General features: G+C 35.9%; 8 protein-coding genes and 1 long non-coding RNA gene across 9 annotated transcripts; 6 read left to right on the top strand and 3 right to left on the bottom strand.

Annotated features, from left to right (window-relative positions):
• Positions 1–2,515: 2,515 nt before the first annotated feature.
• Positions 2,516–3,097, bottom strand: LOC132062853 (auxin-responsive protein SAUR21-like). The gene has a single exon (XM_059455330.1). It carries the CDS (start codon positions 3,005–3,007, stop codon positions 2,711–2,713), a length of 297 nt encoding a protein of 98 aa, XP_059311313.1. The 5' UTR covers positions 3,008–3,097; the 3' UTR covers positions 2,516–2,710.
• A 4,426-nt stretch (positions 3,098–7,523) lies between these two features.
• LOC132062218 (auxin-induced protein 15A-like) lies at positions 7,524–7,823 on the bottom strand. The gene has a single exon (XM_059454833.1). The coding sequence runs from the start codon at positions 7,821–7,823 to the stop codon at positions 7,524–7,526; it is 300 nt and encodes a 99-aa protein (XP_059310816.1).
• Positions 7,824–11,237: 3,414 nt separating this feature from the next.
• On the bottom strand, positions 11,238–12,006 carry LOC132062852 (auxin-induced protein 15A-like). Its single transcript, XM_059455329.1, has one exon. It carries the CDS (start codon positions 11,846–11,848, stop codon positions 11,546–11,548), a length of 303 nt encoding a protein of 100 aa, XP_059311312.1. The 5' UTR covers positions 11,849–12,006; the 3' UTR covers positions 11,238–11,545.
• Positions 12,007–15,139: 3,133 nt separating this feature from the next.
• LOC132065098 (auxin-induced protein 15A-like) lies at positions 15,140–16,333 on the top strand. The gene has a single exon (XM_059458333.1). The coding sequence runs from the start codon at positions 15,854–15,856 to the stop codon at positions 16,115–16,117; it is 264 nt and encodes an 87-aa protein (XP_059314316.1). The 5' UTR covers positions 15,140–15,853; the 3' UTR covers positions 16,118–16,333.
• Positions 16,334–22,432: 6,099 nt separating this feature from the next.
• On the top strand, positions 22,433–24,378 carry LOC132065097 (uncharacterized). The gene is made up of 2 exons (XR_009416685.1): positions 22,433–22,559; positions 23,108–24,378. It is a non-coding gene; the product is annotated as an uncharacterized LOC132065097 (long non-coding RNA).
• Positions 24,379–38,050: 13,672 nt separating this feature from the next.
• LOC132065096 (auxin-induced protein 15A-like) lies at positions 38,051–38,757 on the top strand. The gene has a single exon (XM_059458332.1). It carries the CDS (start codon positions 38,299–38,301, stop codon positions 38,557–38,559), a length of 261 nt encoding a protein of 86 aa, XP_059314315.1. The 5' UTR covers positions 38,051–38,298; the 3' UTR covers positions 38,560–38,757.
• Positions 38,758–46,252: 7,495 nt separating this feature from the next.
• Positions 46,253–47,317, top strand: LOC132065095 (auxin-responsive protein SAUR21-like). The gene has a single exon (XM_059458331.1). It carries the CDS (start codon positions 46,878–46,880, stop codon positions 47,127–47,129), a length of 252 nt encoding a protein of 83 aa, XP_059314314.1. The 5' UTR covers positions 46,253–46,877; the 3' UTR covers positions 47,130–47,317.
• A 1,040-nt stretch (positions 47,318–48,357) lies between these two features.
• Positions 48,358–49,064, top strand: LOC132065094 (auxin-induced protein 15A-like). Its single transcript, XM_059458330.1, has one exon. It carries the CDS (start codon positions 48,622–48,624, stop codon positions 48,877–48,879), a length of 258 nt encoding a protein of 85 aa, XP_059314313.1. The 5' UTR covers positions 48,358–48,621; the 3' UTR covers positions 48,880–49,064.
• A 10,504-nt stretch (positions 49,065–59,568) lies between these two features.
• Positions 59,569–61,892, top strand: LOC132065085 (uncharacterized). The gene has a single exon (XM_059458323.1). The coding sequence runs from the start codon at positions 59,709–59,711 to the stop codon at positions 61,623–61,625; it is 1,917 nt and encodes a 638-aa protein (XP_059314306.1). The 5' UTR covers positions 59,569–59,708; the 3' UTR covers positions 61,626–61,892.
• The last annotated feature ends 10,197 nt before the right edge of the window (positions 61,893–72,089 follow it).

The raw sequence follows: 72,089 nt of genomic DNA, 5'->3' as shown, positions 1-72,089 counted from the left end.
TTTGGTGCAAATTCCTACGTGCCTCCTCTGCGGAAATAACTGCATGCCCACATGCATATGTTTTGGTGTTGAATTTTCAAACATATGGGAGCACAACAACTTGTGTTCTGCTTATTATTCTTCGTGTTGAATTTTCAACTTATGTTCCTAACTAGTAGCAACTTGCATGAAAATAGTATCTCTATGAGTTTTAGTTTTACTATTTCTGCCATTTGGTGAGCATTTGAATATCGTGAATTGTTTGATCTTATTTAAAAAGTGTAAACTTAATATTTTTAACACGCTCCTTCCCGTTGGGGCTGGGGGAATCAGGGATGGGGGGGTTGCTGATTCTTTTTCTTAATGAGACAAGCACATTAATGTTGTTAATGATTTGAGACTCGAATGGAACCTAAGATACATCTAATTTGATATGTATCATATTGAAGTGTGAAATTGTCTCATCCGAAAGATTATGTTATTAGAGATAGTACACTTTAATTCATTTATGATATCTTCAACATTATGGTCACTACTATACTATCAGCTTTTGTAATCTCTTTAACATTGTGAAAGACAAAATCTAAGCAGTATTACTTGGGTGACTTGCAACGAAAGAAATGAAAATAAAAAAGACGATAAAAGAACTTCTAAGTGTGAACAAACATAAATTCCGTACTATAAGTTTGAACATGAACATTTTATTAAGTAACGACTGAAAAATAAATAAATTGCTTAAATTGACCAAAATTACTACCTGTATGTATATTCCTTTGTACATAATTTAATTCTCCGCGTATATATGATTTTAAATTTATGGTACACATTAACTATTCTGTGACGAGCTACTACTACGAAGTTGCCGGATCAAGGAAATGAAAAAGAATTTGAGCATTTATGATTTATCATAAGCTATTATTGTGCCTGCAGATTCATATATGGCTTATCCAAATATACCAGGCTACTAGCTAAGGCAATAAATAAGCTGCGCCACACAATTTGTTAGAGTTTGTCAGCGTTCTTTCAATTTCCGAAGAAATTTTTAGTTTGATTTATGTTTCATATATCGGCAAAAAAGTCTTAGACTCTACTAATACATTTTAAAGCCGTGGATAATATCATTAGTGGACTTGAACTGATATAGATGGTATCATAGACAATCCGCATGCAACCTTGGGCGAGAGCGGTGCAAAATCTTAGAAAATAAGGTTTTTTTTTAAGAAAGAGAGGATTTTATCTTAATTATAACTACTACTAATACAGTAGTGCTTTCACATGTTCCATTTAAAATGAATAGAACTTCATACATCAATATCACAGAATTTGTGATACAGATCCAGAAAATAAAAGATCAAATGATTGGAACCATTTTCTATATAACTACAATCAGCGTGACTTTTTTTTTTATTTTTTTTTTAGTATAATTATTAATAATTTTTACGAAATAAAAAATGAATAAAGAATTTCTCAATATTGTGGACAGGAGACGACTTTACATTTGCGAACAAATGTGAAGGAATCTAAAAAATCGTTGAGAGTTGGCATTACTTACGATTATAATTTCTTACGGGATATATAGCTTTACTTCATCTAATTAATGTTGTTGCAAGTTCAAATCTATTAGTCTACGACTCTAAACCAGTCACTGCTGTCGCTGTTCAATAATTAGATTTCCTTATTATTAATTCTGCAAAAAGAAAAAATGGATTTAAAGAAATTTCTTGACAATTACTCAACAGTTATACAGAAGTGCTTTGACATCTTTTATTCCAATTCCGCAACCCAGATCCATATAATAAAAAAATGAAAATGATTGAAATTCCACCTAAACATAATCATTAATCAGCGTGACTTACTATACTTAGAATAAATTAAAAGAATTTCTATGTGGACTACTCTGCTAGCTTCTCATGATTTCTATACAAAAAGAACCCATCGATTTCATAAATTATTGCCAGTGTAATTAACGACATTGTAAAGAAAAAAAAAATATAGTAGCCGATGCACGAAACATCAACGAAGGGCCGCACTCGTCAACCTATATACCTTGAATAGTGCATCAGTACGTGACAGATCTCATGGTTTGAACACATGATCTATATGCCACACAAAGACAACTTTTAACTTTGTTCCAAAGCTCCTCTCCGATGACACAGTTAAGTACTTAATTAGGAATTAATCAAATTAGTGAGTATATTCTTCTCCATACTGTTTTCCCACCGCAAATATTCCTAGTGGATAACGAAAGAGAGCATCCAGCAGCGCATAGCGCGCAGCGTTGATCAGTGTTACTATTAGTTAAATTTGAACCCATTATTGGACATAGCAAAATCTTGATATTTTATCTTTAAATGGAAGAAAGGATTTACCTTTCGACGGAGTTTAACTTCTGTGTACGGATATTTTAGAAAATATTTAAATAACTTGCTAGGCTACTTATAAGGTAATCAGAGGTCTATGATATACATATGATTAAAAAAAATGGTACGTAACGTATTCTAAAAAGTTAAACTGCACTGACCGGCTGTGTAAAAATTAAGGTAGTCTTATAAAACTCAAATCTTTTCTGACGACAATAATGAAGAATGGTATAAATTTGATTGTATGTTTTCCTTTCCAGTATTTCTCTCAACAGTATGAGACAGTGGAAAGGCTTTGCCCATAAATTTACAGCTCTTGCATGGCAAGAGGAAAAAATATTATACTTATAGAAAATTAAAAGAAGAATCACTTAAGCCCGGTTCAATCGAGAAGTGACATGAAAAAAAGCATCCTCGTTACAGGGAATTGTGAGGCCACCCATCGGATGATGAAACCCGAATTCTTCCTCTGATTTTCGTAGCAATTCTTGGAACGAAGGCTGATTTAAGTATGCAATAGGAACCACGTATCGCTTCTTCTCTGTTTCTCCCACATAAACTGCAAAATGTCCTTTTGGAACATCTGAAATTTGATTCCTTGTAAGAATAGAGTGCAATTTGTTGAATTGCTTGACACCGGAAATCATAGATAGCAAACGAATACCCATGATATGATCACTTTTTGATATTGAAGGTAATTAAGTAGTAGGTGTTTAATTTGATCGACAGTGATTGAAGTGGAACTTGTACTTGAGACGAATGGACCAAAGGTGTTTGATAATTGGAATATTCTGAATTGTTTGGAGTTTGGACTGGAAAGGTTATGTACTTATATTAGCTGCCTTGTGAGGGAGGCCCTACTTCACATGGGCTTTGCTCATTTGTTCAATAATAATAAAAATTAAATATTCAATTCCCTGTGAAGACATCACTCTGTAGTGGTTAAGGAGCCTACTTGTTTCTACGAACTTATTGCATTCAGAAACAATAGAAAAATCTTCCCCAGAGGCATATGTAATGAGATTGTTACAATTTCTTTACTATGAATATTATTGAATAGTCATGCTTTACTCTTCAACAAGTTTTTAGATGTACTAGCATTGAGTTTTCTGGAGAACTTTGAGTTATAGCTAGTAAGTAGCCATATAATACAATACTCCCTCCATTTCAATTGATGTGGCACTGAATAATTAAGATTTTTGAAAATTGTGGTGTAAATCAAATCTTAGATACTTATGGTGATAGCATCTCATTCAGGGAAAATAAAAATTTTAAAATTAAATTATTTTTAAATATAGAAAGGTGACTTTCAATTTGAGATAAAAAAAAAATGAAAGTGTCACATAAATTATATTTTTGACAAAACTCGATTGTTCCAATTTTGAACTAAGTACCAATCTTAGGGAGGAACGAGGTGTGGCAAAGATGGTAATGACTAACTTTTTGATGCTTGAATATATACTACGAGAGATATTTAACTTATATATATGGTCATGTTCAATTAACTTATTGTAGCTAGCAGGTTAAGTGCCTTATTTTTCAAGTTAATTATTATTCTCTCAGTGAATCAGTCCCAATTTATATGATATAGTCTGACTATGCACGGAATTTAAGAAAGAAAGGAAGACGTTTGAAACTTGTGGTCTAAAACAAGTCATAAATATTTGTGTGGTTGTAAATCATTTCATTAAGGGTAAAAGGGAAAGTTTTATGTTAAATTATTTCTAAATAAAGAAATGTATCATTCTTTTTGGACAGACTAAGAGCCTGTTTGGATGGGCTTATTTTAGGTGATGTTAAGCCAAAATAACTCCTAAGCACTTTTGTAGTGTTTGGGCATAATAAAAAAATATTTTTAAGCACTTGTTTTTAAGCCAAAATAACAAAAATAAGCCAAAAGTCATAAGCTCTAAGAAGGAAAGTGTATCGCATAAAGTGGGATAGAGAGAGTACTAATTTCACTTATTATGAATAATTATATGTAAGTGTAAAGATAAGTTATATAAAATGAGCATTTCAAGCATATATCCACTTGCATTTGCTATTCCTGAATTTTGGCATGCCTTGCCGTCATTCGGCCATTGTTTCCAACTTGGACATTTTTTTCATCCATATTAATGTTTGTGTCCAAAACACGACCAAACATAAAAACAACATCCCCGGCCCCTAATACAATTTGATGTTGCCTCTTCCTTAGACATTAGTTGTGTAATACAATCAATATGGAAATTCTTCAAACAAAAATCAAATTGCAACTCCTCAAATTGCATGTCCTTTGATGTACATTTAGTTGTGAAATACGCAGTCATTATCTAAAGATTACTCTTTCTTAGCTGGGTACAAACTCTTTCCTGCCTCCAAGCTTTAAAATTATTTCTAAAGGATTTAAGGTATATATATACCGACAGTATAAAGATTTTTTAACACTATCAATTAAAATTTATCCTGTAATAATAGGTTAGTTATCAATTTTGATAGATTACCAATTAATGCTTATAATTATTTTTACATGTAATTACCTATATAAGTATTTGTTACATGCTGGGTACATATAACTTAAACTCTTTTTTCAAAAGCTTTATAAAACTCTTTTTTCAAAAGCTTTATAATTGCTCATATGCATGGACTTGGCAATGTAGAGCCGTTATTTCCACTTTCGGTAATATCGTAACAATTCGCGTCAGGTATTTTTAATTGCGACTTGCATGAAAAATATTCTAATAGATTGCCCACAAAGTTTGTCCTATATTAAATTGTTAAATGAATAAATGGTCAAGAGGCGATTGAATTATGTTTGTTATTCAACATAAAATTGACTTGTGATTGTCCATTAATCAAGTTGACTTGTAACAGAAAGGAGTGGAAGACCAAACAAATTAAGGAAAATAACTCCTAAGTGTGAACAAATTAAACACGAATTTCGTACTTACAAATTAGAGAACAAACAGCCCAATGCATTTCGTAAGGAATAGACAAACTAACTAAATAGATTATTAGATAGACGAATAATAATACCAGTATATATGTATGTATTGTTTGCACATCTAATTCTCCGCGTACATATATAAATATTTAAATTAATGCAACATATTATTAATTCCGCATTGATGTTACTGCGAAGTAGTTGTCGTAAGGAAATGAAAACAAGTTGCCGTAAGGAAATGAAAACGAAGCACATATAATATTTACAATAAATCTTTATTCTTATACTGGAACGTGTCTGCATAGATATTAAAAGAACTTTATGAATGTACCAAAGAGAAAAGCAATTAATCTTAACAACTCATTTAGCAGTACGTTGAGCATTTCTATTTAAATTAAATTGAAAGTAGAGTTCTCAATATCACAGAATCTGTGACTCAGATCCAGATAATAAATGGTAGTATTACAATTTACAAATGATCGAAAGCGATTTTCCATCTAAACAGAATCATATCAGCGTGACTTAGAGACTCTGAGAGTTTTAGAATTAACAATAATTATGATTAGGGAAAAACAAGATTGAAAGAATTTCTAGATGTTGACAAATTAAAGTAGACTAATCCTCCTCCTCCGCTCAAATAAACTACCATAAATAACCGCACCGATGTCATATTTAATTATTGCCAGTGTGTTAGTAGGTCGTTAACGACGTTGTAAAGTACGGTTTTTTAAAAATAAATAAAAAAGTATATTTCTCTACACTGCTTTTCCACCGCAAATTAATATTCCCTATAAAAAATCTGAAAATCCAGCCATGCAAAGCAGCGTCAAGTGCTACTCCTACTGTAAACCGTACCTTATTGTTGCCCTAAAGAAGTGGAAGTCATTCTTTGATCTTAAATGAGACTGTGAGGTGTCGGAACAATCTTTTCCTGTATTGATTCAACTTAAATATACATGGATATTGTGATTTTTTTTATACTATTAGGGCTCGTTTGGTATGATGGATAAGAAAAAATAGTCCTGGGATAAAATTTAGTGCCGCCTTATCCCACGTTTGGTTGGAATAAAAACTCGGGATAACTAATCCCGGCATTATAGTGTTTTTTTATCCCACCTTGAGGGTGGAATAACTAATCCCGGGATAAGTTGTTTCCAACCAAACGAGCCCTTAGTGTATTTTAAGATGTTTCAGCGGATTATATCTCATTTTTAGGTATTAATCCGTACTTATAATCATGGACGATACCAGCCTTTAGTTAGTGTCTTTTATGTGACCTGATTGTTTTAAAAAAGAAATTGCACTACTGTCAATGTACGTATGAAACTTAAACTCTGTTTGAATTGGCGACCAGGTTTTCAAGTGCCACAGTTCTAAACTTTTAATGCCCTTCAGTTGCCTGTAGGAAAAGGAAAGGCTTTGATCTTAAAGGTACAGTACATTTAGATTTTCATCCATTTTGGAACGTCATTCATATTTTGCATCTTCAAAATAATGAAGATGAATGCTACTCGTAAAAAAAAAATACTTGGGATTGAAGGGAGTATTATGATATAATTCACATTTCACAATATGCTGGCATGCATGTGTGTTGAGATTTTGAGAAAATAGAAACAAAATCTATTAAAAAGTGTACTTGCATGAGAGTGTAAGTATGGGAAGGAAAAATGACTTATTTCCTTGTTTGGTTGAATCCAATGGAAAAGTCGAAGGAGATTTTTTTTCCTTTTACGTAAACGTAACGCATTAGTTTCCTCTCTTTTCTTCTATATACCTTGTCGTTCAATTTTTGATTTCTGAACATAGAGTGTATATATATAGAACAATTTATCCGAGGATCAATGTATCTTCTTAATTTGAAGTAAAATTACTTGCATAGTTTGCATTTCATCAAGACTCGGTCAATATTTTTCAAAATTGTGAAAGCGCCAAATATAGTGCATCTAGTGCAATAATGAGCCTAGAACACACAATATGCTACGTTGTGCTGGTGAAATTGATTAAAGATATTGGAAGATAGAATGTATGCATGCATATACATGGTGCGGATCTAGTTAAGAATATATGATTCAACTGAACTCATAACTTTTCACACTGAACTTAAATGTGTATTTGTGTGTAAAAAATCACTAAATTACAATAAGTATTGAATTTTGAACCCATGAATTTAAAAGCACAATGGATCCACTGATAAGAATGTAATTAAAGACAAATCTTGGATCTGTCTCTGCATGTACAACAACATTCTTGGTTCTTGAATATTATTGACATCTACTAATGAGATTCAAATGAGAAGTGATAGTGAGGAATGTAGTTTCACTGCATGGGATAGTAAGACCACCCATTGGATGATCAAATCCATATTCATCCTCTGCTTTCCTCAATAATTCTTGAAATAAAGGATGTTCCAAATATGAAATTGGAACCACAAACTTTCTATGCTTCTTGTAATGCCTCTCTCCCACGTACACTGCTATGTGTCCTTTTGGTATCTCCTTCTTTGGTCGTACAAAAACATTGCTCTTTGCTTGTCGAATCATTGCCCTTATACCTTTCCCCATCATGAACTTAATTTTCTTGAAGAGAAAAATTAAGAAGTTACGAGTGTTTTCAAGTGAAAAAAGAAGTGGAGGAGAAGAAGGAGAAGGTAGCTTGTTTAATGTTTGGAAATGATTGGTGAACATGTTATATATATATATAGGGATTTGATCCATCGGTTGCTTATAATTAATTGATAAATATATTACATTGAAAGAACATGAGAACAATGTGGGACCAAGTTACACCCTAACAAAGCACGACGGTGGATGGTTTCATTCTTTTTATTTTTTACTTTTTCTCCTTCTATGCATTATGAATTATGATAGGAGTGATCTCATATGTTTATCAGTTGGCTTCCCCAACTTGTCGCAGTACGAAAGATTGAATACTTTTCTTAACGGAAAAAGAAATACTTTTTCGTCAATCTAATAGAAATAATATTAATAAGATATTTATGGTGATAGCCCACAGGTTTTTTTAAGCTCATACCGCGTACCGCTCTGTAGATTCCCAGCTATGTTTTTGGTTTTTATATTTATTTTTCTTTTCTTCTTTAATTACCAAGTTCTTAGTTGCTGCTATTATAATTAAAATAAAATACATTAAGTTCAACTATATACACTATTAGTGAAAAGAAATTTTTATACTATTAAGTCATCCAAATGACATTTACTGATAAACCTCCCGAAAGTTGTCATCATGAAATAAGACATGCACCTTGACTAACAATTTTTGTTAGAATGCGTAATATATGACGGTGTAAAATACATTTTAAGTTGACCTATATATATCAATAAGTAATTAACTCTCCATATTAAGTTTGATGCCGTAACTAATTGGAGAAAGTAGAATAATAACATGCTATAATAATTAAATCGTACTGATGATATATGGTAGTATTCTACTGTATCAATAGATGTAACTTAAGTTTGAGTCATGAAATTACTAATAGTGTAAGATGAATTCCATGCATTAAATTGATCAAAATTGTTCAAAATCTAACAATAGTGGAAAAATAATAAAGAAGAAAATATCCGAACCACGAATTCCATGCCTTAAATGAGGAGGTTATGGATTACGTAAAACGTATAGGTCCTGCATTTTCAACGAAACACACTAAGACTGATAGTGTTATTTCAGTAGTAGTAGAAATATATAAGGCCTAAATTCTTTGAACTTCATTTTCCTTCCATTGTCCAAGTTCCATTAACTAGGTATATTTTCTGTGCCATGATTCCTGGTATATTCTGTGCCATGATCATCGCTAGCTGTTATCATAATTTAATTGATAAGATCATCAAGTGCCATATAAATAAGAACAATTGCGTCGTCATTTCGTGATAAATTTCTTTAGTGTTAGTTTCTCGAATGATAGTTGAATTTTATGTATGTTCCCACACCTTGCTCTCTCAATTTGGCCACTTCAACAAGAGTTAAGAAAGTCAACATAATATAACATTCTGTGTTTGGTTTTTTAATTGAACAATATACTCTCTCCTGTCTTTTTTATTGTTATTTTAACCAAACAAATTTGACCAAAATAATTATTGTTTTAAGAAATCAAGAAGGCTCAATTTATATACAATAGTTATTAAATAGTAATATTTTTAATGGGTATGTCAAAATCTTAAACAATGAATAGAAGGACATTGAGTGAATAAGTATATACAACATATCTCTATATAATCAGATCCAATAACAAAGACCTCTCTATAACAAAAATTTTTCTAACCAATCTTTTTACGTTATATTTTACTTATAACAACATTTTACTTATAACGGCAATGACCAACTTTATGACAAGACGCTTTTGTAAAATTACCCCTATATAACAAATGACCGCTTCTTTCAGTAATATAGTAGTTAATTATCTTTATAAAAAATAGAATATATATGGTTACCAATAATAAGTGTATAGATTTTGATCAAATAGTTAATTTGATACTTTAATAGACTATATTTATGACATAATATTACATATGAATACATATTTGTAATCTAAGAATATCATTGTCTTCTACAACTTTATTTAATATACATATGAATTTCATTGTTTTATTACAATAAATAAAAGAGCTTCATGGAAAAATATTTAATTTGATATTTTAATATTCTATATTTCTATAGATTTAAAATGTCTGTTTTAGAGCTTAAAACTTTATAGATTCAGTTATGAATTTATTGAAATTGTATTAACTTTCTTAAATGTTTAGTTAGTGAAGTATTCATATCTTTGAGATTTAAATTTTAAATAATTTGTTATTTTTTACAACATTAAAAATAAAAAGCATAGATTTTATGCATCTTTTTTGCCTATAACAAATAAATACATATTATTTTAATGGCAAATGCTGTTATAGGTGTATAACAACAACTCTCTATAATAGCCAAAAAATTTCAGACCCAACGATGCTGTTATAGAGGGGTTTGATCATCGTACTTTCTAAATAAAGAGTATTAAAGTTGGTAAAACCATTTTTAAGGAATAAAATTCACCAATAAACACTTTTTAGCTTCTTGAGAAATAGCTACTGTCGTGAAGTTTTAAAATCCACTTGTGAAATTTGAAGCTCCATAACAACAACTATTTTAGCCGAAAAATGACCAGTTAGCGCTATTTTATCATTTTTTAAGTTAGCGTAGTTTAATTTCACAAATCTTGCAACAAGCTAGACACATGTGCTTACGTTTCAGCATTTCCATATCTTCAAATCCAAATTATTGAATGATGGTTTGGATTCTTGACACAATCGATAACAATGGTTATTGGTTAGTAAGTAAGCGTCGAATTTATTTGTTTGATGTCCTGTTCTTGTTCTTTTGTATTTTTTTCGACCTTCCCTTATATAAACCCGATAACGCGCTTTACATTACAATAGGCTCAAGTGCATGCATTTACTGGGGCTAATCAGCCTTTTTTGGCTAGTTCCCCATTAGTTGACTACCCACTTCGATCAATTAGCATCTAGTGGTATTTTTATGGGGATTCTATTTATCGGCGTAGATTTTTTTTTTTCAAAAATTTTCTCGAATCACGTGTTTTTCAAGACCGAGAGAAATGAATAAATATGAAATAAAAAAATTATGGATAATTGCAGGCAAACAATGGATACTTTATGATATCTCGTTCTGTGACTAATCATGATTTACAATTTTGAGTTCCATCCCTTTAGCTGTATCTAAATATAATAAAAATCCAACTGATCTTCCCCCAAAAAAACTTATTATCAAATCTTTTCCCAGAAATTTGTCAGTAATCATTTGGAGGTGCCAGTACCAATTAATTAATTCAACTGCAAATGATGCATTTTTTTAACCGATTCTTTTGGTTGTCAGTGCACATAACCTGGCTAGTCTTTTTTTCCCCATCATCTTCCAGTTAATTAGATCAAGATCAGGGTAATAGAAGCAGGACATTAAAAGGGCAAAAAATATTTTATAGAATGAATATACAGATTACATTGGGAGCAGTCCCTATTACAAAATTAAAGAGAGACTGACTTAGTCAATCGCTCTCGACCAGAAATCTCGGATTTGAATCATAGGAATTGAGAAACTTCTGATAGGAAGTATTTTTCTCCTTTAATGACCTTTACACAGCGCAAATCCGGATCAGTTGGACAAATGATAGTTCTAGATACCGAATGGTTACACCGAAAAAGGGTAGAAAAAAAAAGAAAAGAAAAATCACTAAGCCTATATATGGGATGAAATCATCAATGAATTACAATTTTTTCAAAGTCTATGATGACTTTAACAAGGAAATGAGACTAATAAAGTAATCTTCACTACATGGAATTGTAATACCTCCCATAGGATGATTGTATCCAAACTCTTCTTCAGCCCAATGTAACAAATCTTGAAATAAAGGGTGATTCAAGTAAGAAATTGGAACAACAAATCTCCTATATGTTTCACCAACATAAACTGCAAAATGGCCCTTTGGAACATCATTTGTAGTAGCTGAAATGCTTCCATTTCTGGGTGAAATTGTTCTTCTAAGCTTCTCTTTGGCATGAGATATTCCAACTAAACCTCTTCCCATCTTTAATTATGCACAAAGAATTACTAAGATATGAAACTAAATTGATGCTTTGAAGTGTATTGAAATGAATAATTTGACTTGTGTTTAAATGGAAGATGGAAAACTAGATTATATATGCAGACACTTCAATCCTCAAATTGGTAATAAAGAAGATTAATGTGTGAAGTTGGCAAACATATCAGGTGAAGAAATTGGCAATAGATCACATGGTTTTGCCTAATCTATTTCAGGACATCATGTCCTACCACTTTAGGGTACAAAAATAATAGCATCTTGCACTGTTTAAAAATGTCATGATATGCTGATATTTTATTGAACATAATTATATAAAGAAAAATGCACTTTTAATTAAATTTTTAAACAAGATGATTACACAATTTGAGCATAGTGCTCGGATTTTTACTAAGGTTCTTTTCTCATAAATTGCAATACCTTTAAAGTGTTCGATGACATGACCTGTCTTCGGTGTTAATATATGTTTAATCCTAAATTTGTGTCTCACACCATCCTTATCAAAAGAAATCATATGTTTAGCTCATGAAAAAGAATCAAACTAGCACGTGGGGGATATATTAAACCCAAAATTAAGCAAATAAAATCATATTTTCTCCAACTTAAACTTTTCAGATAAGGTAGTTGCACACTTTTACCAATACCTATAACTGAGTTTTGACAAACACTTCACTAACTGCACTTCCAGTACGGTTTTTTAATTGATACCGAAAGATGTTTCTCGATTATTTAAAGATAGCAAGTGGAGTAGCTCTTTTTCCTATTATAGAGGCATTGAACCTGGACTTGGTATTGTTTAATAAATCATCGTTTGCCAATTTACCAGGAAAAGTTAGTGGGTCATTTGGATCATAGTTCTTCAGATTCTTGAAAGTAGTGCTCTTTTTTACTCTAAGTTGGGTTCGCTTATCAAGAATTTTATTTGGTTATTACGCTGTTCAAGACTTGGCTGCTGGCTTTGAAGTAAATGCCTCAATGGCTAAAGATCCTTTTTTTGTTTTTTTTAATCAAGAATTGGATTAAACTCGTGAAACAGTTTGTTTCACCAAAATAGGTTATTCATTTTTAGGTTGCAAAACAGAACTTAAGTTTATCTTAGTGAAATCCTGTTGATACATAACATAAAAATCAGAGCTTTTTACTTGGGTATCTAGTGTTGTACTTGAAAGAGAAGTTCTCATATATGAGCTGCTTTTAATGTACCAACATAAAGAAGCATTGTGTTTGTGTTTTCAGCTAAATTTGCGAATATGGCCAAATTGTACAACGGGACATAATTCAGGCACTCAATAAATGCTCAAGATGAGTGATGTTTATTGGACTTAGCTTTCTTTCCTCTTCATTTCCACTTTCTATATTGATTATATCACTATCATCACCCATTTAAGGCAAAACGTGTTATTAAAAGTCAGATTTGATAAGTCAATCCAATTTATGTTGACACATTGTTAGTCAAAAACCGAGTATTGAAGAAATTGAGGAAGTCAAACCCATCATTAATAACAATTTTCATACAAGTAGTTGCCTCATTTTCTTCCATTTTTTTCTTGAATTGTGTCTGCAGACTGCAAACCAATGGCCCACATTTTGAGCAGTGGCACAGTGCAAGTAGCATTTATTGACTGTTATAATTTGAAACTTCAAAAACTTTGATTCGAAAGAAATATGACTTGTCTAGTGGAAAATCACCTATGGTCATAATTTTGCACATTCATGGCCATCTGAAATACTAGTTCTTTCCTCAGCACATCTATGCGCTCCTGGTACTTAAGACCAAACTAGACAATTTTACCTTAAAGAGTTAGAAGAAAACGTTTAAGATATAATTAAGTGAACAACAATATACTCTCTCTAACAACCTAACTTTTTGATGAGATAATCACACAATTTAGTGTGGTATCGAAGCAACAGAGGGTCCTGATGTTCAAGTCTTACTGCCAGCTGTTATCGAAAACAAATTCCACGTGTTTGGTCCAAAAAAGATCAAGCTCGTAAGAGAAAGATGTTTCTTTACAACTTAACTTTTAAATTAGATGGTTACACAATTCAACAGAAAACAACAGTGTCAGTGCCATACATGTAACCCTTTAATCAATTTTGGAATGTACAAAGTTTAAAGAGATTCCTTCACAGGTACCAGGTTAGTTGAATCATTAAACTTCTTAACATAACTTATCATATTTAGACATCAGTAAATGTCTGCAATCACATATTTGATCAAGAAGGGCCCAAGTCATAGTAATATAGACAGTAGTATGACTTATCCGATCCAAGTTGTCATTGATCATTAGACAAGAGACTTCATCCATTCATAATGCCTAATGCTTATAGTCAAAAGGGGGTCCTTTTGCTTTTGGTTATGAGAAAGTAGTAGGACCTGTTGTTTTTCTTCAACAAGTATATAGTCTAAGTACTTCGTAAATTAATGAATTAGCAAAGCAAACCATGCTATATTTCATGTGATGTTGTCCTATCAACAGTACTAATCTGGATATACATTAAGAATTACTACTTGCCTATATATACTTATGCATAGGATTCTTGATAAAACAAACGAAAGCCTCTAGTATTTCAAAAACTTTGCCATTGCTAAGCAAGTTTCCATCTCTTTCAACTTGATGCTGGGACACCCTTTGTTTCAATAATTGTTAAAAGACATTCTGAGGAAGAGTTTGGTTTTGGTTACATTATTTCTCCATGTTAAAGACTAAAATTCATTCATCTTAGCAAATTCAGTTGCATCATTAAACTCAAACTTTGTGCTGGGAACTCCCAATTCATTCTTTTTCTGATCTCAATTTGTTGTTTTAGCTGATCAAGACTAGTAAATTCAGTTGCATCATTAAACTCAAACTTTGTGCTGGGAACTCCCAATTCATTCTTTTTCTGATCTCAATTTGTTGTTTTAGCTGATCAAGACTAGTACAACTATAGAGGACTTGAATATATGTCATGCATTTAAATGTCACCAGAGGGTGAACGTGTAAATAGGGCGTGAAAAAGTTTTCAGGATTCTTAATTGATTAATACTAAATTACTGAGAAATTGGTTAACCCAGAGAAGTGGCAAACTGGATTTATGATTATTGCTCTTAACAAAGATACTTTATTATAACTTTAAATTGAGCTTCTGCATATCCAAGTAAGCCTATATTTGATTTTATGTAGTCTCTCGACAAATTTAAGCTAGCACATTTGTTCTTGTGGATTAGTACCCGTACATTATCGTAAATGATCACCAGATTAGAGATAAGTTTCTACATTCTTCTCTTGCTTGTCTATGACCTTCTTATTGACTGATGAATCTGGAGAAATATTCTAGCTTTATCCAATTCTCTATTATTTCCAACAGTAATCATCCTAATTTGACCATTTTATAAGTACTTAATAGCAGCACTACTTGGAACCATAAGACTAGTTTTTGGCCATAAGAACCAACACGTACCCTGAGCCGTCCAATTTGCATTATGAATGATCAGATTTTGTCTCTAAATTTTCAGGATATGTCCACATAGATTCGCGTTTCATGATCAATCACTGAAATGCTGACTGCATTTTGTATATGCAGCATCAAGAAATGGCTACAGGTGGTCCCTAACTAAACCATTTCAAGGTGATGAGATTTCATGAATCTGTTCTTTTTTTGTGAAAATCAGAGGGGCCTTATGCTTTTTGACATAGTTTCAAAGCCTAAATAGTTTGATAATTAGTTGGAAAGCATATTCATGTGTTATATCACGTGCTATTGTCTCTAAGCAGTGTTTCACCAAAACTCAACTACAAAAGTAATCTTTAATTGGTGCCTATAGAAAAAGCATATTTAATGCACATCACTAGGATTCTACAACTTGCCATAGGCCCTATATCAGTACATAAAAAGAAGCCTCTACCACCACAGCTCTCAGCAAAACTTGAAACCATTCAAAGCTTTCCTCTGCTTTCAAAGTCCTTACAAGTTCTTTCCTTCATTATTTTCTCATCTATATTGAACTAAATGAACATGGCTATCCGTATGCCTCGTATAATCAAGAAGTCTTCTACAACTAAAGATGTTCCCAAGGGATATTTTGCTGTGTATGTTGGGGAGGAGCAGAAGAAGAGATTTGTGATCCCCATTTCATTCTTGAGCCAACCTTTATTTCAAGACTTGCTCAGTCAAGCTGAGGAAGAATTTGGTTTCGATCATCCAATGGGTGGTCTCACAATACCCTGCAGAGAGGATGTCTTCATTGACCTTACTTCTCATTTGAGGAACTGAAGCTGAAACTTGCTTTCACAATTTTATAGAAAAGTAAAGCAGGATTTGCGGAGTCTGTAAAGTTTAGGAATTAGAGAAAACAGAAGTTGCTGTTAGAACGAGGGATGTTACCTCTGACTAGGTAGATTAGTGAAAGACAAATGACTCTTTACTTTTGTCTCTTTCAAAGATATTGAAGTATTGAACCTTTTTCAATTGATGGTTGCATTCAGTTAACATTAGTATCTTTCTTCGTATGATTCCATATTTTTAAGTCTCGTGGTTTGCTAGCAATCTTGAGCCAGAATCAAGTGATCATCTCTAAAAGTACCCAAACATGATAATAATCAGTCACTTTCTTGCGGCTCAGCTGCAGTATTTGGGAAGCAACTAATCAAACTGACTGCAATGGAAAAACTAGATAATGTGATAAAATCTCAGTTCTTGCCCCTTGGCTTCCTATTAAAACCGGAAGTGCAAAGCTCATGAAAGAGCTTTGCTTTCCTAAGTTAATTCTGAGAGAGTTCACTGCTCTTCGTTTTGAGAAGCATTAGGAATTATCACTTGCCTATATATATTCATGCAGAGGGTTTTTAAGGAAAACAAACAAAAGCCTCTAATTTTTCAAGACCTTCCCCACTGCTAAGAAAATTTTCACATCTCTTGGTTGTTAGGAATTTGCTTTAGAACTGCAGTAAATTTACTTTTACTGCTTCAGTTTTTGAATAAGACTTAGTCAAATAGTTGTTAGCTATCTTTTCCTATTATTTAGGAGTTAGTTCGTAAAGATAATGATTCTATGAATCTGCTAGGATCGTGTCTCTTTTTTTACTGCTTTTGTTTTTTTTAGGTTTTATATATGTAACTGCGGCCGATCAAAAAATTAATGTTCTTTCAACTACTATACTTTTACGCTTTCTCATATCCTTGTGCTCTAAAAAATAACCAACAATTGGTATCTAGAGCCCTTTTTTCTTGAAGGATCTGTGAGTATTCTCCGTGAGTGAGTGTTTCGAGTGAGTCGCGAACCACAACCGAAACACCAAAACTTCAAAATGGAAGAAAGCTCGAAGTTTCTTAGCAATGGCACCTCCGGTCTTGATGGTGAAAATTTTCACATGTGGGCGGTGCGGATGGAAGCCTATCTAGAAGCTTTAGATCTTTGGGAAGCGATTGAGGAAGATTATGAAGTTCTACACTGCAACCGTTAACCCAACAATGGCTCGAATCAAGAATCATAAGGACAAAAAAATCGGAAAGTCTAAGGCAAAGGCGTGTCTCTTTTCGGCGGTCTCATCAACAATTTTCACTCGTATCATGTCTCTAAAATCGACAAAAGCCATCGGGATTATCTCGAGGCGAATATGAAGGAGATGATCGTATCAAAGAGTATGCAGTCTTTGAATCTCATTAGAGACTTTGAGTTACGAAGATGAAAGAGTCGGAAACCATCGAAGGAGTACTGCGACGGGCTTATGAACATAGCAAACAGAGTAAGATTACTTGGTTACGAGTTTAAAGACTCGTATTGTTGAAAAAATTAAGTTCTTTATGCACTCGAAAGATTTGAAGCCACCATAACCACTTTGGAAAACACTAAGGATCTGTCCAAAATTACTTTGGTAGATTATTGAATTCCTTGATGGCACAAGAACAAAGAAGGGTTTCGAGAGAGGATGGAATTAGAGAGGGTGCGTTGCCAGCCAAACATGAAGATAGCGGAAGATACAAAAAGAAAAACAGTAAGAAGAACCAGCCATCAAATGGAGAAGGAGCGACGCGCAACAACAACAAAAACAAAGCGAGCCGGTTCAAAGGAAACTACCCTCGCTTGTAAGCATTGTGGAAAGAATGGACATGCGCCTTACAAGTGTTGGAAAAGGCCCGATGCTAAGTGCAATAAGTGCGACCGGTTTGGGCACGAAGCAATCATCTACAAGAATAAACCTCGACGTAGCGCGGATGCTCGGGTTGTTAATGAACGAGGAAGAGGATCGACTTTTTGTCATGTCGTGTTTTGCAAGCAATGTTTCAAGCAAATCTTGGCTGATCGATAGTGGATGCACAAATCACATGACTTATGATAAAGAAATCTTCAAGTAATTGAAGCCTACTTGAGTTGGAAAGGTTAGAATAGGCCATGGTGGTCACATTCCAGCAAAAGGAATGGGAACCATTGCAGTTGAGACACAATCAAGTACTAAAACAATATCTGATGTTCTTTATGTACCTGACTTGGACCGAAACTTGTTAAGCGTTGGTCAGTTATTAGAAAATGGTTTCAAACTTAATTTCGAAGATAAGTATTGCTTGATCAAGGATCCGTCAGGACAAGACTTGTTTAAAGTCAAAATGAGAGGCAGAAGTTTCTCATAGATCTATTTGAGGAAGAGCAGATAGGGGTGGGCGTTCGGTTCTTCGGTTCGGTTTTATCAAACTTCGGTTTGGCTATTTCGGTTTCAGTTTTTTGAAGGTGGACACCGAACACCGAAATAAACTAGTTCGGTTCGGTTCTTTCGATTTCGGTTTTTTGAAGTTTGGTTCGGTTCGGTTTCGGTTTTTTCAATTCGGTTTTTTTGATATGATATTAGAAGCGATTCCATTTATACTAATTCATATTCTCAAAAGCAACAAAATATAAAACTAACAAATTAAAATCAAAATCAAACAAACAGGATACACAATAACAAAAAACCATAACCATAATATAGGATTACTAGGTGTTATATAAATACAGTAAGAATAATTAAGAAAACACATAAAGGACATACATTAATCCTAAAAACACATCCTAGTCACCTTTCTTTGTTAAGGATATTTGATTTTCTCAACTGAAGTGGAAAAGTAGGGATACAAAAACAAAAGAGAGCTTATTACAATTGGGGTTTTTTTGGGCTTAAACTTACTGGGTCTGGACTATTTTAATTTTTTTGGGTAATGTATAAATTTCGGTTCTTCAGTTCGGTTTCATCAAAGTCCGGTTCTGCTATTTCGGTTTCGGTTTTTTGAAGGTGAACACCAAACACCGAACCAAACTAGTTCGGTTCGGTTTCGATTTCTTGAAGTTCGGTTCGGTTCGGTCCGGTTTTTCGGTATTTATGCCTAGCCCTAAGAGCAGATGGTGTATTCAGCGAAAGAAAATGTCGCTGACTTATGGCATAAGAGACTCGGGCACTATCACTATCAAGGGCTTGTCAAAATGCAAAAAATGAAGATGGTGGAGAACTTACCTAACTTGGGAGTGAGTTCTACAGATTGTCGTGCTTGTCAATTTGGGAAACAAAGTAGACTTCCGTTCCCAAAGGCAACTTGGAGAGCAAGTTGCGGTAGTTCACACGGTGTTGGAGGACCCCAAAGACTCCTTCACTTAACGGTAGTCTTTATTATGTTATTTTTATTGATGATCGACCCGAATGTCTTGGATTTATTTTCTAAAGTTCAAATCGAGAGGTCAAGAGCATTTTCTAGAGTTCAAAGCGAAAGTGGAAAATGAAAGCCGTTGTAAAATTCAAATTTTACGATGCGACAATGGCAAGGAGTATACTTCTCATCGGTTTAGATGTTTTTGTGAGGAAGCGGGATTGAACGTCAACTTACGACTCCTTATACTCCGAACAAAATGGCGTTAGTGAAAGAAGAAATAGGTTTATTATGGAGATGGCAAGATGTATGTTGCACGAGAAAAATGCGCAAAGAAGTTACGGGGCAGAGCGTGAACACGAGTTGTGTTCCTACAAAATAGACTTCCTTAAAGGCCGTGAAAGATCAAACTCCTTTTGAAGCATGGTATGGGTACAAACCTCCGCTATATTTTCTTAAAGTGTTTGGTTGTCTTTGTTTTACCTACGTTCCCTCGGGTTAAACGAGATAAACTAGACAAAAAGGTATGCACAGGTATCTTTATTGGGTACGATGTTTCAAAGGCGTACAAAATCTTTCAACCGAAGTTGAGAAGATAGTCATTGCAGAGATGTCCACTTCATGGAAAATGAAGAATGGGATTGGGAAGACTTAAAGAATTCGCGTCCCGACAAACAAGCTCATAGTTAAGCGAAAGGGAGGATGATCCACCGGTTAGGGAACTCGATTGCTCTCTCGACATATATCGGAGATGCAATGTTGCATTATGTGAACTCGCTAACCCCGAAGATGCTCTCAAAGACCCAAGTGGAAAAATGCAATGGAGGAGGAGGCTGTTTATGATCGAAAAAATAATACGTGGCGGCTTGTTGACAAACCTCAAGAGAAGAAAAGGTAATTGGGTATTTAGAACCAAGCTAAACGCTAATGGTTCAATCAACAAGCATAAAGCAAGGCTTGTAGTTAAGGGTTATGCACGAATTTTTGGTGTTGATTATTCTGACACTTTTGCTTCAGTTGCTAGGCTCGACACAATCGAGTTGTGCTTACTATTTACGCACAACGTGGCCGGAAAGTGCATCGGATGGATGTCAAATCGGCATTTCTTAAGGGAATTCTTGAAGAAGAGATTTATGTCGAGCAACTTTGAAAGCTTTGTTATAGAAGGAAAAGAAGAGAAAGTCTACCGACTACACAAAGCTCTTTATGGCCTAAAACAGGCACCGAGAGCGTGGTATAGTCGAATAGATGATTATTTGCTTGGCCTCGATTTTGAAAAAAGTCTATCAAAATTCACACTGTATGTTAAACATAATAACAGTGAGATTCTTATTGTTTCTCTTTATATCGATGACCTTTTGATCACAGGGAGCAGTGTAAAGCTGATTGATGAGTTCAAGCTAGATATGATGCGAGCTTTTGAAATGTACGATCTGATGCAGTGATTTATTTCCTTGGAATGGAGATTACACAAGGAAAAGATGAGTTTTTCATTTGCCAGAAAAAATACGCAAAGGAAATTCTCAAGAAATTCAACATGGAAAATTGCAAGGAGATGAATACTCCCATGAACCAAAAGGAGAAACTAAGCAAATATGATGGAGGCTGAAAGGTGGAGGAAACATACTTGAAGTTTCATTGGGTGTTTGATGTATCTTACGGCAACAAGACCCGATATATTGTATGCTGTAAGTGTTCTATCAAGGTTCATGCATTGTCCGAGTGAAGTACATTTGAAGGACCAAAAGAATTGTGCGGTACATCAAAGGAACCATCGCCTATGGAGTCAAGTTTCGGAAGAGTCAACTGTGAAGCTATTGGGGTATTCGACAGGTGATTGGGGCGGTTAAAATGGATGATTTGAAGAGTACTTCGAGACACTTGCTTTAGTCTTGGTTCGGGAATTTTCTCATGGAGTTGTAAGAAACGAGGAAATTGTGGCTCGATCTACTACCGAAAATTTGTTTGTGGCAGCTACAGCGACGATAAATCAAGCATTGTGGGTTTGAAGAAAGTTTTGATTGATGCATATGGGCCGAACGGGGAAGCATTAAAGTGTTCGTGGACAACCAACGACAATAGCTATTTCTCACAATCTGTGTTTCATGGGAAAACTAAGCACTTCAATATCAAGTTTTCTTCTTGAGAGAAGTGCAAAAATATGGAGATGTAACTTTCTTGTCTCTTTAAGACGGAAGAGCAATTGGTGATATATTCACTAAGCCTTTACCGGTCGACAAATTCGAGCTTCTCGGACAAAAGATTGGAGTTTGCAGTTTCCAAAGCAAAGAGAAGTGTTAGGAATTTGCTTTAGAAGCGCAATAAATTTATTTTTTTTGCTTCGGTTTTGAATAAGACTTAGTCAAATAGTTGTTAGCTATCTTTTCCTATTATTTAGGAGTTAGTTCGTAAAGATAATGATTCTATGAATGCACTAGGATCGTGTCTCTTTTTTTATTGCTTTTGTTTTTTCCAGGTTTTATATATGTAACCTGCAGTAGTCAATAAAATTAATGTTCTTCCACTGCTATTGTTAGATCCCGTATTTTTATACGTTGGGGCAACCCGGATTAACTATGATAATTTTGGGCCAAGATTATTCCGGGATTTGAAGTCGGGACTTTTGACCATTTGATTTTATTTTGAGACATAAGTTATATATGAAAGTGATGGCATTGAACACTTAGGAAAAATTGGGACCAAAATTCATAAAAATTGGAATTTAAAATGTTGTACAAAAATGCCATGGTGGCCATAAATGGGATTGGTCCCACACATTGTGTGACCAATTTTAATTGGTCCAACACATTGTGTGGGCCAAAGTTAATAGGGATATTTTAAGGAGACTTAAAAGATGACTTCAAGTCATCTTCTATCACTTTATACTTAGAAAAGAAAGAAGAACTTGGGAGCCCTTTTCCATTTGGTTTCGAGCTGAAGCCTCAAGAAAACCAAATCAATTTCTAGCTTCCCAAAATTATTTCTTTGGTACAAACCCACTATATTGATGTCCCTAAGTAGCGTGGAAGAGTTGTTTGGGTCATCCAACCATTAGTAGTGCCCGTTTGCAAACCCTAACTATTGAAAGAAGTGAAGAACAAAGGTAAGACTTCATCTTATTTATGTATTGTGAATCTTGTATGCCTATTGTAGTATGCTAAAATGGATAGAAATCATGAAATATGGAATGTTGAAGTGGGGTTGTGTGTTTGGTATGTGGGCCGTGTGGGGTGTAGGTGTGTGTTGTGTGATTGAGTTGATAAATTGGTTCTTTGTAGCTTGTTAATTGTTGTAGAGTGGAAAAAAAATAATTATGTGAATTGTTTAGGATGCTGTTGTTAGTATGGATTTGGGTTGATAATCGAATATATGAACGATATTGTGACTTGAATGTAAGCCATAGAATTGAATAATTGGAAATTTGTCGAATGACGTAAAAGAGAGCTGCTATTATTATTTTGCCTTTCGAATTGATTATCAATGTTACTAGGTTGGTTATTGTGGTTGTTGTTGTTGATTTTGAGCGAGATAAATTCTCGGGATGGCTATTTACGGGGGAAGTGCCGAATTTTCGTAGAATTTAATGATTAGTTTGGAAAGAATGGCTTAAGTGCCTTAACTAATGTTTGGTATTTGTTGGCGTAATTATAGACCTTGGGGAGCCCGAGGCGTAGATTTGGGTTAGCTTTAGATTGGCTAGCTTGGAAGTGCGTTCGAGGTATGTAAGGCAACTTCCTTTCTTTTTGGCATGTCTTAGTTCCATAGGCTAAATTAGAGCCTTAAGGAAATTCCAAATCCGAAATCCGAGCATGATATGATATATATATATATATATATTCCTTGGCACTCCTATGTATGATTTGATGAAAAATGAGCCGTTATGTTTTTGAAAGAAGGGATTTCCAAACTTTGTACAAAAAGGGTTTTACTTTAATGAATTTCGTAATTTTTGAATGTCATATCTTTCGCATAAATGCTCGGATTGTTCCAACATTTTCATAAGAGTTTGCATGATATATAATGAGTATGTCTTCCATAAGCGGGCCTGGTTCGGGTCGATACCCGTCCGTGGGTCCGCGACTTTCCCTTATGTAATTCGGAGAATCTTTGAAAGAATTTGGTATGACCATTATCCGATTTCAAATATGACCATTTTAATGATGTTTGAAGTTATGATAATGATTTTATGCATATGACTACTCACGACTCTAATCGTGCATCTTTTATTCCTTTCGCCGAGTCCCGGGCCGGTTCTGTTATCGTGCGCATTTTGACATACTCCGGAGTTATGCTGTGTTTATGGTTCACCGAGCTACTCGCAAAAGAGGGTCGGGTTCCACCTATATTTGGTGTTATGTTGTGTATGGCGTTATGTTGTGATGTGATATGTGACGGGGATACGGAGATTTGAGACTTTCTGGTGTTATGCTGTGTTATGGCGCCATCGACGGGTGGGCGACCATATTCTTCTGTACCCGATGCATGACTCGCATATTTTTTTTTAAGCAAATAAATTTTGATACGTTGGATTTGCACTTATGTTTGATACTTCCATTTCGTTTATGTCTCGGATTTACTTTCTGTACATTCTGCTTTGCATACTCAGTACATATTTCGTACTGACCCCCTTTTTTTGGGGGGGGGGCGCGTTTCATGCCGCGGTACGGACGCACGGTTTGGTGATCCACCGGTTTAGGACATCCCCTTCTTCTGCTGTTGGAGTGCTCTTCTCGTTTCAGAGCATACACTTTTGGTATATATATATTTTGTTCGCTATGTATGTATACATTTGTTCAGGGGTACGGCGGGGCCCTGTCCCGCCATATGTTTCGGTTGGTCTGTGTAGAGGTCTGTAGACGTATTTGTGGGTATGTGTGCCTACCTCTGTACAGTTGTGTTTGTATGACCCTATTCGTTACGGCGGCACTTGGTCGGCTCGCACGTGTATATATGTTGTTCCCGTTGTCCCGTGTGGCCTTTGTTGGTATTTCTTGTGTACGGGGTTATTTTGGATAGTCCGAAAAAACAAAAGGAAACTCGGGAAATTTTTCTAAAATTTTATAAATTTTAAACACCGCCTTGTCGGCTTCTGTTATATACCTGGATGTGTTTGATATTATCTGAGGCAGCGTTCGATATTTGCGTCGGTATAAGTCATCTGTTTGCCACTCGAATTTGTGATTGTGTTCGGGTGCCCAATTCGGGCACTAATCACGGCCCACGGGGTTGGGTCGTGACAGAAGTGGTATCAGAGCGCGGTTTGTCCTCGGAATGTCTACGCGACCGTGTCCGGCAGTCTTGTTTATCGGTGTGTTGTGCACCACATCTATAAACAGGAAGCTACGGACATTTAGGGTGTTTCTTTCTTTGAATCTTAGATCGTGCGATGGAGTGGTGCTATTAGGGTGACTACGTTTCCGATCGCCTGTTGTGTTTTTTTTTTTCTTTCTTTCGGTGATGCCTCCGAAAAGGCGACGACCGCCCCGAAGGAGCAGAGTCGGTACGGCCGGGAGAGACGAGTCGGGCTCGAAAGGGTACTCGGACCCTTGCTCAGATGATGCGTGGTATTGCGTCCCGACCAGCAGACTCTTCTACGTCTTCATCATCGCAGGAGTCCGGGAGCACCGCCGCCGCCACTGGGGTCGGGGGCGGCCACACCATTAGCTCCGCAGGCTCCGCCGGTCGCGCTCTGGGCTCGCCGGCCGGGGGCGGAGGATAGGACGTTGAGGAGGCGGTGCGGTTATTGACTACTTTGGTAGCGGACGGGGCTCGTGACGCGGGCGAGAGGTGATGGTGATGATGACGCGTGATAGCACGAGAGTTCGTGACTTTCTGACATGTGGTCCCCCAGAGTTTTTCGGGTCTAAGCCCGAGGAGGACCCTCATGACTTTATTCGGGGGATGCGGCGTTCATTAGATTTGGTCAGGGCTTCAGAGACCGAGTCCGTTGAGTTGGCCTCGCACAGATTACGAGATGTTGCTGCCAATTGGTATGAGTCTTGGGAGCTGTCCAGGGGTGAGGGTGCTCCCCCAGCCACTTGGGATGAGTTTGTGGCCGCTTTTCTCCGCCACTTTTTGCCCTCGGAGTTACGGCGGGCGCGGGTTGACAGATTCTTGCTGTTGCGGCAGAACGGCCGGAGTGTTCGCGAGTATAACCTGGAGTTTGATTCTCTGGCTCGATATGCACCCGCTATAGTAGCGGATATGGCTGACCGGATGCACCGGTACGTGATAGGATTGGACCGCTATTTGATTAACAGCTGTATGTCGATGGCAGCACAGACTGATATGGATATCGCCCGGTTACAGGCCTATGCTCAGGGTATGGAGGACCGGCACAGAGAGGATCAGTCGGGCAGAGATCGTGATAGGAGACCGCCCAAGAGGGCCAGGTCCACGGGGTATTTTGGAGATTCTCGAGGCGGACAGCCTCAGCAGCAGTCGTCGGGCAGATATTTTCCTCCGTCAGGCCGGGGTACACAGTCAGCCGACGATTCGACAATGTAGGACCATCTGGGGCCGGTCAGAGCTCCAGAGCATCGGGTTCTCAGACAGTCAGGGGTTCCGGCCAGTCCAGACCACCCAGGCCCCGTTGTTCTTATTGCGGTAAATCGCACCCAGGGGAGTGCTACCGAGCTACGGGAGCCTGTTTTTCTTGCGGCCGTCAGGGCCATATTATGCGTGACTGCCCGATGGCGAGTGGTTCTGGCAGTACAGTTCAGCCGACGGGATCAGCCGCAGGTTCATCTTCTACTCCCTCAGCTGTGCGCCCTGCGGGGCGAGGTATGCCGGCACAGGCAGGTCGCGGTCGAGGCCGTGGCGGTGCTTTAGGTTCCAGCGGTCCTTCGAACCGCATATATGCATTGGCTAGCCGCCAGATCGGGAGGCTTCGCCAAACGTTGTTACGTGTGTACTTTACTGGTTTTTTCCCGATCTGTGTATGCATTAATTGATCCTGGTTCGACTTTATCATATATTGCTCCACTTGTTGCTAATGAGATTGGGATAGAATCTGAGCCAATAGAGCCTTTTGAGGTAGCTACACCTGTAGGGGATTCTGTTATAGCCAGGCAGATTTATCGAGATTGTTCTGTTATCATATCTGATCGTTGTACTAAAGCTGATTTGGTAGAGTTAGACATGCTAGAATTTGATGTTATTATGGGCATGGACTGGTTAGCTTCCTGTTATGCTAATGTTGACTGCCAAAAGAAGGTAGTTCGTTTTCAGTTTCCAGGGGAACCAGTTATAGAGTGGTCCGGGAGTACAGCATCGCCGAGGGGTAAGTTTATTTCATACCTCAAGGCTAAGAAGATGATTCAGAAGGGTTATATCTATTACCTGGCCCGTGTACACGATACTACAGCCGAGGCCCCTACCTTGCAGTCAGTTCCGGTTGTCAATGAATTTTCAGATGTATTCCCAGGGGAGCTTCCGGGTCTTCCGCCGGAACGGGAGATAGACTTTGCTATTGATTTGTTGCCAGATACGCAGCCCATATCTATCCCTCCGTACAGAATGGCACCGGCAGAATTGAAAGAATTGAAGGAGCAGTTGAAAGATTTGTTAGACAAAGGCTTTATCAGACCCAGTACATCGCCCTGGGGAGCGCCGGTACTATTCGTCAGAAAGAAAGATGGGTCACTGAGGATGTGCATTGATTACAGGCAGTTAAATAAGGTGACCATAAAGAATAAATATCCCCTTCCCCGGATTGATGATTTGTTTGATCAGTTGCAGGGTGCCAAATATTTCTCGAAGATAGATCTGCGTTCGGGGTATCACCAGGTACGGGTACGAGAGGCAGATATTCAAGATCGCTCGGGACCGTGACGGCATTATGAATTCGGAGTTATGTCTTTTCGGGTCGACTAATGCTCCAAATATTCATGGATTTGATGAATCGGGTATTTCGGCCTTTCCTTGATATGTTCGTGATTGTGTTTATTGATGATATATTGGTTTATTCACGATCGCCGAGAGGAGCATTCGGATCATCCGAGAACAAAGGCTTGGCACTCTTCGGCACAAATTATATGCTAAATTTTCGAAATGTGAATTACGGTTAACTTCGGTGGCATTCTTGGGGCACATTGTCGGAGCGAGATGGTATTCGGGTTGATACGCGAAAATTGAAGGCATGCGAGGGCCTGGCCTACTACACCCTGCGAGGTACGCAGCTTTTGGGGTTGGCCGGATATTACAGAAGATTCGTGGAGAATTTTTCTTCTATTGCGGCGCCATTAACAAAGTTAACTCAGAAGGCAGCGAAATTTCAGTGGACTGATGCCTGTGAGCGCGGTTTTCAGATGTTGAAGGAAAGATTAATTACAGCTCCAGTGTTAGCTCTTCCAGAAGGGTCAGATGGGTATGTGGTTTATTGTGATGCCTCTGGTATGGGTTTGAGTTGTGTGTTGATGCGGACGGTCGAGTCATAGCCTATGCTTCCCGTGCTCGGACCGCACGAGAAGAATTATCCCACACACGACTTGGAGTTAGCCGCGGTTATTCATGCCTTGAAGATTTGGCGGCATTACTTATATGGGGTCCACGTTGATATTTATACGGACCATAAGAGCCTCCAGTATATTTTCAGACAGAAAGAGCTAAATTTGCGGCAGAGGCGGTGGTTAGAGTTGCTGAAAGATTATGATGTTGATATTCTATACCATCCGGGGAAAGTGAATGTCGTGGCAGACGCCCTCAGCCGTAAGTCATCGTGGGCGCTTAGCGGGTACACCTTCGCTAAGAAAGAAATGGTTCGCGATATACATCGCTTAGCCGCCTTGGGTTCGGCTGGCCGATTACGGAGATGCCGGGATTTACGGTCGAGGAGTGGCCGAGTCCTCCCCATTCGGTGAGATAAAGCGGCGTCGGTAGAGGATCCGTTCGATGCATTACGGAGACTCGATCCGTGACAAAGAGGAGACCCCGTTTGAGATCTCATCCGATGGAGTATTATTATTCAGGGGCAGATTATGTGTACTTGACGTTGCGGGACTGCGGCGACAGGTTATGGGTGAGGCACATTATGCCAGGTATTCTGTTCATCCAGGGTCGACGAAGATGTATCATGATCTTAGGTGTCTGTATTGGTAGGACGGTATGAAAAAGGACATAGCAGAGTTCGTTGCCCAGTGCCTAAATTGTCAGTAGAGAAGATTGAGCATCAGAAACCCGGTGGGTTATTGCAGGAGATGGAGATACCAATGTGGAAGTGGGAGATAATTAATATGGATTTCATTGTAGGCTTGCCTCGCACGGAGGTATGACTCCATTTGGGTTATCGTTGATCGGCCGACAAAATCAGCCCACTTTCTTCCAGTTCGGACTACGTACACGCTGAAGATTATGCCAGGTTATATATTAAGGAGATTGTGAGACTGCACGGGGTTCCAGTGTCTGTTATCTCCGACAGAGGTGCCAGTTTACGGCTAAATTCTGGAGATCGTTTCAGGAGGGATTGGGGACCCAGGTGAGTCTGAGTACCGCATTTCATCCTCAGTCCGACGGACAGGCCGAGCGCACTATTCGGACTCGGAAGATATGTTGCGTGCTCCGTGTTATTGATTTCGTGGGTAGTCGGATGATCATTTGCCGCTTGTTGAATTTGCTTATAACAACGGCCTACCACTCCGATTCGACGGGCACCCTATGAGGCTTTGTATGGCAGAAATGCAGGTCTCCGATTGGTTGGTTTGACGTGGGTGAGATTCAGCTAATCGGTCCAGATGTGGTCCAGCAGGCAGTCGATAAAGTGAAACTGATTCGAGATCGATTATTAGCGGCCCAGAGTCGACAGAAATCTTATGCTGATAAACGACGTCGACCGTTAGAGTTTCAGATTGGCGATTGGGTGTTCCTGAAAGTGTCACCTATGAAAGGTGTCATGAGATTTGGCAAGAAAGGAAAGCTCAGTCCGAGATATATTGGGCCGTATCAAATTATTCGTACAATAGGCAAGGTGGCCTATGAATTGAATCTACCAGCTGATTTGGGAGCGGTACACCCGGTATTTCATGTTTCTATGCTTCGTAAATGTATTGGTGATCCTTCCGGTAATCTTTCCTACAAGTGATGTGCAAGTTACGGAGTGAGAGCTATCCTATGAAGAGCAAACCTATAGCCATATTGGATCGTCGAAAGAAAGTTGTTGAATAAAGAGGTGGCTTCCGTTAAGGTCTTTATGCGTAATAATAACCGGGAAGAAATGACCTGGGAGGCTGAGGAGCAGATGAAGAAAAAGTATCCTCACCTATTTCCAGTACCTTCAGGTAACCTAAATTCTTCGTTTAATTATGCTGATTTGTGAATGACTTGTATGTGATGGCTATAAAAGAAACTCCCCCGGATATTAAATAAGACCCGTAGAATTGATCCAACATTCGAGGACGAATGTTCTTAAGGGGGGGAGGATGTTAGATCCCGTATTTTTATACGTTGGGGCAACCCGGATTAACTATAATAATTTTGGGCCAAGACCATTTCGGGATTTGAAGTCGGGACTTTTGACCTTTGATTTTATTTTGAGATATAAGTTATATATGAAAGTGATGGCATTGAACCCTTAGGAAATTGGGACCAAAATTCATAAAATTGGAATTTAAAATGTTGTACAAAAATGCCATGGTGGCTATAAATGGGATTGGTCCCACACATTGTGTGACCAATTTTAATTGGTCCAACACATTGTGTGGGCCAAAGTTAATAGGGATATTTTAAGGAGACTTAAAAGATGACTTCAAGTCATCTTCTATCACTTTATACTTAGAAAAGAAAGAAGAACTTGGAGCTCCTCTTTCTCCATTTGGTTCTACTAAGCCTCAAGAAAACCAAATCAATTTCTAGCTTCCCAAAATTATTTCTTTGGTACAAACCCACTATATTGAAGTCCCTAAGTAGCGTGGAAGAGTTGTTTGGGTCATCCAACCATTAGTAGTGCCCATTTGCAAACCCTAACTATTGAAAGAAGTGAAGAACAAAGGTAAGACTTCATCTTATTTATGTATTGTGAATCTTGTATGCCTATTGTAGTATGCTAAAATGGATAGAAATCATGAAATATGGAATGTTGAAGTGGGGTTGTGTGTTTGGTATGTGGGCCGTGTGGGGTGTAGGTGTGTTGTGTGATTGAGTTGATAAATTGGTTCTTTGTAGCTTGTTAATTGTTGTAGAGTGGAAAAAAAATAATTATGTGAATTGTTTAGGATGCTCTTGAAAGTTGTTAGTATGGATTTGGGTTGATAATCGAATATATGAACGATATTGTGACTTGAATGTAAGCCATAGAATTGAATAATTGGAAATTTGTCGAATGGCGTAAGAGAGAGCTACTATTATTATTTTGCCTTTCGAATTGGTTATCAATGTTACTAGATTGGTTATTGTGGTTGTTGTTGTTGATTTTGAGCGAGATAAACTCTCGGGATGGCCTATTTACAGGGGAAGTGCCGCCGAATTTTCTGTAGAATTTAATGATTAGTTGGAAAGAATGGCTTAAGTGCCTTAACTAATGTTTGGTATTTGTTGGCGTATTATAGACCTTGGGGAGCCCGAGGCGTAGATTTGGAGTAGCTTTAGATTGGCTAGCTTGGAAGTGCGTTCGAGGTATGTAAGGCAACTTCCTTTCTTTTTGGCATGTCTTAGTTCCATAGGCTAAATTAGAGCCTTAAGGAAATTCCAAATCCGAAATCCGAGCATGATATGATATATATATATATGAGAAAAGACATCATTTGACCCTTGAACTTGGCACGAAAACTCGCCATTAGCACTAAACTTAACTTGTATTTATTTACCCCCCTTAATAACTTTCATCTCAATTATTTACCACCCTGAGAGCTGACGTGGCAAAAAAAAAAAGTAAAAAAAAAATTAAGAGAGTGAAAAATATAAAAAGGTGGGCCCGCTGATATATATATATATATTATTATTATTATATAATTAAAAAATAAAATAAAAATAATATATAATTAAAAAATAATTAATTATTTTTCTCTCTCCCCACCCCACCCCACACCACGCCCCCGCCCTCTAAGTACCCCCCCCCCCCCCCCCCCCCCCCCCCCCCACCACCATCTTCTTCACCCTTCATTTTTTATTTTTCTCTTTCTTCTTCTTTCTCCTCATCCTACCATAACCACCCATAAGAACAACACCAACATCTTTAACCCACACCCACCACCACCACCACCATCACCCCACCAAATTTCATCCCATTCCTTCTCAAAATCGTCCAAGTTGGCTATTATTATTATTAGCAACCCCATTTTTTCCATAATCATTATTCCATAACTTTATTTTTTAAAGAAAACAAAAATCAAAATCAAGAAACCAAAAAATGGTGAAAATGGTAAGAAAAGAATGATGAGAATATAGAGAGAAAGAGGAATTTGTGAAGAAGAAGAAGGAGGAGGAGGGTTTGTGGGGGGGGGGGGGGGGGGGGTTATGAAGAAGACGACGAAATAGTGGGGGAGGGGTGGCGTGGTGGGGGAGGGGGGGGGGGGGGGGTGAAATGAGGGTGGGGTGAAGGCGGCGGGCGGTGGGGGGGGCGGGGGGGCGGGGGGGTGGGGCGGGGGGGGGTGGGGGGGGGGGGGTGGGGGGTTGTGAAGAAGAAGATGGTGGTGGTTATAGAATAATGATTATGGAAAAAATGAGGTTGCTAATAATAATAATAATTGCCAACAATAACAACCAAAATAAACAATTTGGATGAATTTGAAAAGGAATGGGATGAAATTTGGTGGGGTGATGGTGGTGGTGGTGGATGTTGTTCTTATGGGTGTTTATGGTAGGATGAGGAGAAAGAAGAAGGAAGAGAAAAATAAAAAATGAAGGGTTGGTAATTTTTTAGTATTGGTTATTTTGGTTGGCGGCGGCGCGGGCGGCGGCGCGGCGCGTGGAGGTGTGGAGGAAGGGGAGGGGGGGGGGGGCGGGGTTGAGGAGAAAGAAGAAGAAAGAGAGAGAGGAGGAAGAAGAAGAAAGAGAAAAAGAATAAAAGAAAAACAAAAAATGAAGGGTTAGTCATTTTTGACGTGGCAATGACGTGGCAACGACGTGGCAACGATGTGGCAATGACGTGGGCGAGTGTAATACACCTCCTATTGTGAGAGTGGTATTATTTTTCGGGGTGGTAAATAATTGGGATGAAAGTTGTTAAGGGGGGTAAATAAATACAAGTTAAGTTTAGTTGCTATATATATATATATATATATATATATATTCCTTGGCACTCCTATGTATGATTTGATGAAAAATGAGCCGTTATGTTTTTGAAAGAAGGGATTTCCAAACTTTGTACAAAAAGGGTTTTACTTTAATGAATTTCGTAATTTTTGAATGTCATATCTTTCGCATAAATGCTCGGATTGTTCCAACATTTTCATAAGAGTTTGCATGATGTATAATGAGTATGTCTTCCATAAGCGGGCCTGGTTCGGGTCGATACCCGTCCGTGGGTCCCGCGACTTTCCCTTATGTAATTCGGAGAATCTTTGAAAGAATTTGGTATGACCATTATCCGATTTCAAATATGACCATTTTAATGATGTTTGAAGTTATGATAATGATTTTATGCATATGACTACTCACGACTCTAATCGTGCATCTTTGCTATTCCTTTCGCCGAGTCCCGGGCCGGTTCTGTTATCGTGCGCATTTTGACATACTCCGGAGTTATGCTGTGTTTATGGTTCACCGAGCTACTCGCAAAAGAGGGTCGGGTTCCACCTATATTTGGTGTTATGTTGTGTATGGCGTTATGTTGTGATGTGATATGTGACGGGGATACGGAGATTTGAGACTTTCTGGTGTTATGCTGTGTTATGGCGCCATCGACGGGTGGGCGACCATATTCTTCTGTACCCGATGCATGACTCGCATATTTTTGAAAGCAAATAAATTTTGATATGTTGGATTTGCACTTATGTTTGATACTCCCATTTCGCTTATGTCTCAGATTTACTTTCTGTACATTCTCGTCTTGCATACTCGCCCCCCCCCGCACATATTTCGTCCGACCCCCTTTCTTCGGGGGGGGCCGCGTTTCATGCCGCAGTACAGTACGCACGGTTTGGTGATCCACCGGTTTAGACATCCCCTCTTCTCGCTCGTTGGAGTGCTCTTCGTTTCGCAGCATACACTTTTGGTATATATATATTTTGTTCGCTATGTATGTATACATTTGTTCAGGGGTACGGCGGGGCCCTGTCCCGCCATATGTTTCGGTTGGTCTGTGTAGAGGTCTGTAGACGTATTTGTGGGTATGTGTGCCTACCTCTGTATAGTTGTGTTTGTATGACCCTATTCGTTACGGTAGCCTTGTCGGCTCGCACGTGTATATATGTTATTCGCTGGCCCCGTGGCCTTTGTTGTATTTGTGTACGGGGTTATTTTGGATAGTCCGAAAACAAAGGAAACTCGCCGAAATTTTTCGAAAATTTTATAAATTTTAAACACCGCCTTTTCGCTCGTTATATACCCGGATGTGTTTGATATTATCTCGAGGCGCATTCGATATTTGCGTCGGTATAAGTCATCTGTTTGCCACTCGAATTTGTGATTGTGTTCGGGTGCCCAATTCGGGCACTAGTCACGGCCCACGGGGTTGGGTCGTGACAGCTATACTTTTCTGCTTTCTCATATCCTTGTGTTCTAAAAAATAACCAACATTGGTTCTTTAATATTAGCCTTTGTTTCAAGACTTGCTAAGTCAAGCTGAGGAACAGTTTGGTTTTTATCACCCCATTGGTGGTCTTACAATTTCCCGCAGAGAGGATGTATTCATGTTTCGCGCTTAAGTAGAACTTAAGTGGGAAGATGGAGCATATTGTTTCACTCTCAATTTTGTGAACACTTGAAAAAGATTTTCCTTTCATTAATTTCATTTGTTTTTGGCATTATTTAGGAGCTAGGAAAATTTATTCTCCCAGAATAGGAAGAATTTTCGTTGGGGTTTAACCCCTTTTAAGGATACAAAATATAAAACAAAGTTAATAGCAGGGATTTGGTGCACATTACTTGTCCTATGTTAAAGAGTAAGCTCTTTCATCTTAGAAAATTCAGTTCAAGAACAAAAGGAATCATTAAACTGAAAATTTATTTTGGTAACTCCGTATACGTTCTTTTCTGATCTCAACTGTTGTTTTATCCTGATATTTATCTACAAAGTGCCCAGCTCATTTCGTTGTTGTTGTTACTACATTATGTTGATTAATTACACTTGGTTATATTCACATATCTGTAAATGACTTCTTTATTTTTTCTTCCATGACACTCAACATCTAGCATGATTAGTAAGGATTGGCATATATGTTATGCATTTTAAATGTCAACAGAGCGGCAATGTTAAAAAGGCGCCAAAAGTTTTGAGGATACTTCAACTAAGTGATTGCTTCTTTCTAGACGAGACTCAAGGAGCACTAAGTCAATTGATGCCCATTAGCAAAAGTGCTTCCCAAGGTCAACCCATTATTCTCCTCATATAATCTGATCAATTCAAGGAGCACTAAGTCAATTAATTCTCTTGACAAATTTAAGCCAGCACATCATGTTATTCTTTGTGGATTAGTACCTGTTCATAATCACAATTGCTTAACATCTTAGAGATAAGATTCTATATTCTTTAGACCTATCTTCTATAGGTTGTTTCCTACAAAAATAACGCTGAGGTCCACACCTGCTCAACAGTGGCACAACAAAAGTAGACACTAGTTGGTTTTGCTCTTCTTTGACCAGAAACATTGCATGACTTATGACCTCCTTATTGATAAATGAAACTGGAGAAATATTCCAACTTATCCTAGTCTCTATTATTCCAATAATAGTGATCATAATGTGACCATTTTATAGCTCCAACTGCAGCAGCAACTTGTATCCTGAGCCGTCTCTTTAGTACTTTGGACGATCAGATTTTGTCTAAAATAATCATAGCTAGATTCTCTTTTCATTAACTATCTTTGGAATGGTGACTTCAACTTGTTGATTCAACATCAAGAAATGTCTCCAGGTGGTCCCTAACTCTACCATTTTCAAGAAGATGAGGTTCACATCTGTTGTTTGTTGTGAATATCAGTGGGACCTTCTACTTTTTAGACATAGTATCAAAGTCTAAATAGTCTGATAATTAGCTGGAAGGCATAAGCATGTGTTATTTCATGTGCTATTATCTCTAAACAGTGCTGCACCAAAACTCAACCACACAAGTATTTTTTAATTGGTGCCCACATATCAGTAGGATTCTACAACTTATCATTGGCCTATATAAACACATACAAAGAAGGGTTTACCATAGCAACTCTCACCAAAACTTGAAATCAGACAAAGCTTTCCTCTGGTTTCAAAGTCCTTCCCTTATTTGATCATTTATATTGAACTAAACTACCATGGCTATCCGTATGCCTCGTATAATCAAGAAGTCATCTACAGCTGGAGACGTTCCAAAAGGTCACTTTGCTGTTTATGTTGGGGAGAAGCAAAAGAAGAGATTTGTAATCCCCATATCTTTCTTGAGCCAACCATTATTTCAAGACTTGCTTAGTCAAGCTGAGGAAGAATTTGGCTTTGATCATCCAATGGGCGGTGTCACAATTCCATGTTGTGAGGATGTGTTCGTTGATCTTACCTCCCGCTTGAATAGGATCTGAGGATTTTCCTTTCACAATTTTGTAAGGAACTAATCTGGATTTCCAGTTTGTACTTTAGAAGAGTTAGGAAAGACACAATTTTGTATCGTAACTTAGAAAATTAGATAGAGGGGACTACTTTCAGATGCAACAGTAGATCCCAATTGAATGTAATTATCAGCACTTTAGAAAATGAAATCTCTTCAGACTCACTCTTTATTCAATTTGGTTTATTAGTATTCTTGTTTAACAAAGTTATTTACATGAGTCCATTTTCTCGATAACATGGGAATTGGAACTTTTGAAGTGAGTTTGTGATAATATCATTCCATATTTTCAAGTCTCATGGTTTGCTAACAATCTTGAGCCAGAATCAACTAAAATGGCCCAAACTTGATAATATCAGTCACTTTCTTGTGGCTCAGCTGCAGTATTCGGGAAGCAACATCAAACTGAGTGAAATAGAAGAACTAGATGTGATAAAATCTAAAATTCTTGCCCTTCTACTGTTCCTGAGCTTCCCCTTTGCTAAGAAATTTTCATATCTCTTATTTCTTTAATTTGAGCCTTTGTTTCAAGACTTGTTAAGTCAAACTGAGGAACAGTTTGGTTTTGATCACCCCACTGGTGGTTTCACAATTCCCTGCAGAGGATGTTTTCATGTTTGACTTTGCGCTTAAATAGAAGTTAAGTGGGAAGATGCAGCATATTGTTTCACTCTCAATTTTGTAAACAAAAAAGATTTGCTTTCATTTATTTTTGGCATTATTGAGGACTAGGAAAAGTAGAACAATGTCAATAGCAGGGATTAGGTGCACATTAGTTGTCCATGTTAAAGAGTAAAACTCTTTCATCTTAGAAAATTCAGTTCAAGATCAAAAAGAATCATTACCTGAAACTTTGTGCTGATAATTCGGAATTCGTTCTATTCTGATCTCAGTTGTTGATTCATCCTGATATTTATCTGCAAGGTGCCTAGCTTAGTTCGTTGCTGTAATTACTACATTACGTGTATTGATTACACTTACTTAGTTTCACATAACTGTAAATGACTTCTTTATTTGTTCTTCCATGGCACTCAACATCTAGCAAGATTAGTACACAATTCAGGACTTGCATATATGTTATGCATTTTAAACGTCAGCAGACGGAAATGTTAATAGGGAGCCAAAAGTTTTGAGGATACTTCCACTAAATAAATGCTTCTTTCTAGATCAGACACAAGGAGCAATAATTCAATTGATTCCCATTAGAAAAAGTGCTGGCCAAAGTCAACCCATTATTCTCCTTATATAATCTAATCAATTCAAGAAGCACTAAATCAGTTGATTTTCTTGACAAATTTAAGTCAGCACAACATGTTATTCTTGTGAATTAGTATATACCTGTGCATAATCACAATTGCTCAACACTTTAGAGATAAGATTCTATATTATATTCTGAATATAGACCTATCTTCTCTTGGCTGTTTCCAACAAAATTAGTGCTGAGGTCCACACCTGCTCAGCTGTGGCACAACAAAAGTAGACACTGGTTGGTTTTGCTCTTCTTTGACCAGACACATTACATGACTTATGACCTCCTTATCGATAAACCAAACTCGAGAAATATTCCAACTTATCCAAATTTCTATTGTTCAAATAATAGTGATCCTAATTTGACCATTTTATAGGTACAGTACAACTCTTCAACTGCAGCACCAACTTGTATCCTGAGCCATGGCTTTAGTACTATGGACGATCAGATTTTGCCTAAACTTCTCAGGGTATGTATCAATCATTGGAATGGTGACTACAACTTGTTGATTCAACATTAAGAAATGGCTCCAGGTGGTCCCTAACTCTACCATTTTCATGAAATTTGTTATTTGGTGTGAATATCATTGGGACCTTCTGCTTACAGACATAATCTCAAACTATAGTTTGATAATTAGTTGGAAGACATAGCCATGTGTTATTCCATGTGCTATTGTCTCTAAACACTGCTGCACCAAAACTCAACCACACAAGTAATCTTTAACTGGTGCCCACATAATGCCTATCCAATGCATATCAGTAGGATTCTACAACTTGCCATTGGTCTATAAAAACACATACAAAGAAGGGTTTACCATAACAGCTCTCACCAAAACTTGAAATCATAAAACGCTTTCCTCTGCTTTCAAAGTCCTTACAAGTTCTTCCCTTCCTTAATTGATCATTTATAGTGAACTAAACGACCATGGCTATCCGTATGCCTTGTATAATCAAGAAGTCTACTACAGCTGGAGATGTTCCGAAAGGCCATTTTGCTGTTTATGTCGGGGAGAAGCAAAAGAAGAGATTTGTGATCCCCATATCATTCTTGAGCCAACCTTTATTTCAAGACTTGCTTAGTCAAGCTGAGGAAGAATTTGGCTTTGATCATCCGATGGGCGGTGTCACAATTCCCTGTAGCGAGGATGTGTTCGTTGATCTTACTTCCCGTTTGAATAGGATCTGAGGCTTTTCCTTTCATAGTTTTGTAAAGAACTAACCTGGATTTTTAGTTTGTACATTAGAAGAGTTAGGAAAGACACATCATTTATATCATATCTTAGAAAATTAGATAGAGAGGACTACTGTCAGATGCAACAGTAGATCCCAATTCAATGTAATTATCAGTAGTTGAGAAATGAAATCTGTTCACTCTCATTCTTTATCCAATTTGATTTATTAGTATTCTTGTTTAACAAAGTTCTTTACACGAATCCATTCTCTCCATAACATGGGAATTGGAGCTTCTGAAGTGCTAAAGTCTATGTTAATTAACTCTAAAGAAGATTATCTGTGGCCTTATCCTGAACACTGAAATATTTTTGGCAATGACAACAAAGAAAACTTTATATCTGTATTAAAAGTTTCAAAATATCCAAGATATCACATTAATAGATCTTGATCACACTCTATTGATCATTTTCGTTCTCTGCTCTTTAAATAACAAATCTGTGGCTTGAATATTAGATGTTCTCTCTATCAGCTGAATAACTTAGGATAGTTCTGATCTTCAAAGTTGATTAGATCATCATATTATAGGACTTATGATAAGAGGACCAAAAATTGTTTTTGTGTGAGTCAACTTATTTCTAAAACCACTGATTAATACAACTGTATTTAATCTATGGTTTACTAAAATTGTGGCTATGTAGATAGTAACTAATGTTGCAAGTAATTTAATCCAAACCTGTAACTTTATGTATGTTACATACTTCAACAGAATATATATTTTCCATATAAGTTTATTCTCCTAAGTCTACCTCGGAATTGAATTTATGTAATTAGTCAAATTTGGAAGATAGTACATCAGATGTTGATTCTTTTAACATTCTGATGCAAGTGCAGGTGGTCCCTAACATCATTTTGATGATTTTTGTTATTTGGTGTGATATTTGACTCTTCATTCTATAAGATTCATTCATCGTTAATAAGACATATCTCTCTTTATTCAATATTTCTCTCTCTAAAATCTCTCTGAAACCCCGACTTAACTTCTTCAAGTTTCACAACTTCTAGATCTTTAACTTTCTACTGCCTATCCAATGCATATCAGAGGATTCGATACAACTTGTCATTGCGATTATACCAGAAGAAAGAACCAAGATAAACCAGTAACAAAAAAAACATGGAAGAAAAAAACGCTTTCACAGATTCAAGTCCTTAGCAGTTACAGAAATTGATGTGAACTAAACGTGCATGACCAGTGTGATTCAAAGAAAAACGTCTACTAACAAGAGAATTGTTCAAATCAAGGAAGCCATTTTGAGTTTATGACTCAAGAAGGAAAAGATAAAGAACAAGTAAGAGCTGAATCATCAACCATTCTTGTGCCAATGGACAGTCATTTTAAAGGTCAAAACAAAGAATCTCAGAATAGTTCTGATCATAATGGAAATGATTCTTCAGTAAGGATGTGTTCGTGAAATTCTTGAAGACATGCTTTTCTTTCCACACTTTTGTAAAGAAGATGAAGGTGATGTATCTTCTAAATGTAGAAGAAATATAGACACATCGTGTTTGATCAAATGCCTGAGAGAAATTGATGTCAAGGAATAGCATACTATCTCATTATGTACCTTTGGCTCAATTGGTACTTATTCAGTAGGTTATTTTAATGTGAATTCTTGTAATGCTTTACGATGGAATATGAGAATATTATTTTGGTTAATGGAAAGGAGAAGTTCTTTAATGAGTCTGGTCAAAGCAATGGGATTGGATAAGTTTGTTGTTAATAAAGGCTAAAGAAGTTCTTTCACCTCAAATCCTGAACACGAAATAGGTTTTTTGGGGTGAAAATTGACAAAAATAGCAGAACTTGTGATGTGTATTCAAAGTTTCAAGGAATATCATGGCACTTAATAGTCTCTTCACTTGGAAAGAGGAGTTCAAATCTTTTGCTCTTTAAATAAAAAATCTGTGGCTTGAATATTAAATACTTTCTCTATCAGCTGATGCTAAGTCCCTATCGTGATCTACCTGATCATCATCTTATAGGAGATTGGTGAAAAGGGTAACAAGGCCGTTTGTGTGTGATCAAATGGACAATGATGTTGAACACACTACTTGGGAGTATCTTTCATGGTTTACTAAACATATGTTTCCATCATTTAATCTGATGCTAATAAAATGTCTGCAAGTAAAGCTTTTTCCAAATTTAACTTGATGCTAAGTTACATCTACTTCAAGCTCTTTTGAAAATATATTTGGTGAACAGAGGCAACAAAACTATATGTCATGTGTTAATCAAGTGGAATAGCATAGTTGCTGATTAGGCTACAGGGGGGGCACCTTTCTGAGTTGCAACACAGGTTTCCATCCTTGAGGTCAAGGATGTTCTTTACGAAGGGGTATTGATGCAAGTGCAGGAGTATTTGTGTTGATTGATGTAAAGTTGTTAGAATATTCTGGGGATATTTGACTCTATTCATTCTATAAAGCCAATCTGAATCATAATTTTTTCATTCATTGGTATGTTGTGATGGATTATCTCTCTTTCTCAATATTTCTCTCTCTAGCTAAATCTCTCAAACCTTACTTAGCATTAGAAAGTTTCACAACTTCTAGATCTGTTGTCACCTCGATTGCACTGTGTGCATCACATTCCTAACATCAGATGTTTTGTTTGTTATAATCTTAGAGAGAACTCTTAAACCTCCACGTATAAAATTAGATTCTTTCTACTAAGAATTGTGATATTTTTAATAGATGATGTAAGAGTAGTCAAATATTCTGGGGATTAAGTTCAGGACGGAGCTAGGAAGCAACTGAAACATCCCACTTTTTTTTTTTTTTTGTTCTATTGGTATGTTGTGATGGATGTACCATATTGTTCAAATATAATAAATGCATACTAGAAAGCCTTATTAATGAAAAGAAATTTCTAGGTGTATAGGTAGACATGAATAGTCACAATTCACAAATAGGCTACATCTCTTCTTTAGCAATTAGATTGTGAGGCAGGCTATGTTCCAATATTTTGGCAATGAGTTGGAAGGCAAAACCATGTTACTTCAGGTGCTATTGTCTTCTGCTGGTACCCACAGAATAGTGATTAACAGGATTCTCTTAGTTGCCATTATCCTATATAAACACTTTCAAAGAGGTGTTTACCACCACAGCTCTCTGCAAAACTTTAAAGTGTTCAAAACTTGAAAGTACTCGAAACTTTATCTTTTTTGAGATCGTTAATAGTTTGTTCTTTCTTCTCTCATCTGTACTAAAACTAAAACATCATGGCTATCCATATGCCTCGTATAATGAAGAAGTCTTCCACATCCGGAGATGTTCCCAAAAGATATTTTGCTGTGTATGTTGGGGAGGAGCAGAAGAAAAGATTTGTGATCCCCATTTCATTCTTGAGCGAACCTTTATTTCAAGACTTACTTAGTCAAGCAGAGGAAGAATTCGGTTTTGATCATCCAATGGGGGGTATCACAATTCCCTGCAGTGAGGATTTGTTCATTGATCTTACTTCTCGCTTGAGGAAATGAGAAAGAAATCAGTCCCCATTTTTGCTTACATAATTTGTATAGTTGTAAACCAGGATCTCCACTGTGTACAGTTCAGAGTTAGAAGATACACTAGGTAGACTAAGGACCCATTTTTCTACTTCAAAAAAATTTGAAGTAATGATCCTTTTTACTTATATGTTCCATTCTATTTCATATATTGATGTAATCAATTCACTGCAATAGAACTTTTTTGTTAAAGTCTCATGGTTTGCTACTCAGAAAGAGCTAAAATCTAGTGTTCTAAAGAGCATAACCCATTCAATTGATGACATATTGGTAAAAGGATAATTAACTTTGTGGACATCATACGGAGAGATAGGGGTGTACAAAGAAAACCGACAAACTGCACCAAACCGATAACCCGAATCAAATCGAGAAACAAAACTCGACTAGTGGTTTAGTTCGACTTGGTTTGGTATTTAAAAAAAAAAAAAAAAAAACCGACCATAATTAGTTTGGTTTTAACTAAAAAAAGTCAAAAATCGAACCGAACCAAACCAACCCGACATTACATGTATACAAAATTTTAAAATATTTTATACATAAAGGATTTATTTAAAATGTAATTTATAAATATTTTTTAAGTTTTTTCATAGTTTTTGTCATAAAAGATTTATTTAAAATGTAATTTATAAATATTTCTTAACTTTTCATAGTTTTTGTCTTTTAACAAGTTAGAATTTTGAATGTTCCAATAAGTTTTATAGTGCATAAATGTTAGTATTTCAAATAAAGTCCAAATCAATACTAATGCTACAAAAGTAATTCAATCCTAACATTAGTAATGACAACAATATTGGATATCTATTCTTTAGTTTTGCATTGTTAATTTAGACTATGAAAATACATAACTTAATTTTATTATTTTTCTTTGTCATGTAATTAATACTTACTAGCCTTACTTATTTTAGCATGACTTGGTATTTTTAGATGATGATCATTTTCATTATGCCTTACTAATTAGCAAGATTTATTTTATGCTATTTCATTATCTTTTTTGTTGAATATTTTATTACAATGTCATCACTCATTTCACATTTTTGTTATTTTCTTAAGAAACACCTTAATTATATAGTTGTATCTTACTAGGAGTAAAGAAATATTTGACGTAAAAGTTATATTTTGTATGAAGATTTTTCCCGAAAAAAAATCCGAAAAAACCCGAAGTCGAAAAACCCGGCTTTTATTGGTTTGGTTTGGTTTATCGATTTTAAAACTCGACACAATTGGTTTAATTTGGTATTTAAAAAATCCGAACCAACCCGGTTCATGGACACCCATACGGAGAGGTATAACTCAACATGTACTAGAGCTGCAGCATTGCAGAATTACCGAGTGCAAATGAATGCAACAGAAATGGATGTAAATTAATTGACTCTTAATAAGATGTAATATCCTTACTTTTCTTGAATATTAACTCAAACTTCTGCCAATAACAAGGTTATGACAGACTCGTAATTTAATGGAGATTTGGAAAATATAGACACAGACGTGTTTATAGCCAGTAAACGTTCCTATTCTCTACAATTTGGGGACATTTATCCAATTCTGTTCAAATAACCGGGGTAATTCTAATATGGAAAATTGATTCTACATAACATGAGAGATCAAACAAGAAGTCAGATATTGCAGTAAATTAAATTCTAATTGTAGTGTTGCAAAATTCGAACTCTAAATTATTAGTTCATTTATGAACTAATATATCAGTTGGTGCTACCATTATCAACAAAAAGACATCTCTGACCAAGTGGTCCAGACCTAAATCATTACAAGACAATCACCAGTTGTTATCAATTTGACCTCAAAAGATCCCGTGTTCTCTACTACATTTTCATGAAAAACAATGGGGCCTGCTGATCTTCAAGAGCAATGGCTAAGATCATATATGTGGCAGATGGGTTTGGTAGCAAAACCATGTGACAATTCATGTACTATTGTCAATCAACAGAACAACAAATGCCTCTTCACCAGTGAAATTTAAAGTATGTTGGATTGTTTCTCTTATAGTTCTTACATAAATGGAGACAGATAGTCCCAGTGGATAGGCACCATCCATTTTTATGGATTGGATTATGAGAGATCCTTTGTTCCATGTATGAGAAAAAGGTAGGACCTAGTGTTCTTGAACAGTTGAACTTATGTGAGCAAAAGTAATTAATCATGTCAATTAGTTGGAAGGCATCAGGTTATTGATATGTCATTGGCTTTTACTGATGCCCAACCTAACTGGCTCTTCACCACAAATCATGAGATTTTATGACTTTCCATTTGCTTATATAAACATTTTTTGAGAAGTTGCCAGTTGCCACCACAACAACTCTCCAAAATACTAGAAAACTACTCAAAGCTTACCTGTGCTTTCATAACCGAATTAGCAATTGTAATCGTTACTTTGTTCATCTAATTAAAGATCATGGCTATTCGTGTTCCTCGTATAATCAAGAAGTCATCATCGACATCCTTGGATGTTCCCAAGGGCCATTTTGCTGTTTATGTTGGGGAGATGCAAAAGAAGAGATTTGTGATTCCGATATCATACTTGAGCCAGCCTTCATTTCAAGACTTGCTAAGTCAAGCAGAGGAAGAATTTGGCTTCGATCATCCAATGGGCGGTGTAACAATTCCCTGCTCAGAGGACATCTTCATTGGCATCACTTCTCAGTTTAGGATTTAAGTATATACTTGAGATCATTTTTCCCTTTTTTCTTTTTGAGTCTCACAATTTTGTATACAAAGTAGGAGATCCATATTGTACAGTTGATTAGTTAGAAGCTAAGTAAAGCTTAGCACCACAAAGATTGGTGCTTTTTGACTCACATAGACTCTAATTCAAACAATACAGAAAACATATTCATTTCTCACTAAATGTGTTGAAAAGAAAACTCATCTTGAAGTGTTTAATCATTCAGCTTATTTACTTGGCCAAGATATAACTTGAAATATTGCTTGATTTTGGGAATAAATTTGCATATTTTGCTTTTTTGAGAGGTGCAAATCAAACCTACAATCATGAAACTTCAAATTCCCATTTGAACAATTTTTTATTGATCCATTTGAATTATTACAACAAGAACAACAATGTCCCCAGTACATCCATTTGAGTTATTAAATAACTAAAATAGCTGTTATCAATAAAACTGAAAGAAAGATATAAAACCAGTGATTAGTATTTCAATTAGGTTTATTAGTTTGCAACTTGCAACTATAATTATGTTGAGTCATTGCTTACCAAGAATGCAGTTATGTTGTTCGATGAAATTCCTGTCAGGTTGCTCTGAAGCTAAAATGTGGATTGGGGCCTTGCATTAGTGAGGACGATACCTATGCACGGGTAAAAGTTCTCTTTCAGATGCTTTAAGTTCTTTATAAGGCTCTTTGAATTGGGTAAGCCTGTCCATGGATATGTTATTCAAAAACTTCATGACATGAAACCTGAATTTTGTTTTTTACAAATTGTTGTTTGAAAGGATTATAAGTACTTCACAAAAGGACATAAAAGGAAAATCCATATGACCCTTCCTTCATGTACTACTGTCTTTAATAGATATCAATCAAATCACCTTTACCACCCATTATTAGAATGTTTTCGGGTATCATGATCAGGTAAAATAACTTCTCTTCTTCACCTATATGATCTGAAACCAAATGTTTCTCAATCACAACACTGATTAAGCAGCCTATTGGGTGGCCTTCTGCTATATATATACAACCAAGTAGAACAATAAATAAGGGGTTAAAAAATATAAAGAAATGATTATTAGAATGTTTTGGCATCATGATGAGGTACGAAGATCTGAAACCAAATGTTTCTCAATCACAACACTGGGGTTAGGGCACTTCTATATATACAGAAAATAATTTTAATTTTGTATATACAACTTCTAATATATACATAAAAAAATTTTTAATTTCAGATATAGAAGGGGTTCGGATGACCCCTTTGGCCCAACCTAGCTCCGCCCTGACTGTGTGATGATGGAATAAAACAGAAGCATTTTTTTACAATCTCAGTATCATATCCCAAATCTCCACATACAAATTCTTTTCAACCATTTAGGGCTATAATGATTAATGATAAATTATCCCATATATTTTGGATCAAGTTATAGACCTAAGCTAAGAAGCACTTGGAATTGGAAATTATGGTCATTTAAATTTTTTTATTTTCTTGGGGATAACGCTTACAAGAAACCATGTTACCATCTACGCATTCCGGGGGATGTGTATCTACACATAAATAATAACATGGCACAAGTCTATTTTAGCAATTTGATTGTGAGGGATACTTTGCTCTAAGTTCATAGAAAAGGTAGGGCCTGTTGTCCTTGATAACTAAGACCTCTCTCACGTTACTTCTTGTTTTGGGATAGTAATGAACATTTTATGTTTTCCCAATATGGTTATGTTTTTCATCCTGGTGGTCCATGCTCCAGGTCATCTCTTCTTAAAAATTCTACAAATGAATAATGCTTCACTCCAAGTTTCAAATAAGGTAGGGTAATGTTCTTGAACTAATAGTGCAAAGTTTTCCATACTTGGAAGGCAAAAGCATGTGACACTTCAGTGACATTGTCTTCTGATGGTGCCCACAAATTGCTATTCAACACATATCAGCAGTGCTTGTATGAGTTGCCATTGCCTATATAAACATATTCAAAGAGGTATCTACCACCACAGCTCTCAGCAAACTTGAAAGTATTCAAATCTTTCTGTGTTTGAGTTTTTTTTAGTAATTCTTTCTTTCATTTCTCATCTATACTAAAACTAAAAGATCATGGCTATTCTTCGTATGATCAAGAAGTCTTCCACAACTAGAGATGTTCCCAAGGGTCACTTTGTTGTGTATGTCGGGGAAACGCAGAAGAAGAGATTTGTGATCCCCATATCATTCTTGAGCGAACCTTTATTTCAAAAATTGCTTAGTCAAGTTGAAGAAGAATTTGGCTTCGACCATCCAATGGGTGGTGTGACAATTCCCTGCAGTGAAGATTTCTTCATTGATCTCACATCTCGGTTGAGGAAGTGAGAAGAGAAACCTGTCTCCATTTTTTGCTTAGACAATTTTGTATAGCTGTACAGTGTAGAGTTAGAAGAAACAGTAGGTAGACTAATGAGTTTCGTTCCATAAAGAATGGATGTCATTCCCTTGTCTCTTGACTAAGGACACATTTTTCTACTTCAAAGAAATTGAAGTAATGAACCTTTTTACTTCTATGGTTTAATTCTATTCCATTTATTGATTAATGAATTCATTGCAATAGAAATTTTTTGGTCAACTCTCATGGTTTACAAATCAGAATGACCTTCGATCTAGACCTCTAAGCGGCAAAACCTATTCAATTGGTGATATTATGGTCACTAACATATTGGTAAATGATAATTACACTTTTTGGTTTAACTCACCATGTACTAGAGCTGCAGCATTGTGGAAGTACTGTGCAGCTGAATGCAAATTAATTAGCTCTTAATTAGATATTCTTTTCTTGAATATCAGTGCAAATTTCTGCCAATATTAAGGTTATGGCTGACTCATAACTTAATGGAGATTTGTAAGACATAGACACAGACATGTTGATAGCCAGTAAAAATTTCTAATCTCTGCTCTTTGGTAACATTTCTAAGTATCTGCAAAGATAAGTCGGGTTATTCTAATCTGGAAAGTTGATCCTGCATAATGACTTACAACAAGGGACTAAACACACAAGTTGTAAGATCTTTCAGTAAATTTATCTCTTATTGTAGTGTTGTAGAATTCTAACTCTCAAATAGTCCACTTGTGACTTGATATACCAGTTGGAACTACCATTGTTAACAGCAAGACATCTCTGACCAAGTAGTCCAGACCTGAATCATTACAAGACAATCACCAGTTGTTGTCAATTTGATTTCTAAAGATCCTCTTTTCTCTATCTTGTCATGAAAAATAATGGGGCCTGTTGATCTTCAGGCACAATGGCTGATAACCATAAATTCTTGAGAATGAGTTGCACAGCAAGACCATGTGATACTTCTTGTGTTATCGTCAATCAATAGTGCAACAAATGCCTCTTCACCAGTGAAATTCTAAATAAGGTTGGCATGTTTTCTCTTATTATTCTTATATAAATGGATAGACAGTTTGCATATGTTGTGGTCCCTGAAATCATCATATGGCACCTTCCATATTTATGGATTTGATTTTGAGAGATCCTTTGTTCCATGTATGAGAAAAAAGTAGGACCTAGTGTTCTTGAACTTATATGAGCTGAAGTAATTTATCATGTCAATTAGCTGGAAGACAAGACCATGTGGTAATTGATATGTCATTGTCTTTTACTGACGCCCAATCCAAATGGCTCTTCACCACGTATCAGGAGATTTTATGACTTGCTTTTTGCTTATATAAACATGTTTTCAGAAGAAGCCACCACCACAACAACTCCTCCACAAAACCAGAGAACTACTCAAAGATTTTCCTTTGCTTTCTGAATATTTAGTAATTCTTCTCTTGATCATTTGCTCATCTTAAATAAAAGATCATGGCTATCTGTGTTCCTCGTGTAGTCAAGAAGTCTTCAACAGCCTTGACTGTTCCCAAAGGCCATTTTGCTGTTTATGTTGGGGAGAAGCAGAGGAAGAGATTTTTGATCCCCATATCATACTTGAGCCAGCCTTCATTTCAAGACTTGCTAAGTCAAGCAGAGGAAGAATTTGGCTTTGATCATCCAATGGGCGGTGTAACAATTCCCTGCTCAGAGGACATCTTCATTGGCATCACTTCTCAATTTAGGATTTAAGTATGTAATTGAGATCATTTTTACTTTTTAGATCTCACAATTTTGTATAGTAAAGTAGGAGATCCGTATTGTAAAGTTGGTTAATTAGAAGCTATATGAAGCTTAGCACCACAAAGATTGTTGCTTTTTGACTCACGAAGACTAATTCAAAGAATACAGATACAACATTATCTTTTCTCACTAAATGTATCCGATTCTTTTTTATCTTGAAGCTTTTCAAGATAAAATTTCAAACTTAGTTTAATTTAACTTGTATACATGATTGTGTAAACATCAGTCAATATTATTTGGTTGATATTTTATATTACCAAATCAGAGTTTTCTTTGAACACTTATCTGATGCATTGTATTTCACTTTTATCCGACACTGAAAGAAAATATACATCATTATTGCATAATAGAAAAATCCTTTTGGTTTTCGAACTTTTTTATATGGTAGGTGAAGTTTGTGAGAAAATTTAACAAGTCAATCCAACACCTAACACTCCTTACCTTAAGATCAGAGTAAGTTACAAGAGTGTGAGAACGGGTTTACTAAAGGTTGACAGTATCATACAGAATTTTTACATTTAACATGCTTGAAGCTAGACCATGTTGCAGCCCATCACTAAAAAGATCAACATATTTTGCCACAGCAAGAACCCTGAGAGTCATTGAAGTGTTTCATGCCCCGTATAATTATAATGAGTTAAAGTTATATACAATGACATTAAAAGAAATTACACTTTAATTTAATGGCTTTAACAAGTCACTCTAATCTATAGGTTACCATGTCAGGCTTCACATGGAAAGTTACCTCTTGTTATAAGTTAAATGACTATCAGTAAACTCTTATAGTTTTACTGTACCTTTTGAGGTCTTTGTCCCTAGTACCATATAAGCCATAGTCCTGGCTGTTCATAAATACTTAGAAGTTTGGTATACTAGGAATCTGCTGTTCAAAGTCAAGTTGTTGTTGGATTATATAATATGATCAATTCAAGGTGCACTGTGCCAATTGATTTTCTCGACAAATTTAAGCCAGAATGTCGTTCTTGTGGATTAGTACCAGTCTATTATCATAATTGCTTACCAGATTAAGATAAGCTTCTGCATTCTTCTCTTGGTTGTTTCCTTCAAAATTTAGTACTGAGGTCCACAGATGCTCAGCACTGGCACAACACAAGTAGACACTGGTTGGTTTTGCTCTTCTTTGACCAGAAACATTGCATGACCCATGACCATCTTATCGATAAATGAATCTGGAGAAATATTCCAACTTATCCAAATCACTATTATTCAAATAATAATGATCCTAATTTGACCATTTTATAGGTAACTTTAAATCTTCAACTGCAATACCACTTGGAACCATAAATAATGTAGTTTTTTTCATAAGAACCAACTTGTATCCTGAGCCATCAACAACAACAACAACAACCCAGTGAAATCCCACAACGTGAGGTCTGGGGAGGGTAGAGTGTACGCAGACCTGACTCCTACCAAGGTAGGACGGCTGTTTCCGAATGTATCCTGAGCCATCGCTTTAGCAATATGGACGATCAGATTTTGTCTAAAATTATCATAGCTAGATAAGCATTTCATTATCAATCATTCGAATTCTGACTACAACTTGTTGATTCAACATCAAGAAATGGCTCCAGGTATTCCCTAACTGTACCATTTTCAAGAAGATGAGGTTTCTATCTGTTGTTTGTTGTGAATATCAATGGGGCCTTCTTTTAGACAGAGTTGCAAAGTCTAAATAGTCTGATAATTAGTTGGAAGGCTTACATGTGCTATTGTCTCTAAATAGTGCTGCATCAAAACTCAACCACACAAGTAATCTGTAACTAGTGCTACATAATGCCTATCTAATGCATATAGTAGGATTCTACAACTTGTCATTGCCCTATATAAACACATACAAAGAAGGGTTTACCATATCAGCTCTCACCAAAACTTGAAATCATACAAAGCTTTCCTCTGCTATCAAAGTCCTTACAAGTTCTTCCCTTCCTTATTTGCTCATCTATATTGAACTAAACGACCATGGCTATCCGTATGCCTCGTATAATCAAGAAGTCTACTGCAGCTAGAGACGTTCCGAAAGGTCATTTTGCTGTTTATGATGGGGAGAAGCAAAAGAAGAGATTTGTGATCTCCATATCATTCTTGAATCAACCGGAATTTCAAGACTTGCTTAGTCAAGCTGAGGAAGAATTCGGCTTTGATCATCCAATGGGTGGTGTCACAATTCCCTGTAGCGAGGATGTGTTCATTAATCTTACTTCTCGCTTGAGTAGGTTCTGAGGTTTTTCCTTCCACAGTTTTGTAAAGAACTAACCTTTCTAGTTTGTACATTAGAAGAATTAGGAAAGACTCATTATTCATACCATATTACTGAAATTAGATAGAGGGGACTACTGTCAGCTGCGACATTAGATCCCAATTTTGGATGTAATTATCAGTAGTAACTGATGTCAAAAAGGCATACAGCACATTTTTTAGCAAATGAAATCTGTTCAGATTCATGCTTTGGTCATTTGGATTTTCAGTATTATGACTCCATTCTTCATAACATGGGAATTGGAGCTTCTAAAGTGTTAAAGTCTATGTTAATTAACTCTAAAGAAGACACATTATCCTGAACACTGAAATAATATGTTAACAACATCAACATACCCAGTATAGTCCATGGTGGGGTTTGGGGTACCTTGTGGGATACAGAGGTTGTTCCGATAGACCCTCGGCTCAAGAAAAAGGTAATAACAACAAACGAAACTATATACCTGCAGCAGAAATTCAAAATATCAACGAACTGACATTAGTAGATCATACTCCATCAGACATGTTCCATCAATGCTGTTTTTAAAACAAATCTCTGGCTGGATCAGCTGGATAACTTGGGATAATCTGATCAGCAAAGTTGATCAAGTCATCTGATTAAAGCAGTTCAACAGCTGAATCTGCAACACCCTGATGTTCAGATCAAATATGCAGATTACTGCAAAACATTCATGTTAATTCTTAAAAATCATGGATGTCTGGGATTCAAAATGAAAACGTTGATGAAGGCATGTCTTGATAGGACTTCGTATCGACATTAGGAAGGCTTTGGACAGACTCCTGAGGCGTTGGAGAACCTGACGGATAAAACTGGCACTAGTCTAAGCCAGTCTTCTATATTCAATTCTGTCATATAACATTGGTTTTTTTCCTAGTCAGTTTGATTCAAAGGTTAGGCCCTCGTTGCTTCATATATACAGGGGAATGCCCTCTTAACTTCTGTGAAAAACTAACAATTCTTTTAACTCATCCCTTTGTTCTATTGGTATGTGATGATTGATAATACTTCTCTTTTTTGAGAACAAATGTTTACTAGAAACCATATTAATGATAGAAATTGCCTACTAGATGTATACTTAAACATGATTAACTCTGATTTCACTGAATGAACCTCCTCCTCCTAACACACTTGCTTTGGCTCGGTAAGGGGTGGAATTACTATGGGCAAGCGAGCTAATCCAGGAACACGACGAATCAAAACACTTGTAATTTTAGGAATCAAAGTGTCTTGATCAACATAATCACCATGTAAGTCAAGTATTAGCAAAACAACAAGTATGTGTCGGAAATTCAAGGCATGGAAACCTGAAATCTTAAAGGAAATCCACAACTATGCTACAAATTTAACACAAACAAACGTCTAATTGGCAGAGACAAACTAACTGTGATTCTTTTCTAATAAGCAGTCAGAAGAGCACAGGCTGAACGAAAATATTTTATTCAAACACTCATAAATCTTTTAATGCTTTCTACAATCTTCACACAATGAAAATAGGTAGCAGCAACCATATTTATAATAGTATGAAATCAAAACATATTCGTTAATTTAACTCTAAATCTTAACTAGACGTGAATTAAAATATCAAACTATCCTAACCAATTTTGATTTCCTATAGCTTTAAATTTTTAAGTTTTTCAACAGGGGGGGCTAAATCCATAGGCTGATCTTTTGCGCGAGCTTCAGCAACACGTTGCAGAAAATAGGCATGGTAAGGATTGGAAGCATCGACAGAACTGTAGCTCAAATGACCAGGGTTATTTAGCATATTATGCTTCTCGAGCCTTGCCACAAGCACTGCACTCCTGTCAATTAAACTCATAAGACGTTGTTCGCGAAGAGCTTCAGTGACACGGTGCTTATAATAGGGATGATAACGATCCGAAGCATCAAAGAAACTAAAACTAGGATCACCAGAGTGACTAAACATAATCTTCTCCTCCCAATCTTCCCCTAACTCAGCCACACGCGGTGCAATCTTGTCAACAAGAAGCCTAATATTTTCTGGAGGAACAATGTATGATGGATGATCTGCCATTCTGCAAGAGTTTCAAGAAAAGATGAGCGCACAAACTTGAATATCTGTGCAAAGAAATACAGTTACGAATACGGCTTATATAGGTTTTCGGAAACCGACTCAACTTTATTTTGTCACTTTAAAATAACTCAATTTTTAAAACGGAAAAGGATCATATTTGACTTTGGTCTCAGAAAAAGACTATGAGCCCATTGCGCGTAGCTTATAAGTTGCTGAAAATTCAGTTTTTTTTTTTTTTTTTTTTTTTTTTTTTTTTTTTTTTTGTGTTTAATTGAAACATAAAATTTATTTTGTACTTAAAATAAGTTGGGATAGCCCAGCTTATTTTTTTTACTTATAAGCTGTTTTCAAACTGCTATTTTTAAGCTAAGCCAAATGGACCCTATTTTTGCTATTCGTTATTTTTTTTAATATATTTATTTTCACCTCTGAACCATTAATTTCCCTTGTCCTTATCTTTATTTCCTACATTAATATTATTTTGGGAAAATGTCAATAATGTACAATCCAAAGATAAAAAATTACATCCACGTAGCAATATGCTTTTAGTTAAATCTGCATAATCACTTTTTCACGGTATACAACTTTAGACGGCAATACACATACACCTGGAGTAGATAATATTGATACCTTGTATAAAAGTGTATATACAATAATATTATACAATAGTGTACAATTTTATACACTTACTACACGACAATGTATCAACCTTATATAGAGAGTATAATAATGTAATAAAAGATGTTTATACACACTTTTACACTGTTATACAAAATTATACAAAAATTTATTTTGATTCCCTAACTTCAACTAATGTTCTCCTCCTCTACAGCCGTACCGACCACCAAAATGAGCATCACCTACTCCTCCGCCGCCAACTCCCCACCGCCGGAGCATGTCACCCTCGCCCTTCAATCTCTCAAAATCTCCGCCGGAGCATGTTGTCACCGCCCTTCAGTCTCTTAAAATCTCCCGTTGGAAGGGTCGGAAACAACAAACAACGCCGGAGGAGGAAGGAGAAGAGATAAAGTCGGAACCGACTGAAATGAGTGAGGAAGTGAAGTGAAATTGCCGATTCAACTTTGTGGCTAACTCAGGTAAAAAAAAAAAAAAAAAGGGCTAAAACGAGTAATTATTTTTCCCTAATTGGCATAGGTGAAAAAATTTCTATTATTTTCTCCTAATTTAAATCTAATCAATTTAAACCCGAGCCATCCATTTAACCGAACCTATTTACAAAATAAACCCATCCACCCAATTTGCATGCTAAAAGAAGAAGCACCTATTTATATGATCCTATTTTTCATGAAGCTGGGCTACCAAAGATCAACCACACATACCGGGAACAGAATAGGATAACAGATTTGCTAGCAAAAGAAGGAGCCAAACGAAAGTTTTTAAAAAGCTTAAGCTGAAGGCAGTTCCTTTGGTGTTTGTGAATGATGCTTTTTGAACTAACATCATAGAAAGTACATTTAACGGGGAATTTTGGCTTGTGATATTAATAGCCAATCTGCGCAGTACTCTCTTTTGAACGGGATCCTAATAATCCCCAAGTTTGTATGCCTCCACACAATTAAATATTAAAGAGAACGGGATCCTAATAATCCCCAAGTTTGTATGCCTCCAAACAATTAAATATTATATAAATATCCAGTTAACTAAAAAAAAACAGAAACTCATCAATTGACAAGTAACGTGACATAGACCAACTGCTCCAGAATTCTCTGTTGGTCACAATGGGTGCGGTTATTTATCGAGAATTTTTGTTGAAAATTTGTCATGAAATAAGGTTATTGCCCCTTATACCCTTTACAGAGAGAAATGCGTCAAAATGTCAAATTTCTCTTAATCACTAGATACCAGAACCCGTGCCAGCACGGGACCAACATATATTTATAATTTTATTTTTATGCAATTATAAAAAGAATTGATATATTCTACAATATTTCTTGAAAGTCAAGTATGGAAAGATAGAAATTTTGGGAGCACGGGTTCAATAATTTGTGCCATGATGTTATTTCTTTGTTTCAGTTTATATGACTTTATTTAAGAAAAAGACTAATAGATAATTTTTAAACTACGCTTTAATCAAATTTGAACCAGAATTTCAAAACTTATTGAATTTTTAACTACTTCTAAATACGGAAACGTCATTTGAACTACCATTCCCCTAGGCTAAAACGTGAAACTTTTTATACATATGGTGATTATGTATATTGTGTCATATAACATGGGCATAGATGCGGTATAAGATTTCTATCCCTTTTTTTTTTTACTTAACCTATCATAAGTATGTACTAATAAATTATTTTGGCTATTATAGTGCTCCGTATATAATTAGAAACTTAAGACACTGGAAAATGCCTTTTGAGAATGTAATACCCATCTTAGTTTCTTTTTAGGATATTAAACGATGCGCAATAAACATCCGAGTAATTTATTTTATCAGTTGTAACAATATTAAATTAATTTGATTATAAAATTACAGTTGGTGAGGTAAGATATCACCCATGGAACTACAAAATGTAATCAGTTGTAATAGTAACTTTTAAAAAAATGAAGCTTGATAATAATATATTCAGAACTACTTTTGAAAAATTAATCTTTACCTGTACTTTCTCTGTCTATTGAATATTAGTACTACAAGAGTACAAAACAAGCTATGGAGATTGGAGGGAGAGATAAGTAAGAGATTGCCACATTAAAGTTTAATGGGGGCCACTTTTTTTGGACAGCCATTCAAAAATGTTGCAAATGCAGCGCATGGTATAGAAATCTAACTAAATGAATTCACCATTATTGACTTAATGAGGAATACTTTGGAAATTACATGAATATTGCTTGATTTTTTAATATGAGGCCCAGGTATTTTTTTTTTTTTTTTACATAAGTTGGAGGTGGACGACGAAACCACCTCCAAACTCATGCTTCTAATATATATATATATATATGTATTTGTCATGAAATAAGGTCAAAATGTCCCTTACTTTTAATCATGTCAAATTGTATGGATCTTCTAATGAGCCATACAAATAAGGGCGAAGTGCATATATAGCCTATTTCGAGATCTCAATTTAAGCCATAACTAAAATTCTTAAACTTTTGCAAGTTTAACCACTTTAAATCATTTTCATGCGTGAAAATTTGAAGTTCATACATATGCTTTGGAGTTTGGCTTGCCAAACCCTAACTTCAAGCAACTAGAAGCAAACAAACTTCAAAGTTTTTTGCATGAAGTTCAGGTATATATGATTAAACTCCAAGCATGGTGCATGAAGTTCTAGCATCGCATGTCTCTTAAATATCAGTATGCCGAACTGAAAGTAATTTATATAGTCAATCTTCATTTCTTTCGATATTTTCAAGCTTTTCCAATACCTGCTTGATTTGAATTCACATTTTATTTTTTGAAATTCAAAATTCGTTTCTTCAAGTTTGCGACAATAATAATGTTTACATGATATTTTAATTCCATTTCTTAAAATAATGTACACAAGAGCTGCTAAAAGAAAAAAATAATTTGTTAACACGTAATATCAAATGTGAATCATTTGAAACAGATACTACGTGGCTGAAGTATTTTGTTTAAACTTTTAATATATATATATATATATACTAGTTATGTGAGGCCCGTGCACTCAAAATATAAAAGCAGATATTTTAACTAAAGAAATATAATTTGTGTTAGTACAAGTGTACAACAACAACAACAACAACCATATACCCATTGTAGTCCCATAAGTGGGTAGTTATATAAAAGCAAAATTTTCATTCCACTCCTTTAATATTTTAACTTCCATTTTGATGAAATTATTTAATTCAAATCAAATTTGGAACCAGAATTTGACATTATAACTTATGTATCATAATTTTCTGAAGTTATTTAGTTCTAAATAAATAATCTATACATAGTTAATGAACTTTTAAGACAAATACATAATTTAACTTGTGCAAAAGATGGAGCTGCTCCTCTCTTAATTAGGGATTAGGGGTTCGAACATGGATATGGAAAAAAAAATCTTTGGAGGAAGCGCTCCTCCCGAATAGGCGCGATGCGGTGCGAATTATACGGATTAATTGGGCTCGAATGCGGATATCGAGCACCAATCAGAAAATCAAAGAACGTGAAAAATGAGGTAGGAGGTTCGATAGCTTTTGAAAAGTAGACTTTAAAAACAAAAACAAAAAAATTGACATAAATAAATAAGATTAGAACCTAAAAGTAATTAATTAAAAAGTTTTAAAAAAATTTGAAAATTATTGTAAGGACTACAAAAGTCTCCAGGCTCGATAGCTTTTGAAAAGTAGACTTTAAAAATAAAAAACAAAAAAATTGACTTAAATAAATAAAATTAGGACATAAAAGTAATTAATTAAAAAGTTTTTAAAAAATTAGGAAATTATTGTGAGGACTACAAAAGTCCTCACATTCCCTCTTATATATAATCAATTTTTTGCGCGGAGTGCCCTTCTTTTGGGGTGGTCTTTAAATTTTGCCCCTCATATTTGTGGTCTTTAAATTATGCCCCTCATATTGCTGGTCTTTAATTTTTGCCCTTCGCGCAGGTTCTGCGTTCGAACCCTCGCTCAAGCAAAAATTTAAAAAAAAATCGCAAGACGGGGGTTGAATCGCGTGTATCTGGGACCGTACTTTTGTTAAGGAATTACAAATTTTATGCGAGACCCGCATACTCATACATTATGGGCGGACTTGGCATAAGTATGCGGTCCCGCATAACTTTGATAATTTCTTCACAAAGTTATCTTGGTGGAGCATACTTTTAATGGGCAAACTTTCTTCATCACAACACTTGCACATAACACAAATTGGTTCTACACTCAAGCCCGTTGTATGATCCTATTAGCGGTCAAAATGAGGTCTTCCATGTAAGCACAATCACATTGTGAAATATATTTTAGTCGAGTGGCATGTTGAAACACCATAAATTTTCGGTTGACTCTTTCGGATTACCTAATAATTGCAAGAATTTAGTTCGAATCAAGCTTTTTCCGAGGTTGAGAAGAAGTATGCACTTGCTCGAGGATTCTCCAAGAACCAATAATTTGTCTAACCATCCAATATGTACTGAAAACAAGTTAAATTGGTCAAATCCTACTCTTTGACATAGTAAGCATGGATTCACTTTATCCATAAACTTTTATCTGCGGACCGGCATAACTTTGTGAAGGAATTATCAAAGTTATCTTAGGATCCCGTGATACTTACGCCAAGTCCGCCCATAAGGCATAAGTATGCGGTCGGATAACTTTCGATAATACCTTCACAAAGTTATCGCCGGTGGGGGCATACTTTTAATGGGCAAACTTTCTTCCGTCACAACACTTGCACATAACACAAATTGGTTCTACACTCAAGCCCCATTGTATGATCTATTAGCGATCGGCGAGTCTTCCGTATAGCACAATCACATTGTGAAATATATTTTGTCGAGTGGCATGTTGAAACACCATAAATTTTCGGGTTGACTCTTTCAGGGATTACCTAATAATTGCAAGAATTTAGTTCGAATCAAGCTTTTTCCGAGTTGAGAAAGTATGCACTGCTCGAGGATTCTCCAAGAACCAATAATTTGTCTAACCATCCAATATGTACGTAAAGCAACGTTAAATTGGTCAAATCCTACTCTTTGACATAGTAGGCATGGATCCACTTTATCCATAAACTTTTATCTTGGACCGCATAACTTTATAAAGGAATTATCAAAGTTATGCGGATCCCAAGATACTCTTTTTCTCTGAAATCGCCTGAGCGGCATAAGTATGCGGATCGAATAACTTTAGTAATTCCTTAACAAAAAGTATCTTAGTCCCAAGATATGCGAAATTTAAACTACGCCTTTGCGAATTTTTTTTAAAATTTTGCACAACGCGTGTTCGAACACAGAAACCTATGGGTGTTAACCGAAGGGCAAATTTTAAAGATTTCAAATATGAGGGGCAAAATTTAAAGACCACCCAAAAGAAGGGCAATTCTGTGAATTGCCCATATATAATAGTAATATACACACAGTATGTACATCCAGACAGAAGCTGCAAAGGGCAAAAAGGTAACGCAACCAACATTTTTTCAACAACATCCACACACTTGATTCAAAATCACTTTCTACATTTGAAATTCAAAATCCCCTTATATAAATTTACAATATTAGTCATTTTAATTATGAAAATCTTTAAGTGGTTATAGATGTAAAGTTTTTAAAATAAGTGGCTGTACCTTAAATGACCCTTTAAGGATGCAGTGCAGTGCACATAAGCCGCCTCGAAATTTTCAAAAAAATTAAAGGCGCCGTACATCTACCTGTTCAAGATTTTCAAATTAAAACCCTAGACTAGATTACTCTTCGCCGCTCAATCTTCTTATCTCATCATATCTTCAATCTTTTCTCCATTTCCAATAACCATATCCCACCACACAAAAAAAATTCTTTAAGCCAAAACACAATGGCCAAAAAGAAACTGACCCCCCAAGAAAAAGAAAACAATAACTCCAACACAGCAATGGAAGAAGCTACTGAGAAACTTGAAAACCTCAAGAACCTTAACAACATGCTTCTTAAAGAGACTATTGAGAAAAGACAACAAGTTGATTCACTTGTACAGGCAAAAGGGTGTCTGGAATCGGAACTAAAAAAGTCTAACTCGGAGAAAAATGAGTTGCAGAACGAGTTGACTCAGTTAAGTGAACAGGTTATTCAGTTAGATATTGAGAAAAAGTTGGTGTCTTTGTTTGTTGCTGTTCAGGTTGGGTATCATGTTGAGGTGTTTGAGAATGAGAGAAATGAGTTTCTTGAAAAAAATGTTTTGGTTGAGGAAAAACTGAGTAGTGTAGAGAGAGAAATGAGTGATGTTTTGAGAGAGAAGAGTGAGATTGAGAAGCGAATGAGTGGAAAGGAAAGTGAGATTGAAAGGCTGAAGAAGAAAGTGAATGATGTTAGTGACGAGGTGGCGAATGAGAGGAGTGTTACGGAGGAGGTTCGTAAGGAGAAGGAGGAAATGAAAGTGAAACTTGACGTTCAAATAGAGGAGGCGAATGGATTGAGAGTGAGATTAGTCGAAACTGAGAAACGAGAGAAGGAGATTGAAGTGGATGTTGGGAAATTAAGGGTTGAATATGACGCGATTAAAGAGGAAATAAAGGAAAGAGAGAGCAAGATCGAATCGATGGTGAGAGAGAAGGAATTGGTTGAGAATAGCCTGTTGGATTCGAATAAGGTGATTGAAGAAATGAGGGGAAAGATTGATGGGATTGTTAGGGAAAAAGAAGGGATTGAAGTGGAGAGAAATGCGGAAGTGAAGAAGAACGTCGAGTTGGGAAAAACAATAACTGGTCTTAATGATATGGTGATGAGTTTGCAAAAGGAGGAGGCGAAATTGTGTGAAAATTTGGCTGAGTTAGAGAAGAAGTGTTTGGAAGGGTTAAGGAAGGAAGAAGAGATGGAGAGGAGGATTAATGAACTAGTGAAGGGAAATAATGAGAAAGAGATTAGAGTTGAGGGCTTGATTGAAGAGAAGGGTTTTGTTGAGAAGGAATTGGATAAGGCATTGAAGCAATTAGATGAAGAGAATAAGAAGATTGAGCGAACTGTTACTGAGAAGAATGAGATAGAAGAGGCTAAAGTTAATAGGGAGACTGAAATTGTTGAACTAAAGAAACAATTAGCTGAATTCAAAGATGTTGTCGAAAAATTAGAGGTGTCTTGTGATGGTCAAGAAGAGAAGGTGAAGAATTTGGAAACCGAAGTTGGTAAATATAAGGCTGCGTTCGAGCGAGTTACCCTTGAGAAGGATGAGATACAAAAGTGTTTTGCCAATGAGGAACAGAATGGGGTGATAATGAAGAAACAGATTGAAGAAATGGAGAGGCACATTGAAAAAATTGTTAAGGAGGTTGAGAAAACCAAGGCTGATTACCTGGATGTTGTTAGAGAAAAGGAAGAGTTGGAAACTCAATGCCAAGTGTTGAACAAGGAAATTGCTTGTGTTCAAACCTCACTTGGCGATGCACAGAAGAAAATAAGTGCTATGCAGTGTAAGTTTGAGTTGGCAAACAGTAATTCCGAGGAAATCTTGAATGCTTTGAGGACTGCTGCAGATTCAATCTGCTCGAATGGTGAAGGAGATAATGGGAAAAAACAAATGAATGGGGAAAATGTCAAGCCTTATGAAGCAGAGTTGGAGGCGATCAAGAATGCAATCAAGAGTAAAGAGAACAAAGTTGAGGAGATGGAGAGACAGGTTGAGTTTCTGCAGTTTTCAGTAGCACAAACACAGAAGAAGAAGAATTTCTGGACCATGTTATCTTCAGCAACAACACTCTTTGCTGCAATTTCTCTTGCGTATGTCGCTCGTGGTCATTGAATAATAAGGGAGTCCTTAGTATTATCCAAACTGTTAACTACAAGTCCGAAGAAATGACTTTAGTTTTTGGTACCATAGCTTACCTTTAAGAAGGCACATGAGCATTTTTCTAATGCTGCTGGTATCATGGCCTAGACTTGACTTTGACTGCTGTTAGCTTGTTTCAACATCATATGTAACAATCTATGACAGCTTTTTTGTCCTTACTGTATGAAATAATATGAAATCCTTTTTACTTTCTGAAAAAAGGATTACTGCTTCATATTCTGATGTTTGTTGTTGATCTGGTTCGCATTTCTAGAGAGCTATTTTAAAGTCATTTTCCACTTACTGCGTGGAATTATAAGGCTTTAAGGTTTGCTTTTTTAAGAATAACTGAACGTCAAGTCTGAGCCGTCAGTTTACAAGACCTTGTATGTCACTTCTATAATACTGGCTAGAATATTGTTCCACATAATGAAATAACTAAGAGCCCATTTGGATTGGCTTATAAGTTGCTTATAAGCTGTTTTCAGCTTTTTGGAGTGTTTGGTAGGCCACTTAAAGTTCGTTTTGTGCTTAAAATAAGCTCAAAAAAATAATTTGTACGTTGACTTAACTTATCTAAAGCGAACATATGTATAAACAACTTATAATTTGAAAAAATAAGTTGGGTCTGAGCCGTCAGTTTACAAGACCTTGTATGTCACTTCTATAATACTGGCTAGAATATTGTTCCACATAATGAAATAACTAAGAGCCCGTTTGGATTGGCTTATAAGTTGCTTATAAACTGTTTTAAGCTTTTTGGAATGTTTGACTGGCCAGCTTAAAGTCATTTTGTGCTTAAAATAAGCTCAAAAAAATAATTTGGCCCGTTTGACTTAACTTATCTAAAGCAGCTTATAAGCTGCTTAAAATAAGCCCATCCAAACAAGCTCTAAGTCATTTCTGGAGGTTCATAATATTCTTATTGCTTCTCTTCTGTTTGTTTTAAGAATGAATGTGAACCTGCCTCTTTAGACAAATTTGAGTTATATATAGTTTGAAGTGATTTTTTTATCAAAAGTATTTGGCATTTCATTTGCTACTGTCTCTCCCAAATAGACATTCGCCTATGAAATTTTGTCTAGCTTCCATCTTTCTTTAGTGATGATTATGTACCCCCATTTGCCGGAGGTGTTTTCTCATGATTAGTATATATACAACTGTTACATTGCTAATTTCGAGATATGTCTCAGGGTATCTTTTAGTAGTCCAGGAGGTCAATAACTAGATCATTTGGTCCTTCATATGCAACCAAAATGGTCTTAAATTATAAGTACTGCACAAGGACGGAGAAGGCAAGATCATATGATGCTCTTCATGTGCTACTGTCTTTCATGTGGATATTAATCAGATGCCGTTTCACCACCTATTATTAGGATGTTTTTAGTACAATAATCAGGTACTATTTATTTCTGCACCAATATTATCTGAAACCGAATGCTTCTCAATCACCATTTGATCAACTCAAGGTGCTCTCCGTCATTTGATCTTCTTGACAAATTTAAGCCAGCATATTATTCTTGTTGTATAGTACCAGTCCATTTCACCATAGTATTCTTCTCTTGCTTGTTCCTATAAAATAGTGCTAAGGTCCACCCATGTTCAGCAGTGGCACAACAGAAGCAGACACTGGTTGGTTTTGTTCTTTGACTAGAAAGCATTGGAGGACCTATGAGTTTATGATCTTAGAACAACTTTGCCTTTGTTGTGGAAATCGGTGGGGCCTTCTGCAGCTAGTCCGAGTGAGTTGGAAGGCAAAGCATGTGATACTTCAGGTGCTATTGTCTTTAGCTGGTGCCCACATAATACATATTCAATTCACATTAGTAAGATTCTACAACTTGTCATTGGCCTATATAAACATATCCAAAGAAGGGTTTACCATAACAGCTTGAAATCATATAAAGCTTTTTTCTGCTTTCAGGGTCCTCACTAATTCTTCCCTCCTTTAATTGCTCATCTATATTGAACTAAACGACCATGGCTATCCGTATGCCTCGTATAATCAAGAAGTCTTCTACAGCTGGAGACGTTCCAAAAGGCCACTTTGCTCTTTATGTAGGGGAGAAGCAAAAGAACAGATTTGTGGTTCCGCTATCATTCTTGAGCCAACCTTTGTTTCAAGACTTGCTTAGTCAAGCTGAGGAAGAATTTGGCTTTGATCATCCAATGGGCGGTGTCACAATTCCCTGCAATGAGGATTTTTTCGTTGATCTCACATCTCGCTTGAGGAAGTGACAATGAAATTAGTCCCTTTCTTTTGTTGCTTACACAATTTTGTAAAGCTGTAAATTAGGACCACTTTGTACAGTTCAATAGTTAGAAGAAACACTAGGTAGACTAATGAGTTTAGCTCCATAAAGATGGATGTCATTCATTTGTCTCTTGACTAAGGGCCACCTCTTTCTACTTCTAAATAAATTTTAGTAATGAACCTCTTTACTTCCATGCTTTCATTCTATTCCATATATTGATGTAGTCTATTCATTGCAAATTTGCAATAGATAAGTTTCGCTCAACTCTCATGGTTTGCTAATCAGACTGAGCTAGAATCTAGTCTTCCAAAGTGGCATAACCCATTCTATTGGTGACATTATGGGCACTAGTACTGAGTGCAATAGAAAACGGATGCAAATTAATTCACTCTCAGTAAGATATCATATCTACACTTTTCTTGAATATTAACTCAAATTTCTGGCAATAATAAGGTTAGGACAGACTCATAATTTATGTTGTTAGCCAGTAAACATTTCTATTCTCTCCTATTTGGAACCATTTCTCAAAATCTGTAGAAGTAACTTTGAGTTATTCTAATCTGGAAAGTTGATCCTACATAATGACTTAGCATGTGGGACCAAACAAGTTATCAGATATTGCAGCAAAAATGTTTCTAATTTTAGTGTTGTTGAATTCAAACTCCCAATTAGTCCATTTATGAACTAATACTAGTGTCGGGAAGCTCGTGCTGAGCCTCAACCCAAGATCAAGGTAATAAAGTAATCACTAAATTTCAATTTATGTGCTACAGTTTAAATTTCGAGAGTCAAACAGTTTAATTTTGACAGTGAATTCGGGCATAGAATTAAGTCTTTGAAAATTTACATATTTAAAAACTATGCAACAAGTACTATAAATTTCAATACTTGACTATTCAAAATATTTAAAAGATATACGAAAAATATTGATTTTTCTTAATTAAAAATTTTCTTTTCCTTTTTGAAATGCATGTGGAGGAAATGATATTTCTTTTCTTTTTTCTTTATCTAATATATTTTCTAAATTTACGTTATAATAATATTATAATTATGATATAGCCCCAAATGCATTAGCATTGGCTAAATTTAAATAATTAAATTATGTCTCGGTGCAACGACATATATATCTAATAATTTTGTTCCTTCTCATTTTTATTTTCTTTAAGGATCGATTTTGAAATTTATTTTCTATCGATTTATTTTTTATTTTGAAATTTATTTTCTATTGTATAATTGTGTTACATCATTAAACCTTTATATATTCAAAATAATTTTTTTAAATAAAATTTAGATCAAGAGAAATTTAATGACAATTTTAGAATTACTAAGAAAATATCGTCGACGCTCTGCCAGTACCAAATGAGTTCTTCAAAATTATTATTATTACCATTTTAGATTATCTTTGTGCATAACTATTTCTATTAAATGACATCATCACCATGCATAACTTTTCAAATATTTTTAAAGGGCTTAAGTTATATGTACGATATTGGATGTGGCAACCCAAGTAAAAAAGAAATAATGTAGGAGCAAAAATAAGACATAGAAAAAAATCATGGTACATACCTCACCTCACCAAGGGGCCATGTATTACCAAAAAGAGTTTAAAAATATCTTGATTTAATGGAAAAGTATTTTGGTATATGAAGTAATAAATAATAAATATAAGCGCAAATATTTGTAGGAGCAAATCCTTTTTATCTGGCAAGCTAACTAAATGGTTACAATATAACTAAATACTACAAAATGGTAGGGACTTAACTTTCACCTTGTTGGTGAGAGTTCGAATCCCATATTGTAATACCCTCGCCCAATTCCTCTTCCACTACCCCTATGTAATTAAAAAAAAAAAAAGTACTACAAAATTCTTTGGATTGTCTCTTATATATAGTGATAAAGTAATATCAGTTTGTATTACCATTGTTAACAACAATACAGACTTGAAAATTACAAGACAATCACCCATTGTTATCAATTTGATCTCAAAAGAACCTATCTTGACGATTGCCCATTTTTATCAATTTTGATTTCTATCTTGTAATTGAAAAAAGTGGGGCCTGCATTAATTCAGGAACAATGGACCAAATATCATAAATACTTAACAATGAGTTGACACAAAACCATGTGATACTTCACCAGCTAATGTCAATCAACAGTGCAACAAATGCCTCTTCACCAGTAAAATTTTAAGTGTGATTGGCATAAATGGCGACAAGGTTTGCATCTGTGGTATGTTATAGTCTTAGTGAATAGTGTTCCAATCACAAATCATCATAAGGCACCATCCATTTCCTGGATTTGATTCTGAGAGATCCTTTGTTCCTGTATAAGAAAAAGTAGGACCTATTGTTCTTGAGCTTATATGAGCTAAAGTAATTAATCATGTCCTATTAGTTGGAAGGCATGACCATGTGGTTATTGATATGTCATTGTCTTCCACTGATGCCCAACCCAAATGGCTCTTCGCCACAAATCATTTTAATCGAAACATTTTATGTTTCCAATATGGTTATGTTTTTCATCCTAGCGGTCCATGCTCCAATGTCATTTCTTAAAATTTCTATAATGAATAATGCTTCTTTCCTAGTTTCAAAATAAGGTATGGCCTATTGTTCTTGAACTAATAGTGCAAAGTTTTCACAACTTGGAAGGCAAAAGCATGTGATACTTCAGTGACATTGTCTTCTGTTGGTGCCCACAAATTCTTATTCAACACATATCAGCAGTGTTGTGCAATTTGCCATTGCCTATATAAACTTATCCAAAGAGGTATCTACCACCACAGCTCTCAGCAAACTTCAAAGTATTCAAAGCTTTCTCTGCTTTTGAGTTCCTTAATTATTCCTTTTCTTTTCTCATCTACACTAAAACTAAAAGATCATGCCTATTCTTCGTCTAATCAAGAAGTCCTCCACAACTAGAGATGTTCCCAAGGGCCATTTTGCTGTGTATGTTGGGGAGACACAGAAAAAGAGATTTGTGATCCCCATATCATTCTTAAGCGAACCTTTATTTCTAGTCTTGCTCAGTCAAGCTGAGGAAGAATTTGGCTTTGACCATCCAATGGGCGGAGTCACAATTCCTTGCAGTGAGGATTTGTTCATTGATCTCACATCTCGCTTGAGGAATTGAGATGGAAAACCAGTCACCACTTTTTGCTTACACAATTTTGTATAGTTGTAAGCCAGGATCTCTACTGTGTACAGTTCAGAGTTAGAAGAAACACTAGGTAGACTAAGGACATATTTTTCTACTTCAAAAGAAATTGAAGTGATGAAACTTCTTACATGTATGGTTGATTCTATTCCATCTATTGAATGTAATCAATTCATTGCAATAGATTTTTTTTTCTCAACTCTCATGGCTTGCTAATCAGAATATGCTAAAATCTAGTCTTTTACAGTAGCATAACTCATTCAGTTGGTGAAATGATAATTTCACTTCGTGGTTTCAAATGAAGTTAGCTTCACTTGGTAGTGGCTGTCACATGGTGAAGTATAATTCAGCATTTACTAGATCTGCTGCAATGTGGAAGTACTGAGTGCAACTGAATGCAATAGAAATTGGACGTAAATTAATTAACTCTTAATAAGATATATAGTATCTTCATCTTGTCTTCAAAATGTCAACTTTGGGCTGTTCAAAATGTAAACATTTCTCAAATCTGTTGAAATAACTCTTGAGTTATTCTGATCAGGACAGTTAATCTTACATAAGGACTTAGCATGAGGGACCAAACATGTTATCACATACTGCAGTAAAAATGTTTCTAATTTAGTGTCGTTGAATTCGAACTCTCAATCGGTCCATTTATGACCTAATATATCAGTTGGGGCTACCAATGTAACAGCAAGACATCTCTGACCAAGAGGTCAGACCTGAAAATTACAAGACAATGACCCATTGTTATCAATTTGATCTCAAAAGATCCTATGTTTACAATTACCCATTGTTATCATATTGATTTCTATCTTATCATATATCATACTAAAAGTGGGAAGCTCCCACCTTCAAAGTTGGATTACCATTTTGCTCCTACACTAAATCAAAATCTAATTAAACAAAGAATCTAATTAGATAATCATATTTTATTTACATAAGTGTAATGTGAACTCTAGGTAAATCAAGGGTATATCGTTCAATTATACTCCTGTTAGTTGTGTTGGTACATTGAATGAATAATCATTATGCATCATTTATGTTGATTCTTTGAATTAGAAGCAATTCTTAAGAGTTTGAATAATTTTTTACTGCAGGTGTTTACCGAAAAGTTACAACTAATCACTTTTAATTTCCTTGAGAATGGGGAAGCACTAAAAGACTATTATCTCTTCCCCTTCCCTATGCTATAATTAACATTTGTTGTTATGTATGTTAACTAATCGTGAATTATCTCTTCCCCTTCCCTATGCTATAATTAACATTTATAGATATGTATTAACTAATAGTGAATTATCTCTTCCCCTTCCCTACAATTAACAATTACTAACATGTACTAATTTATTACAGGTTGAAATATGATTCTCGCAAAGAACTTATGCTTGACTATCTATTGCTTTCTCTATGACTCCATTCATTTAGTATGAGCTGATAGGGGGGATGACGCCATTGGAGTTTTTAGGGAAGGCTGGCAACGATTCTTAGAGTTCTTTGCGTTCGTTTATTTAACAAATTTAGGTTAAATTGATATGTTTCTTAGTTATTCCCAGTATTTCTTGTGCAACTGTTCCAATTCAATTGCAAAGTTGTTCCAGATCGCGATGTTGTTGGTGTGCTATTTATCTTGTGAATACCACATTAACCAAACGTTCAAGAGCCTGGCCAGCAATTTTTTTTTGAACTGTAATCTAATTCAGGTATTTGGATTTTAGACATTTATTCAACTCTAATTAAATTGCTCACTTTTTCTGCATTAATATTTTTGCTACATAGAAGTTTAAACATATTCATGTTGTCATATTTTGGATGATCCTCATGTTAAGATATTGTTTTATCATCTCAGAATTTTGCACGCTTGCGATATTCAAGTGGGCATTTTGGATTCCCAGTGGTGCTGGTTTTGTTACTGATGTAGATCAAGAAGATTATTTGATTTTGATAGGTTTCTGATTCTCCTTTTACAACTTTCACTTTAGGGTCACTCTATGTGATGATTTCTATTCATCAATAGATTTTCTATGTAAAACGAATTAAAAGTTGGGATATATCATGTATTGGAGATCGAAAATTGCTGAAAGTGTCGTTTGCAGTCTGTCATGTCGCTTTTACACCTTATTGTATTATTTTGTACTCTCTAATGTCATCTACAAGATCAGAATTAGAAAGACTACGGTTTCATTCTTTTATTATATTTTTCTTGAAATAACTAATCCTGATTCATTAAAAGTTCTGATAAATGGAGCGTCGAAGCACAAGTCCAACTTGCCATAAGGAGAAGAAATTACTCAATTCATTGTTAAGAAATTTTACCATCCATTTTTTGTAATCCCAACAAATTTCCTGTATAGGTTAATTTATAATTTTGACTCAAATAAAAGCTTAACAATATATTTGTGATTCAAAAATATTTTGATGCGCATTTTGTGACAATTGATATGTGGTACACGTGCAACACACGTGCCCAAGAACTAATAATTAAAAACAGTGAGAGCTGCTAATCTTTAGGCACAATGGCCTAAAATCATAAATACTTGACAATGAGTTGCACAACAAAACCATGTGATACTTCATCTGCTATTGTCAATCAACAGTGCAACAAATGCCTCTTCACCAGTGAAATTTTAAGTGGACACAGGGTTTGCATAGTAAGGCACCATCCATTTTTATGGATTTGATTCTGAGAGATCCTTCAGATCCTTTGTTCCATGTATGAGAAAAAGGTAGGACCTACTGTTCTTGAACTTATGAGCTAAAGTAATTAATCATATCAATTAGTTGGAAGACAGGACCATGTGGTAAGTGATCTGTCATTGCCTTAACTGATGGCCAACCCAAATGGCTCTTCACCACAAATCATGAGATTTTATGACTTTCCATTTGCTTATATAAACATGTTTTGAGAAGTTGCCACCACCACATCTCTCCATTAAACTAGAAAACTATTCAAAGCTTTCAGAATCTTTAGTAATTATCTTCAACCTTTGATCATCTTAAATAAAAGATCATGGGTATCCGTGTTCCTCGTATAATCAAGAAGTCATCGATATCCCTGGATGTTCCCAAGGGCCATTTTGCTGTTTATGTTGGGGACAAGCAGAAGAAGAGATATGTGATCCCCGTATCATTCTTAAGTCAACCTTTATTTCAAGACTTGCTCAGTCAAGCTGAAGAAGAATTTGGTTTCGATCATCCAATGGGTGGTCTTACAATTCCCTGCAGAGAGGATGTCTTCGTCGACCTTACTTCTCGTTTGAGGAACTGAAACACAAACTAGCTTTCACAATTTTATAAGAGGAGTTAAGCACGATCTGTACAGTTAAGGAGTTAGAGAAAACAGTAGTTGGTGTTAGATTGAGGGACATTCTGACTAGGTAGATTAGTGAACTTACATTAACAAATCCTGATTGCTATTCATGTCAAAGAGATGAATGACTATTTTTTTTGTACTTCAAATATATTGAAAGTATTGAACATTTTTCCACTTGATGGTTCCATTCAGTTAGCTTTCGTGTTTTTTTCTCCTTATGATTCCTTACGCTCGAGTCCCGTGGTTTGTTAACAATTATGAGGCAGAATCAAGTGATGTCTGAAGTGGCCCAAACTTGACGATAATCAGTCACTTTGTTGTGTTACTACTAAAATAGGAAATTGTGAAGGCGAAAGAGCTTTGCTTAATGGCCTAAGACATTGCAAAACTAATAGTTAACAACGTGATCGAATGCATTTAAGTTTGTCTAAACATCTGATTTTTATTGATGATATAGTCATGAAAGTATCACCATATATATTATTCACCAAAATGAGCTCAAATTATAAGTACTCCACAAAAGAAAATAGAAGGTAAAGCCATATGATCCTTTAAGTGCTAGTGTCTTTCACAGACATCAATTAAGTAATTTTTACCACTTATTATTACCATGATCAGGTATCATTCTCTTTCTTCACATATATGATCTGAAATCAAATGTTTGTCAATCACCACACTGATTAGGTAGCCTACAAGCGGCCTTTCTTCTATGTACATTCAATTTAATGACAAGTAAAACGATCAGTGACAGTATGACGATGGCATGGCACAGCAGCAATTTTACAATCTTAGTACCACTTCCCAAACCTCCACATATGCAGATCTCATATATTTTGCATCAAGTTATAGTCTGAAGCTAATAAGCACTTGGAACTGGAACTTTATGGTCATATAAATCTTTTTATTTTCTCAGGGATAACGCTTCCAACAAAAGATGTGTACCTAGACATAAATAATAACATGGTATAACTCTTCTTTAGCAATTTGATTGTGAGGGATATTTTGCTCTAAGGTCAAAGAAAAGGTAGGGCCTGCTATCCTAGAACTAAGGCTTTTTAAATCTGAACAAAGCTAGGAAACACTTGGCCTCTCTCATGTTACTTGTCGTTTTGGGATAGTAATTGTTAACATTTTATGTATCCCAATATGGTGCTCACTATAGATCCATGTTAACGGCTATATATGTCCAGTTGTATGTTTTTATCCCAGTGGCCCAGGTATAAATAAGCTCCAGGTCATCTCTTCTAAAAAATTATACAATGTTTAATGCTTTGTTCCGAGTTTCAAAATGAGGTAGGGCCTATTGTTCTTGAACTAATAGAGCAAAGTTATTAATATTTGGAAGGCAAAAGCATGTGATACTTCAGTGCCAGTGTCTTCTGCTGGTGCCCACAAATTCCTATTCAACACATATCAGCAGTGCTGAATGAGTTACCATTGCCTATATAAACATATTCAAAGAGGTATCTACCACCACAGCTCTCAGCAAGCTTCAAAGTATTCAAAGCTTTCTCTGCTTTTGAGTTTTTTTGTAATTCTTTTTTTCTTTTCTCAACTATAACTAAAAGATCATGGCTATTCTTCGTATGATCAAGAAGTCTTCCACAACTAGAGATGTTCCCCAGGGTCACTTTGCTGTGCATGTTGGGGAGAATCAGAAGAAGAGATTTGTGATCCCAATATCATTCTTGAGCGAACCTTCATTTCAAGATTTGC

This window comes from Lycium ferocissimum, chromosome 7 (genome assembly GCF_029784015.1).
Source record: "Lycium ferocissimum isolate CSIRO_LF1 chromosome 7, AGI_CSIRO_Lferr_CH_V1, whole genome shotgun sequence".
In the NCBI taxonomy this organism is placed as follows: domain Eukaryota; kingdom Viridiplantae; phylum Streptophyta; class Magnoliopsida; order Solanales; family Solanaceae; genus Lycium; species Lycium ferocissimum.
Note: the sequence above shows the minus strand (reverse complement) of the source record. Positions and strands in the feature narration are given on the sequence as shown.

What these genes read in the sequence shown, in the direction of transcription:
- LOC132065085 (XM_059458323.1), top strand. Translation starts at nt 59,709, where the DNA reads ATGGCCAAAAAGAAACTGACCCCCCAAGAAAAAGAAAACAATAACTCC.
- LOC132065094 (XM_059458330.1), top strand. Translation starts at nt 48,622, where the DNA reads ATGGCTATCTGTGTTCCTCGTGTAGTCAAGAAGTCTTCAACAGCCTTG.
- LOC132065098 (XM_059458333.1), top strand. Translation starts at nt 15,854, where the DNA reads ATGAACATGGCTATCCGTATGCCTCGTATAATCAAGAAGTCTTCTACA.
- LOC132062853 (XM_059455330.1), bottom strand. Translation starts at nt 3,007, where the DNA reads ATGGGTATTCGTTTGCTATCTATGATTTCCGGTGTCAAGCAATTCAAC.
- LOC132062218 (XM_059454833.1), bottom strand. Translation starts at nt 7,823, where the DNA reads ATGGGGAAAGGTATAAGGGCAATGATTCGACAAGCAAAGAGCAATGTT.
- LOC132065096 (XM_059458332.1), top strand. Translation starts at nt 38,299, where the DNA reads ATGGCTATCCGTATGCCTTGTATAATCAAGAAGTCTACTACAGCTGGA.
- LOC132062852 (XM_059455329.1), bottom strand. Translation starts at nt 11,848, where the DNA reads ATGGGAAGAGGTTTAGTTGGAATATCTCATGCCAAAGAGAAGCTTAGA.
- LOC132065095 (XM_059458331.1), top strand. Translation starts at nt 46,878, where the DNA reads ATGGCTATTCTTCGTATGATCAAGAAGTCTTCCACAACTAGAGATGTT.